This window comes from Vidua chalybeata, chromosome 5 (assembly GCF_026979565.1).
Source record: "Vidua chalybeata isolate OUT-0048 chromosome 5, bVidCha1 merged haplotype, whole genome shotgun sequence".
Taxonomy (NCBI): domain Eukaryota; kingdom Metazoa; phylum Chordata; class Aves; order Passeriformes; family Viduidae; genus Vidua; species Vidua chalybeata.
In genome coordinates this window covers 28,894,619-28,955,691 of record NC_071534.1, presented here as the reverse complement: position 1 = coordinate 28,955,691, position 61,073 = coordinate 28,894,619, and the positions used below count along the sequence as shown (strand labels likewise).

The 61,073-nt window shown below is 41.1% G+C and overlaps 3 protein-coding genes across 5 annotated transcripts in view; 1 reads left to right on the top strand and 2 right to left on the bottom strand.

The window, feature by feature from the left end:
• The window catches only part of DYRK4 (dual specificity tyrosine phosphorylation regulated kinase 4), a 17,449-nt gene extending 3,469 nt beyond the window's left edge, over positions 1-13,980 (bottom strand). Inside the window, exons 1-9 of the mRNA XM_053944057.1 lie at positions 13,839-13,980; positions 10,047-10,130; positions 8,548-8,697; positions 7,322-7,457; positions 5,984-6,147; positions 5,484-5,620; positions 4,492-4,632; positions 2,738-2,876; positions 510-591 (exon numbers count right to left, since the gene is read on the bottom strand). Of these exons, the coding sequence (XP_053800032.1) occupies positions 510-591; positions 2,738-2,876; positions 4,492-4,632; positions 5,484-5,620; positions 5,984-6,147; positions 7,322-7,457; positions 8,548-8,697; positions 10,047-10,130; positions 13,839-13,862 (1,057 nt within the window). The 5' untranslated portion in view covers positions 13,863-13,980. The remainder of the gene's footprint in view (positions 1-509; positions 592-2,737; positions 2,877-4,491; positions 4,633-5,483; positions 5,621-5,983; positions 6,148-7,321; positions 7,458-8,547; positions 8,698-10,046; positions 10,131-13,838) is intronic.
• Positions 13,981-25,228: 11,248 nt separating this feature from the next.
• On the bottom strand, positions 25,229-33,099 carry RAD51AP1 (RAD51 associated protein 1). 2 transcript variants are annotated; one of them, XM_053942261.1, is made up of 8 exons: positions 32,995-33,099; positions 30,989-31,038; positions 30,613-30,736; positions 29,855-29,964; positions 29,447-29,524; positions 28,824-28,973; positions 28,042-28,188; positions 25,229-27,183 (listed from the first exon to the last, which is right to left on the bottom strand). In XM_053942261.1, the coding sequence occupies exons 1-8, from the start codon at positions 33,012-33,014 to the stop codon at positions 27,056-27,058; spliced, it is 807 nt and encodes a 268-aa protein (XP_053798236.1). In that variant the 5' UTR covers positions 33,015-33,099; the 3' UTR covers positions 25,229-27,055. The 2 variants fall into 2 exon arrangements, with proteins under 2 accessions (XP_053798236.1, XP_053798237.1); XM_053942262.1 differs by having other exon boundaries at positions 29,447-29,521.
• Positions 33,087-54,122, top strand: C5H12orf4 (chromosome 5 C12orf4 homolog). 2 transcript variants are annotated; one of them, XM_053942259.1, is made up of 14 exons: positions 33,087-33,174; positions 35,038-35,232; positions 35,479-35,624; positions 36,691-36,872; positions 38,335-38,434; positions 38,514-38,635; positions 40,288-40,394; positions 41,891-42,088; positions 43,639-43,767; positions 44,821-44,889; positions 46,363-46,565; positions 51,557-51,614; positions 52,846-52,913; positions 53,875-54,122. In XM_053942259.1, exons 2-14 carry the CDS (start codon positions 35,055-35,057, stop codon positions 53,965-53,967), a joined length of 1,653 nt encoding a protein of 550 aa, XP_053798234.1. In that variant the 5' UTR covers positions 33,087-33,174; positions 35,038-35,054; the 3' UTR covers positions 53,968-54,122. The 2 variants fall into 2 exon arrangements, with proteins under 2 accessions (XP_053798234.1, XP_053798235.1); XM_053942260.1 differs by lacking the exon at positions 44,821-44,889.
• The last annotated feature ends 6,951 nt before the right edge of the window (positions 54,123-61,073 follow it).

The window sequence follows — 61,073 nt, the reverse complement described above, 5'->3', positions numbered from 1 at the left end:
TTCACTGAAGGAAATTGTTTTACTAATGCTGTGATTCAGTTTATCAATGCTCATTGTCCTATTTGAAGGTGTTCCATTTGCATCAATCAACAGTTCCTAAATTAAAAACACAGTTCCCATTTCCCTCCCTGTGGTATTCATACAAAAAGTACAAATTCTAATTTAACCATCTCACAGAGAAAGGCTCTCTGGACCTGACAAACTTCTTGATACGTGAAATATTTGGATTATCCTCTTAAGTTTGTTCCAGCTAACCACTCCTGAAAGTGCAATTCTGATTTCAACAGGAGTAGAGGAACTGATCAGGCTTGGGACAAAGAAAAAGAATGGTAATATCTTACTTGTCTTTACCAGTATTTGCTCCACCATCAGTGGCTGAACAGTTCACCAGGTTCTAATTAGGGGCATAGGTCAATATATTAGCCCAATCCAAGAAATAGTTTTTCCACATTATTTAAAATTAAGAAAGCTTATTAAGAAAATTACATCAACTTGACTTTTCTGCAAACCTCTTTGGTCTTCATAGCAGCTTGATCCAAAATCAATAACTTTGACTGAACCTTGCCCATTGTGGTATAATAGTATGTTCTCCTAAGAAGAAAAAAAATCACAGAGAAAAGAGGGGTTTAGCATCATATTAAGTTAGTGAACACTTGTGAAAATCAGAATGCAAATCTCATTTACACTTCTCTGCATAATGAGAGCTTCAAAATTCAAACTCCTTTGGAATGCATTTGCTAACATGAGGAAGCAGCCAATAATGTGCAATTGTGCAAAGCAGAGGGGAGATTTGGAAAGGTACCCAGGCTGCAGGTGAGCCAGAACGGGCACCAGGGAGCTCCCCAAAACTCAGGGTTGCTTATCTAGTAAAAGCCAAAGTGCACCTGGCTTTGTGCTGTGCTGAATTAACCAGAAACATCCTTTTGTAAGCACAGAAAGCCCCTGGCCCATGAAGAAGCCACACTCCTCAGTTCTTCCCTGCACTCCTTTCCCCAGACTCCGTGTCAGCTCACCCCTCCCCACCTGTGTGATGCACAGGTCTCAAGGGAGGGATAAATGGACAAGGCAGGGTCCTATGGATTCTTAGCTGGGTGTAGGTAGGTACAGCACTGGGTTCCTGCAATTCCAGCTGGAGAACTGAACCTTAAACAGCCAGCTCAGGGATATGTCCACTGATGAGCAAACACAGCTTTCAGCTCTCTTCTGTAGAGCTGAGTTTTATCCTCATTAAAAGTCTGTCTAAATGAAAAATTTCCTTCTCCACTCCTCAGCAGACAAATGGTTACCTGTATCAACTAGTTTTACAGTGATTATATGTCAGGGCTTTGAAGGACTGAACACTTCCCAGGTGGATGCTAAATAATGATGAAGTGGTTTCTTAGCTCGTAAGGAAATGCTTAATGTGCCAGGAAGGAGAAGCTGCTGCTGGTGAAGCTCAAGGCAAGGACTGACTTCCACAATCCAGGTGCTCTTGGCTCTGGAGAGGGAAGCAGTATCCCCTCTCTGCAGCTCAATATCCCTTCATGCTCATGGTAGGACTCTGTCTCTTATATTGAATCTCTCACAATGAAAGGGAGCTGATCAAAGCTGGAAAACCAGGCTTTGGAGGCAGTGATTACCTAGTGTAAAGGCCAGAGAAACTCCATATTCTATCTTATGCTGAGAAATATCATAGGAGGCAGATGGGATAACAGATGTGAGTTTCAGGCAACATAAATTCATGAAACTACAATTGCTGAATGAGAACAACATTGTCTTTTAGTTAACTCACTATATTTTCACTAATATGTTGCTCTATTTAAATACAGACTACACCAATTGATGCTGCCAACGTCATTCCTTGTCAGTGGCTGCCTGGAAACAAATTTCCCATTGGGCTAATTGTTTTTGATTCAGATATCTGGGTTATCTTTCAAGCCTCTCTTCTCACTGCAAATTGGTCTGGCAAAGATTTTGGCAAGACAATGGGTATAGACAGTATGTGACTTCTCAGAATTCTAAATCAAGATACATTTAGCAAAGTGAGAACAGAATTTTATCCTTAGCATTTTTACCTAAGAACTTATTTATTTCTTTATTGATTAATTTGCCCTTTTGAAAAGGAAATCAAGAGAAACTTTCACCTGGAGTGAAAATATAATGAAAATCTTTCAGAAATCTCAGAAAAATGCAAAAATTTAAATCTGGGGCTTAAGGAGAATGGAAATATTTTACCTAGCATGAATACTTAGCAGATACAGCAGAGGGAATTGGAGGACAGATGTCCCTCCAAAAACAGGTAAACACCCTAAATACTGTTCCACAGAATTCCTTTGTCATTTACTAGGCTACTTAATTTTATAGTTATGCCTAAGAAATTAAATAGACTTAACATGATAACCTGAAACAGGCTGCTTTGTGAATACTCCTTGCGTTACAATGCCCCTCATCTTGAAATACTTAATTTTACAAGTATTTTTCTTTTTCTCTAAGCAAAAAGTCATTATCTGAATTTGATTCATATTTGCATATGTTTTGGCAACCAAATAATCTCATTAATGCTTTGGTGAATGAACTGAATCAATGGTAATAATCAGTTGAATGTAGCATGAACATAATCTGAAATAAATTACAGCTTCTGTACAAACATCATACTGGGTTTTAGGGTTTCTCCTGACAGTTCCTCTCAATCAATAAAGAATAGGATGAGCTCATTCATTCTATACAGAATACCAGGTGATGAAATGATTGTACTTACAGGCTTCAGATCACAGTGAATGATCCTTTCCTGGTAGAGCACTTGTAAGCACCTCAGCACACAGCGAGTGAAGTGGCGAATCAACGACAGGCTGAAGCCTTGGAAATTGTTCTTTTTGATCAGCTCATACAAATTTATTCTGTGGTGGAGGAAGAAGCAGCAGACAGAGAGCAGATAAGAGATTGGGGAATTTATTTTTAAAGGCATGATTAGTTTCCAGTGAGTTAAGAGCTTTTCTTCCCACATGGAGGACTCATGCAGAGGAAAATGACAGCTATTTTCCTCCTTGCAAATGCTGCTCTGCATGTGATATGCACAAACATCTCCCAGATCTAAAGCAGATGTAAACTCAGTGAACTTGCTTGCTAAACTTGCTGCTGTTAAGCAGCTGTGCTGATTTTCACCAAAACCAATAATCATTCAGGAACCAAAATGAATTTTCTACTGTCTCCTTTTGCTGTCATTTCTCTTTGCTTTGTCATCTTGAGTAAATAATTTCTGTCTAAAGGTTTTTAACCAGCATTAAATATTTCTAGATACCACCCCACCCCCCACCCCCCCTCCCGCAATATCAATTCAGGTCTCATTAGGTTTTTATATCCCTCCTGTGACCATCACATCTTAGCAACTTCCAGTAGCCTGGAGAAGAGAAGGCTCTGGAAGATCTCACTGCAGCTTTCCAGTGCCTTAAGGAGCTTATGAAAAGGAGGGAGAGTGATTTTTGAAGTGATAGTGATAGGACAAGGGATAATGATTTCAAACTGAAAAAGGAGTAGGTTTAGATTGGATATTAGGAATAAATTCTTCCCTATGAGAGGTTTCCTCAGCACTAGCACACATCTGCAAGGACATGACCAGCTGGAGCTTTCTGCCTTCCTCATGGGAGTGTCCAATGCTGGCAGGCACAGTCTTTGGAATTAAAGTTGCCCAGACTTAATGGAAAAGATGACAAATCAAAGGCTTTTCTTGGTATTTTAAAGGCAATGAAAATTTTACCAAACATTTTTCTATGACAACCACTCTTAACTCCATGGTGGAGAACTAAGATAGTGACTATCCCATTTCCCTGTGTGTTTCAATAGCAGCTTTCAGAAAAGACTGGTCTATGTCTTCCCTGGAAAGGAGTCACCTCTTACCCTGTGTGCCTGTGACAGACTCACATACAGCAACACAAGGGATTTAGGTTTCTTTGGGATCAAGTTGTTCATATGATGCTGAATCTTCCGCAGGGGCTGTAGCATATGCACCAGTGGGGGTTTTACTTTAAAGGCTGGAGAAGTGGGGGTAGCCTGGATAACTCCAGTTTGACTCCCTGATTACAAGAAGGCTGATGAATAAAATGATCTGACTTCTCCAAAATTCCTCCAGAATTGCTCCTAAGATGCCCTGCAGCAAAGATTCATAAAAAGCAAGATGCAGTTTTATTTTTAAATTATTTGATATTATTCATATTTATATACCCTGGAGTTTACCAGTCCTGAATTTACTCTTTTCCTCACAGGTCTTTCGGGGAAGAAGACTTCAATACCCAGCACAGAAAATAAGGGATGGATCATGTCATTGCCCGTGTGAAGTCTGAACGTGACCTTTTTCAGTTCACCTTGGGTGATCAAAGGCTCAGTTATGCAGTCTGTATTTAGACAGTGTTCCTTTCTAGCTGCCAATTCTTCTGAAGAAGACATAAAAATTAAATCTTGTAAGGCACAAGAGCTACAATTCTCCTCAACGTGTGTGTAAAGGAAAATGTACTTTACCCTAGCAGTTCAAAGGAGATACAGAAGTGATTGCGAAAGTAGAAGTATTCCTTCATGTGGATGATATTGTGAGTATCATCTTTGTCTTTCTTCAGCAGAGCATCAAGGATCTTCACTTCTACCAAAGCCTGGCTGTGAAATCTGAAATATCACATGACATGGGAATGGTGACATCAACTTAGAGTAGCATTTGTATTTCTGCAAATGCTACAAACACTACGAGCTTATGATAAGCTCAGCAGGTGGGACAATTATTAAAATGTTTCATTCAGTCCTGTTAACCACTGTAATTTTGATTTCTGATGGTTGATTCCTGGTCTAAATACACTGGCCTTACATAAACCTTCAGGGTACCTAATTTGACTTGTTTGAAAAAAACCTTTAAATGAAAAGATTTCCAATGACTAAAATCCTGGTGCTCTCAAGTCTATAGGAATGCTTCACTTCCCTTGAACAGGGCCATGTTTCACACCTACCACAGTCAGACAGTGTATTTTGAAAAGCATCTTTACACTTAGTGTTCACTGAGGGGGAAAACAGCTGAACATCTGTTTCACTGACTCTGCTTCAAGCTCAAATTTGTAACCAGCCACTTAACAGGAACAGGTTGCTTAGGACCACAGTGTAGAATTTTGCATGTTCAAGCAAGTGATGGGTGCGTTCCAGCATATTCCTGTGGTTTTGGAGCCTTGTGGAGATGCTCCTTACTCTCACAGGGAGTTCCTGCTCCTGCACAGCTGGTTACGTGGGTTGTGTATTCACTGTGCAACACATAGAGAGATCTCCTTGTGAGCCTGGAAAAACTGTGCTTGCTTTCCTAGGCTGTCTCTCCTCTGGGTCCAGGCCAGTTCCTGACATCCTCTTTCCTCACTCTGCCCTCACTGTGTTTAATGAATGTACAGGAGGTTTGATTTTGATTTGTTCATGTTGTCACAGTTTGCCTGTATCTAAGAGGGATGACTGTACTGGTTTTAAGTCAGCAGATACCTCACCTTTTCTTATTCCTTATTATTTTCAATGCCACTAACTCATTGGTTTTGTGATCCAGGCATTTGGCCACCTGCCCAAATGACCCTTTCCCAATGACCTCCAAGACTTCGTAGCGGTAGGCAATGTGGTCATGTAAAACCTTCAAAAGAACACAAAGAGTTCAGATTCAAGGAATACAACAAAGACCAGGCTTCCCAGAAGCTCCTGTGTGTTTGAGTCTGCTGTCCATGACAGATGGTGGGCTAGCTACAGGTGAAGTTTACATCAAATAAGGGTGACAAGGAAAATCCCAAGTGATGCTTTCATAGCCCACCTACCTTGCTTCAACCCTGCATGACATGAAAAGTGAATTCTCCCCTGAGTTTTAAAAGGCATGTTTTCACTACGTGAATATTTGTCTTCTAGAAACAACATTTATCTCACAGACAACACTTAAAGAGTTGGCATAAAATCACTACAAACTTACTGAGCTCAAAATGAATACCATAATATTTCCACTTACCTTTAAGTAGGAACCATGCTCATCATCATAACAATTATTATTCTGGGTTTCAGGTAAACCTTCAATCTTTTTAGCTTCCAGGCCAAGAAACCAGAGCTCTGTATAATTGAAAATTTCTTTTTGCTCATAGACTGTTAACTGGTTTCTAAAATTTTTCAAGGCTTCTAAATCAGAAAACAAGAACGTAAAATCAAAAATCAATAGAATGTCAGAAACCTGATGGCAAAGTGCTTTTACAGTGGAACATTTCACAGTAGAACCCACCACTTTGAGCAGGATGCTGAGAAAGGCTGTTAAGAGTTCCCTTTCAACTAAGATTTCTCTTTTTCTACAATTTCATACAAATTTCTAATTTCTTTTCCTGGCTTGCAGTATTAAGTTCAATAAAGCACTCATCATCTGTCAGCAAGATTTTTAAGAGAGCTTAGGTAAAAATCACTTAATTGTGAGGGAAGTTATGTATATAGATTTTTTGAAAATCCCATCTGCTCCCTCAGGCTCCATAACTTACATGAAAAGTCACATTTTTATTGGTTTGATTGCTATATTTATAAAATGCCAGTAATGTCTAGTTAACCAAAACTTTTAAGTCCTTGTTTTTCCGATAAAAATCATCAGTTTTTCTGATAAAAATCATCAATCATCATCATCATGCTTGAGGTTAGGAATTAAATGGAACCCAAATCTGCTTTTCTCCTAGTTCTCATTCTTCCTGCATAGAATTTCAGCTGCTCTAACACCTCCACTCCCATCATTTAAATGTGGATATATATTCAGACAGGAGCATTATAAATCTATGTGTTGCATGTATGTGTGGGTGTTTTGTTAAACAGTGGCAAATCTTCATCCAGCAATGCAGGGCTGCTAAATAATTTCAAAGCAAAAGGCCACTACTTTTTTTTTTTCCTAGACTCCTTCTAGAAATAGGTTAACTCTGTCAGAAACTTTCTAGATCTGAGAACTCCCAAAATGCAATTTAGCCCACATCAATAAAATGGGACACAGCCACAAGGAAGTGGGAAAAGGTTTTATCCCTGTAATGGAATATTGCTGTCACCTACCCCACCTAAGTCTTAGATAAATATACATTCTTTTTTATACTGCATGTTTCTCTTCTGTATTTGTGTTAGTCAAATCATTCCCCTATTGGGTACTTCCCAAAGCTGGATAATTAGAAATCACTTAGTCCCATCCATATTGCCGAGCTCTAAATTATTAAATATTTCAGCAGCCATTTAACATGGCACCTCTGCTCCCTCAGTGTCCTGACTGTACACACTCCTCATCTGTGCAGGCAGCCTCACTCCAGTCCTTTCAGTTTATCCAGGGATATTCTACCTGAAGCTGTCATAGGCAGTTTGACCCCAATGCTGGTGCTCTCCAGTTCAGATGATTTTGTATGGACTTTGGTATCACTCTCAGGAAGACTGTCTGGAAGGTTAAATTGAGGAAAATTGCCTTGAGTTCCATTTTCCTGCCAAGCAGAAAAAAAAAATCAAAATTTAAAAACTGCTATATTCACAGAGACAAAGCTGCAATATATTTATTTTGGATTAGTTGCATAATCTCTGTCAATTTTGTGCTGAGACAGAACAAGCAAGCTTGGGCACTAGAACACCCTGCTTATTCAGACTGCAAATTCTGCCAAAAGCATTAAAGGCTGTTGGACCATGGAAAGATAAATCTCTATAAATGAGAAAAGGAAGTTTGTCTTCCAGATTCATTCAGTATATGGACTGTCTAGAAATGCTATCTATACCAATGCTGGTCAGCCTTGGAGGGCTGTGGAACAATCCCTCTTGGAACCATGCCAAACCAAGTGAAAGACAGGAAATTGATTTGGAATAACCAGTATGGATATGCCAACAAATGGTGTCTGAACAACTTTGTTGTCTTCTCTGATGAAGTGATTGGCTTGGCCAGTGGGAGAAAAGCACTAAGCATCGTGAACTTTGTCTTGAGCAGGGCCTGTGACACTGGAGCCCAGTCAGTGGGAGATTAACTGGATAAATGGATCATAATGTGAGCAGCCTGCTCCAAGTTTGCTTGGCTTATAGTGAGAGGTGGGGCCAGATGTCCTTCAGAGGTCTCTTCCAAGCTAAATGATTCCTTTATTTATTTCTCATCCTTTGAGAAAGTCCTCATAGAAGTGGGGCTGGGTGGAGACTAAAAAACAGCTCAGTGTCTGTCCGTGTCAGAAGGGTACCAAAGCCATATTCAAAAACCAGCACATGGTTGCCAAGACAAGGAGAACCCAAGTGATGGATATGGACTAACAAGTGGGCAAGCTTGGTCCACTACATCCTTGCAAGAAGTCCTGACTGGTACCACTTCAATAAAAGCATCTTGGTGCTTGTGGGGTTTGAGTTAAGGATGTGTGCAAGTAAAAATGGGTTATTTTCAAAATGAAGCATTTTCCATACTTGTCTCTAATTCTGACCCTTTTTCTCTCTTCCCCCACACTTATACACTTGTGACACTCTGCCAGTGATACTCTCTCAGTGGTACTCAGAGGGAGGCTGGTTCACCAGGCAAACAAGATGTCCAGGAGCTTTCTAACTCACCTGAAAAGAGGGGAGGACACTCTGCAAGCTCTTATTTGCTCTTTGAGGCAGGCTGCTCTCAAAGGGGGGAGGGTTTGCAGCATCTGCAGCCAGACCATGCTTCACTTGACCTTCCAGATGTGGGAGGGAAAGGACACCACGACTGACTCTCTAAATAGAAAGCACAAGGAAATGTCACATAACGACCTAGCAAGAGTTCTGTGCCACATCTATGAACACCAGAGGGATGTAACTCCTTCGAAAATGTGTGTGGTTTGCTTCTGACACCTAAAGGCAAAGGGGAAATGAGCAGATTCTAAGGCAGCTCCAGCTGTACTAACAGACAGCAAGAGGTTGTCCAGGCAATCCAGCACAATTTAGGGAATGAGACTCCTCACAAGAACACTTCCATCCAGCATCAGGGTAGCAACTGCTTCAGCTGCAAAGGGTGGCTGGATTTGGAAGCCCAGCAGCCATTCCAGGCAGCAGGACTCCTGTGAGTGGGGAAAATAAAGCCCACACAAGGTAATAAATAGGCATGAAGTGTCAGTGGTAGAAAATATCATTAACTATTCCCAGTGGCAGAAGAGAAACTGGGACTGGACTGCTGCCAAACACCAGGGGTGGACACAGTGCGAAGTTTTCCCTGCACTGGTTTCTCCATATTTCCTTCCTCCTCATTTCCTATGGAGCTCAATTTGTTTGGGCCCATTTGTTGCACTCCTTATTAGTGAAGAAGAGACAAGCTCTCAGCAAACTTTGCTTAAAAATAAATGCTTACAATCATTTAAATAATCCAGGATTACTAGTCCTTCCTGACTTTTCCCATTTATTATTTGTAAAATACTTCTATATAATTTGTTAATTACAGTCAGTCACTAAAGGGCACAGTTTTATGAATGTCTTGTATGTCTTATCAATGTCTTGAATATCTCAAGTCAGAGAAGTTAAACTCTTAGCAGCAAAGAAAACTCTTTCAGGTAGACTATTTCTTTAGTAAATAATAAAACAATTATTTGAAATAAATCTGAAATAGCTCAACTATGCACTGTGAAATGCAGAATAAAGTCTAGAGAGCTAAAGCTACGGCCCACATAAACCTGTGAAATTTTCCTCCTCAGGGAAGCATAGAAACATATTTGGCAAGCTTTTGACAACAAAAGTGAGGTTTGATATTTTCTTAAAATGCAAAGGAGCAATGCTCTCAAGCCAATCAACTTTAATGAGTAAGTTTTTTATTCCAATACTGTGGAATGGCGTTTAAAATCTTAGAACTGGGATTCCAGTGGATTTTTCCCAAAAGCTTCAAGAAACAAAAGTGATTTGGCAGAAGAAATGCCTCAAATGCTACTGAACACAGCAAAACCAAAATACTTGCAAGCCTTTGGGACAGTCATACAGCCACAGAGAAAATGGAAGAAGACAGGGACTAGAAGACTTGCTCATATTCATTTATTATAAGAGATCACTTAAAAAACAAGCATTCAGGTATTTTTGAAGTCAGCTGAAGAGTCACATACCTGATGGAAGACTCTGTTAGAGCCCAAATGATCCCTCTCTTGAACAGTCAGCTGAGACTGAGAAAAAGCATCCACATGGGAAGACTGCAAACATAAAGTGAGGCTTTAATCAAAATTATTCTGGAGGAAAAAATTATGGAACCCCTGCCTGATTTCTGTATTTCCCTCCTTTGTGACAATGCCTATGCCAACACAAGGTGTGAGAGAGGGCCACAAAAGCTGCTGAAACACATTACACACTCTGGCAATGCCTCTCTCAGTTGAGCTGCTGTTTTGTGGGCTAGGGCAGAGACAGTTTATTTTGTTATTATGCCTCTCAAATGTTTGGTATGCCCCTTTGCTCAGCCAAGGTGAAAGGGGCCCTCTGCCATCCCTAAATATGCACTTGGAAGCTGGTAATGAGTCTGCTTGGAAGGTCCACTTTAAACTGCATCACTAGGTAGATTGTGAGCTCATACATTGCTAAAAGCAGCATTAAGCTGATTCAGCTTGGTACAGATTTTATAAAAATAAAATCAGGGTTTAAGTTTACTGAAATACAGAAAAACCCCATTGGCTCCAATGGGCAGATAGTATCAGCAATAAATACAAAAAAAAAACCCCATGGGGAAAGTGCTAAGCAGCTCACCATTTTAAAGAGTTTGCTGGTGCTTTCAGCAGTTTTTCAATAAACATGCTAAGTAGCATTGTACACTTCTGCCCAATAACAAACTGCAATGAAATGAACAAATCTTTAGGATAATTTAGACCAAGAAAACCCTGTGGCTAAAGCACATTGAGCTCTGCTCTATAGGCTGGAGTGAACTCCACTGAGTTTGGTCAAAAGGGCTCCTGAAAGAGTCTGTCTGAGGCTGGAAGAGACAGGGACAACTCAGATTAGATGCTGCACCTGCGCCAATACACTGCAGCTATCCATATATAGACAGAGATATAGACATGGATAAACATAACTGTGTATATATATATATATATATATATAAAGCCGGGTGTGAGATGGGTAAGGGATGCTTGTGTGCAAGCTGATCCACACATACACACAGTGACCTTGATATATGCAGGGCAAATTAGCATTGCAGCAAACAGGGAGATCAAACTGAACATACCCTGACAATGGCTCTGGCACACCCTGCCCTGGCACACCCTGCCCTGAATCACAGACTGGCTTGGGTTGGGAGGGACCTTAAAAACCAAGCAGTTCCAACCCCTGCCATGAGCAGGGACACCTTCCACCAGACCAGGCTGCTCAGAGCCCCAGGCTCCAGGCATTCACAGCTTCTCTTGGACAACCTGTGCCAGGTCTCATTACCCTCACAGGGAACAATTTCTTCCTCCCATCTCCCACCTCCCATTTCTTCCTCCTTTCCCATGGGAAAATATCCCATCTAAACCTCTCTGTCACTAAACCACACTGACTCTCTGTCAGTGTGAAGCCATTCTCCCTTATCCTGTCACTCCAGGCCCTTGTCCAGAGTCTCTCTCCATCTTTCCTGTGGGTTCCCTTCAGGCATTGCAAGGCCACAAGGAGGTCACCCCAAAGCCTTCTCCTCTCCAGGCTGAACAATGCCAATTCCTTCAGCCTTTCCTCCCAGCAGAGCTGCTCAATCCTTCTGACAATCTTGATGGCCTCCTCTCGACTGACTCCAGAGCCTGTGGCATATCCACCCTTGCATAGATTAGAGACTCTAAAGGACTTTTTCAAACTAAATATGGAGCTAAAACTCTGTGTACAGATCTACCTGACCACATGGAGGAAATGCTGCCTCTTGACAGGTTCAGCTGTCTCACCATCAGCCAGGAAGACACCACTCAAGCCAGGCAGACCAGCTGGAAACTGCCCCAAAGATAACTGTGCTCTGTGTGTGCTCTTCCTGTTCCCAAATGAATAAACAAACCCTTCTGCAAGGGCAAACTTGCAGCTCTGACATGAGATGAAGGGTCATGGGTGGCTTAAAGCACAAGAGAATGGCAGGAAAGGGATAAGTACTAAAACCTGGACACAGTAATTCCCATCTTTGGAACTGGAGATCACCCAGCCAGGGATAAGGGATGATATGCTGTAAAGCCAAAATATTACCACTGCCAACACAGCAAATGCCACAGAAGAGGGTCACTAGACTACTGCATCCTAAACAGGAGTGTCCTAGAACACGACACAGTTTGCCCAGGGCACCAAGTATCCTTGTATGAATTTCTTTAGATGATGATTCCATGGAAAACTCAGTGCCAGAGTATTTTACCAGACAATCTACAGACAATCTTCTCATGCAATCTGTGTAACTTGCATTTTAAGGGACAATCACATTTGTTATGAAGGTGAATCTGGGATACACATTCAAAACTCCACTAATTATATCAGCCCAACTCTTAGTAAGACTATTAATTTTAGTGCATGTTATACTTTTTCCTCACACTTCATCCATACTTCATTCCTTGCAAGCTATAATTTTCAGTTTCTGGAGCTGATGAAAATACTGCATTTCATTTAAATGTAGTTTCTTAACTGCTTCATGTTTTTCTAGCTACAAGTCAATACAAAACCAGGATTTTATAGAGAAAAATCTATCACTGAAAACCAAAGAAACAATGACTTCACGTACCTGTGCAGACTGCAGAATCTTGACCCCAAAATGGCATTTTATGTCTTAGCAATACTTTTAAAAATCTAGGCAGTTATGTCTATATTACTAATTTTTAAAAGTAGATTTATTAACAGAGCATGAAAAATTCAAAAAACATCTTTAAAACTGAGCAAGAGCTAAGGAGGAAGGTGAGTGGGCGTCAAGATGTGCTGCCAGAATTTAGAATCCACTTGATTTCCATTCAGTGGTGAAAGATTACCAAGATTTTGAGGCGGACATTTCTCCTTCTACAGTGCAAAACCAGTCCATGTTTTTTTAACCATGGAAATCTGTGATCCTCTTTGTCCCCCTTTCTCAAAACCTACTTACTATGGATTTATTGCTCTTCAGGCAATTTATTCAATAAAATCAGACCTTCATAAAATTCCCCCAAATGGGTAAATAACATAAACTTTTATTTGTAGAAAAACTGATCTGTGCCTCCACCAGTTCTGCTGGTGGCTGAATGGGGAACAGGTTGATTTATTGGACAGTCCACACAATGGTTTTATTTTATGGTCTTGATCCAGGTGACCCAGCAGAACTGCTCTAGCAAAACCCTGGAGTTGCCCTATGGGCTCTGCAGCTGAGCTGTTGTGGCTGAGTTTGTTCTGGCAGATGCACTCCAAAGAAAAAATGCAGCAACTGTTACTATTCCGCTCCATTTCAGTCCTGGTTTCCCTGCTCCTGTGGCACTCAGCCTTGTCCTACAGCTCCAATGCTGCAATCCCAGACTATCATCTCCTGCTATTCCAGCCCTTCAAATCCTGGACTACCTTGCTCATTCCAGTTACCACCAAAGAAACAGGACAAGGTCCTCATCCACCACCTAGCCCACAGTCACAAAGTTTTAGGTTTACAGCATTCTGTAAAATCAGGCATCATGACACACTTCCACAATTCTCAAAATATCAGAGTATTTTTTCAGTACCATGTTAACCATAGAAATCAGAAATGCACTAAAATTTTTGAAATTTTTCAATACACAACTACATGAAATAAAGACCCCGTTGTCTCCTCATTCACAAAGGCATTCTCTTCCCCCTGTTCTCAAAACTGAATGAAGCCTGTAGAATACATGGAGAGAATACAACACAGGTGCTAAATCATGCAACACCATAGCAAATACACTCTCTCACTCAAAATACAGTAGGAGCATAAATATTTTCCCCACCTTGTCAACTATTTCTGTCAGCATTACTGCGAGAGCTGTTAAGTGCAGGACAGGAGCTGTTTATTCCATTCAGCGAAGGCATTTCAGGAAGCCCACCTTCATCTAGTCAGAGCATAGCAGGAGCAGTTCCATGCACAGTGCCTTGAGCAGAAAAAAATGGATAATGCTTCTGCTTGGCTTCAGATTTAAATTTTTCTCCCGGAAATATGCCAGTGACTATTAGCTGCTCTAGTATTCTTTTGGTGGCCATCTGTTCCCTTTCTCAGCCTCCTTCTAGCCAAATATAATTTTCCATATTTATCATGGCAAGTCAGTAATAAGAAAGACAAATATAACAGGATTGGCTGGTCTCCTTGTCATCTCAGTCTGTTCTTTCTCAATGAGCTCATGTGCTTGTGAAACCAAAAAACACTTGAACTTGGATTTTGTCAAAATTTGTCTAAGCGACCTTGCTATACAGTGAGCAAAATCTCTTCAACAAGACTGACAGACTGGAAAATGAAAATTAATTAATTCCTTAAGGGTTGGTTTCTCATTGGGCATTACATGTCAACCTGTGGCACCTTGGTCTGTGGTTCTTGAGGGCATTGGTGCAGAGCTGCTCTGCCCTGTGGGATAATGAGTGTGTGGATTATTTTGGTGTGGATAATGAGACAGAACTTAGCTGCCCTCCTGTCTTTCCTCTTCCTCCTTTGGATGCTGTGCATGTATGATGGGGCACTGATGGAGGCGTCCCTATTCCCCAGCTGTCTTAGGGGAATATCTAAAGCAAAAATACAGTGTGGTCTCCTCCTTCATACAGCCACAGAATGACATGTTCCCTGATGGTCTGAAATCTGTCAACAGCCTAGAATAGTTCTACTTTCACTCAGAAACTAGGGTTTTCAAGGAGGAAATACATGCTCACCCACTGAAGGCTGCTGCTTTTACAGATGTTGCTGGAATGGTCAAAGGACAAACAGTTACTCATTTGCACCCATGGTGGTGTCTGCAAAGCCTCTTCTGATATAATTGGTGGGCTGCACCTTCCTAAAAGGCACATTGCTCCCACTTCCATCACTCCACTTTTCCATTCATCCAAGCTTGGCAACTCTCTAAGCAAGAAATCTTCCCCAGTATTATAAACCTCATGTGCAAGAGAAACCTCTTATTTTCTCACCAAATAACCACTCAGGCTTCCTGCCTGCAGGGGAGGCATGCAAATCACAGAATCTTAGAAGGGCTGGGGTTGGAAGGGACCTTAAAGATCATCTTTTTCCACCCCCCTGCTATGGACAGGCACTCCTCCCACTATTCCAGATTACTCACAGCCCCATCCAGCCTGGCCTTGGACACTGCCAGGGATGGGGCACCCACAGCTTTCTGGGCAACCTGTGCCAGGGCCTCATCACCCTCATAGCAAAGAATTTCTTCCCAAAATCCCATCTAAATCCTCAGTGGGAATCAATTTCCCCCTGTCCTGTCACTCCAGGCCCTTGTCAAGAGTCTCTCTCCATTAGCAGTCCCAGGACAACCTCCATAGAAAGGAGTGAAATACAGATCTGCCCATGTTTTAGCCGTCCCTCATTTAGAAGAACATCCTCTTTTTTCTTTATTTCCTTTCTTTGCAATGTTTTCTCTCCTCTTCATTTTATTACATTATTGTAAGCATATTCAAATTGCTGTGATAAGTCATGCAGGAATAAAAACAACCTTCAGGATCATTCTTTTGTATTATCTGAAGAGGACCAACTAATTTTTGATGACATAAGGCATTGAATACAGTTTTCCCCTCCATTTCTCAAGAATATTCTCAAAGCAAGATAAACTTGCCAGGATTCTTACTTACTAAGTTTCAGTCATGCTACAGTGAAGTAAAAAGCAGTACATAAAATGTTTCAGCTATAAATTTAAAGCAGTTTTTTTTTAAGTTTGAAGGAAAGATTTATCTTTGTAACTATTTTTTTTAATTACCCACTTCATAAAGATATTTAATTAAAGGAGCTAAGTGCAATAGCACATAAATTCCTTATGGATGTGATCACTGCCTGTGATCATCACACAGACAATATCTTTACCAAATTTCTAAGTTTGGCAACATCTCTGTGAAGTAGAATAGTATTAGTGGTAAAGGAAATTAAAGAGCTTTTCCTGAAAAGAAAATCCCCTGCATCATGGAATAGGAAGAGGATTCATTCCATCTTAGCTACACATTCAAGGTAAACAAATTTCCTTGTGGAAGCACGCCTGTCTTTTTATTGGCTTGTCTTGAGAAGGAGCCTGTTCCAATAATGTAGGCTAGGTATCCCAGACTTCTACATCTCTAGAATTAGATTAGATTAATTCTATTCTATATAGCATTTACTCTGCTACTACTGCATTTCATTCCTGATCTGAATGAGGGCAAAAAGCACAGAGGAACAATGAACTGAGCTGTCTCAGTGCTGTGCTGTGGCATCCATCCAGGCTTGAGCAGTGCCACAGGGAACACTCAATGCAGGCTGAACCAGGGAAGATGAACACCAAATTCCCAAAATTAGTGGTGTTGACAGAAAACTTCTTAAACCACTCCTGCTCTATTTGTTCTAATAAAGCATAGGAAGTATGCTTTTTGCCTTTTGCAAAACCATTGCAAAGGGAATGGGTGATTTAAGGTTTTGCATATATTTACTTGGGCAAAGAACCCACCAGATGAACCAATCAGTCCAAGGCTGATAGAGATAGAAAAGCCAGTCATGGGCTCTGGCTCCTTTAGAATGTTTCTTCCACAGAAGAGTGCAAAAGCTTGGGATATGATAACATCAAGATTCTAACATTTAAGTTAGTTGCTAGTAAGTTGGCTCTTTAAAGTTTATTAACAATTTCTATAATACTTAAGATCTGCTCTTTCTCCTAGCAAACAAGAAAAAAAAAAGACAACACTGTTTGCTCTAAATGTGCTCAAAAGCTGGGTAAGTGAATGCAATTTTACAAAGGAGGGAATTAAGGCACTGTGTTGCTAAGGATGCCATTGCCTTTTGAGACAATTCCCAACCTCTAAGTGTCCTTGACTGAATTCAAATAATATTTGGGGACATGGGGATTTTCAAAACAGCTCTCTGACTGTTTAAAGCCAAAAGCTTTAAATAAAGCCAAAAGGACCCCAGCAACATCATCATTTCTAGAAAACAGACTGGGCAAAGAAATGACAGCCCAGAAATCAGTGCTCCAACTGATTTTACTAATGCATCAATCTGTTCTCAGGACTATTCCAAGAGCAGAAAATATGGTTATTCCTGGACTCACAAACTGAAGAGGAATCACATGAGAAGCAGGAATTGGACATGAACCAGATAAACTGATTTAAATCAAGTGGGGTGCACAGATGAAATGTAGGTCTGGATATGTTGAAAAGTCATAGGCAGGAAAAAAAAAAGAACAACAAAATTTCATAGGCAAACATATCATAGAATCATAGAATATCCTGAGTTGGAAGGAACCCACAAGGATCATCCAGTCCAACTTCTGGCTCTACACAGATACCCCAATAATCCCACCCTGTGCATCCCTGAGAGCATTGTCCAAACACTCCTGAAGCTCTGGCAGCATTGAGGCCATGACCATTCCCCAGGTATCCTGTTCAGTGCCCCAGCACTCCATGGGGGAAGAACCTTTTCCTGATATCCACCCTAACCCTCTCCTGACACAGCTCCAGCCATTCCCTTGGGTCCTGTCCCTGGTCACACAGAGCTGAGATCAGGGCCTGCCCCTCCTCTTCTCCTCATAAGGAAGATGCAGAACTGCTGTGAGCTCTGACCTCAGTCTGCTCTTCTCCAGCGGAACACACTAAGTGCCCTCAGCTGCTCCTTGTATGGCTTCACCTCCAGGCCCTTCACCATCTCCCTGTCCCTCCTTTGGATGCATTCTAACAGCTTTAGATCTTTCTTATATTGTGGCACCCAAAAATACAAACACAATATTCAATGTGAGGCCAACCCAGCCCAGAGCAGAGTGGGACAATCCCCTCACTGGCCCCACCAGCAGTGCTGAGCCTGGTAAGATCATGATCGTGATGGAAAAGGATTTTTGGCTTGCTTGTCAAGCTCTGAAAGCTTTGCAAGAACTTTTCTTCAAGAAAGAGCGCCATTTGTTTCTATCCTTTTGCAGGTGAAATGTGTTATCCCTGGGCTGCCTGAAGTGGAAGCTGGAGGCTGATCCAGGAGAACAAAGGCCTCTCAGTCCTTGGAAGTAATTTCCCAATCTCATCACTTCAGAGGGGTTACTCTGTATGAAATCAGTAACTCAGCAATGAGTGAGGTACAGTGATCTTTCAGTGATTTTTCTCCAGAAAGTCACTTTAAACAAAAGCATCATGTGTCAGTTTTAAACTTAGAAACACACTTTTTAAAAATAACGTAGGACTTTTGATTTCAGAGTAATGCAACTCACTGTATTTCTGTAGAGCAATATTTTTTTTCTCTAAAATAAAAAACAGACCAGCTGTCTACAATATATATATGCTTTTAATATACCACAAAGCCTTTCACTTAAACCTAAAGGTCAATCTGAAATCTTTTGTAGAACTCTAGGTACTCTGAGATTCTAGAAATTCATTATTTGCTTACTATTTATGCAGAAACCTGTAAGATACCCCTGTAATTTAAAAATGTTAATTTCTTATCTGTGCAGCAATACTAATAATACTGCTTCAATTAAAAATTGCCATCATAAAATCATAGATTCATAGAGTATCCTGAGCTGGAAGGGACCCACAAGAATCACAAGCTCTGCACAGGACAGTCTCAAGAATCACACATCTTAATTCTACTTCTCCAAAGAAATTGAAATAATGGTTAATGCAATAAAAATATCATATGGAATTGATGACAGATGGTACAACGGACTGAACTATCTTCTTTCTGCTTATTTTCAGTCCCTCACAACAGGTATGTCAGAACCTAATACAAACATTTGTACATCAAACAATAAAAAAAAATGCCAACCATGATTACCTTAGGCTGGACTCTTTTATTTCTTCTCACTTGTAAACAAGAGTTACTGAAGAAGCTGAAATCACAGCAGCTCTCACTGCTCCTTTCTTGCTTTTCCCATAATGACAAAGCTCTATGTTTTAGATCAGTCTCCATTAAATTGTTCTCTTTGTGATTTAAACCTGACACTACAGTTAATCTGATCCAACCTGTGCCCCTCTGTGAATAAAAGCTTGGGCTGATTGATGATTTTTAGGGTGAGCTGGCTGGAATCAAGTCCCAGGTTGTTTTACCATGTTCCCCAGCAATGACACAAACCAAACAGAGCTGAACTGGAAAGTGGATGCTCTGTGAAATCTTTGAGGACTTTACACCAGCACAACATGTTTGTCAATTAGGCTCAGCAGCACTGCAAACCCATCCCTTGGGGTGCCTCATTTGCTTTGCTTTCCTTCCTTCCTTCTGTTTTTTAATTCTTTTTCAAAGACACAGCTGCAGCTTTAGCTCACCTGCTCTGAACATGAACTGTCTAATGAGGATAAATCCAAGGGAATTCCCAGTGTTACTGAGAATCCCAGCAGTGCCCCTGAGCACCACACGCACAGCTCCCTCTTAGCACTCAAAACTCTTGATAATCTTGGAATGAGCATTTCTAGGTAGTCCTGTCTCTGTTTACACCCTAATCCTCTACAGACCCCTTAGATATTCCATCAGCAAAATGCCTGGAGCTGGAGCAGCCTCAGCTTGGAATATTAAAGAAATGGACCTCAGTGGTATTTTACTCAAGTATTTCTGACAGACTCCATGGGGAAATATCAAATGCTTAGTCTCAATTCCTTATTTTCTTTACTTTTCTTGTGAGAATATAAAAATTCCTATTTTGAAAAAATGCAGACACAAATTTTACTAAAGTGAAAGAAAAATGTTTTAAAAACAGAGGAGCAATGCCAGCCTTAAAACAATAAAGCCACAGTAGGTTTGGAATTTAAAAAAAAAAAAAGATAAAAGAGATCTTTAAATCAGATTTTCTTTTTTAATCATGGCATCATAGATTGGCCTGGGTTGGAAGGGACCTTAAAGATCATCCTGTTTCACCTCCCACTATTCCAGGTTGCTCAGAGCCCCATCCAACCTGGCCTTGAACACTGCCAGGGATGGGGCAGCCACAGCTTCTCTCAGCAACCTGTGCCAGGGCCTCAGCACCCTCACAGGGAACAATTCTTTTCCCAATATCCAATCTAAACCTCCTCTCTGTCAGTGTGAAGCCATTCTCCCTTGTCCTGTCACTCCAGGCCCTTGTCAAGAATCTCTCTGCATCTTTCCTGTGGGTTCCCTTGAGGCACTGCAAGGCCACAATGAGGTCACCTCAAAGCCTTCTCTTCTCCAGGCTGAACAACCCCAATTCCCTCAGCTTTTCCCCACAGGAGGAAAACCAGAGGAAAACCTGACAGTGCCAGTGAACCATTTAGTAGAAAAGGCAAATGACAAATGTAATCAGAACAAGTGGATAAATACAGGAATGAACTTTGGCTCTGTAAGTGAACTGCCTAATTGTTACCAGAAAAAGGAAAAAAAAATCGACCAAACAAAACAAACAGTAACAACAACTAAAAAAATAAGTAAGTCTGTGGCTTCCCAACATTTTGAATTGGGCTCATGAAAGAAATCACTTCTCTTTCCAAACCTCACTTCACTTAAAATCTCAGTAATCACAACTGCAATTACAGGGCTCCTACTAAAAAAAAAAATGTAAGGACAGTACTATCCATAGGTTTTTTAACAAAATTAAAAAACAGATCGATTGTTTACATGGAAATATGCAAAGGCAGGATGCAACTTCCCAGGACATCCCTGTGCCTACAGGGATGCCTTCCTCTAGACCAGCTCTGAGTATTTCGGATGGTTCTGTCTTTTTGCTGAATGTGAAGCCCAGGGATTTTGTTTAGGCAGGTTGGACGGCCTTCTGCTGTAATCTACTTTTAGCTCTTGCAAGATGTCTACATTTAGCTGCACACACCAAAAGCTGGTTTTCAGGAGTTCTGCAGGCACTTGGGCATATCAGGAATGCAGGTGCATGCCTGGTGCAGTGGCCCACTGCTGTCCACTTCTTCCCAGCCCCAGGCAGTGGAGAGCACTGGAAACCCCTGGGATTCAGGCTGCTGTCTGCATTTCACATGCTGTGTACTCAGACGTGTCTTGAACAACGTGCTTGGCCTCCCTTTCTCCAGGCTGAACACCCCCAGCCACTCCTCACAGGACTCACTCTTTAGGTATCTATTTCAGTATCTACATACACTGAATTTTAATACAGTAATCTCAATATATTGACGATAAATGGGTCAAAAAGTCCATGCCTGGCACATGTGTATTGCTGTCCTAAATTAAATAGTAGATTTCAAGTATATATTTTGCCTCACTTTCTCTTTGTGGAGGAGGAATTTGTCAGAAATCATCCCCCAGTGGTGTTTCAGGAGAAATATGTATTTATTAAAAGAGCTTTCCTATTATTTGTAGAAAATATTTTAATAGTACTCTGCTAATGTGCATTATAAATTCTCAGCATATTAGGGAGATTTCAAAGGAGAACTGTTTCATACACATTACTGTACAAAGAATAATTAGAATTAGAGGATCTCAAGCAGTGCCTTAAAATCTAAACAATTCTGTGACAGAGATATTGCAGTGTCACTCTCACCACACCAGCCCTGTGTTTTCAGGAGCGTTACCACAGCCTTTTTCACTCTTTGCATAACAACACTCACTTTACACCCTTTGTAAGACCTCCCTGCATGTTCAGCTACAGAGTGCAAACTAATGTAATCATCAGGACAGTAATAAATCATATCACATGTTAGCAAATACAGAATTTCCTCATAAATCGATTTTTTCCTTTTCAAAGAAGAAATGAAGAGTGTACAGAGGAGGTACTGGCAGTATGCACTGGGTAACATGTTTCAGGAATGACATGGATGAAAATTTGGGAGTTAGGCAGTGTTCCCACTTAGGAACAGGCTGTGATGTGTGGAGGACAGAATGCTTCCCATCAACTTCAATAACACGCTTCCCCACTCTTTTGGGAGCAGCTGGAAAAATCTGCCTCCAAATTTCTTTGGCAAGAAAGATGAATCAAAGCAAATGAGGAAAGGAGAAGGAAGAGCTGATCTCAGACAAGCTCCAAAGGGGATATAGCTCAGTAGGGAATGTCTTCTCCATTATCACTTATTATTGCAACCTCACTGGGGTAATGAAGGTACAGGGCACAAAGGTGATGGATGAGGAGAATCAGACTTTTCCCCATACACAACCCCCCACCCAAATCTGAGGTGGAAAACACATCTTCTTCTGGCCATGATTCTTCCTAAAATGATCACTTCCAAACTATTCAGTGCTATATAACTCTCTTGCTGGTTTGAATGTTCCCAGGATCTTTAGCAGCTCTTCACATTTGCAGCTCCTCTGCAGGTAGCCTAACTGCAGCCAACTCTCAGTAAATATATCTCATCTGCCTTTGATTTATGGGCAAGATTCAGCCTTCCTAGAACAGGTTTTTTGCAGGTGGAATGGGTGGGAGCACCAGAACCCATCCACGTGGCAGGAAAACGAGCTTAAAAGAGTTTCAGTTAATGATCTGTTTCTCAAGCAAAACATCTGGCCTGCCTTCCCAAAACCTGGCAGTAGCTTCATGGTTACATCTCCACAGCCATGTGAACACAGCCAACGGGAGCATTTTTTACAAGGGAATTTAGTTCTACCTAAAATCACTGCAGGACTTCTAGATGTTATCAGAGATTATTCACAAGGGCATAGAGTAACAGGACATGGGGGAAAGGCTTAAAATTGAAAGAAAGTAGGTTTAGATTATGAAGAAATTCTTCCCTGTGAGGATGATGATGTGTATTAAAACTCTGTATCCATGTGTGTGAGGACACAGCAGGTTCATCATAATACTCAAAGAATCACAGAATCATGGAATGGCTGGGGTTGAAAGGGACCTTAAAAACCATCCAGTTCCAAACCCCACCATGGGCAGGGGCATCTTCCACTATTGCAAGTTCCTCAGAGCCCCATCCAGCCTGGCCTTGGACGCTTCCAGGAATGGGGCAGCCACAGCTTCTCTGGGCAACCTGTGCTTCACTACCCTCACAGGGACAGTGACTCCACCACCTTCCTGTGCAGCCCACTGCAATGTCCAATCACCCTTTCTGTGAAGAAATTTTTCCTGAAAACTGGCCAATTGCTGCGTATTTTCAATACAGGGAAGCACCATAGCATTCTAAGTTCCTGGGGAGTTCCATTTATGCCTCTGTCTTCTGGGGTCTATGCAGTTCTCCTAACTTTGCCCTGAATGCATCCCTTTTCCTGACTTAGATATGCTGGGGAAGATCAAGGAATCCCAGAAAAAAAGTGTAAGGCTGGAAGGGACGAGTGCGTCATCTTGTCCTACCTCCCTGTTCCAGCAGGGCCATCCCAGAGCATAGGACACAGGATTATGTCCAGATGGTTCTGGAATATTCTCAGTGAAGAAGACTCCACACCCACTCTGGACAATCTGTTCAGTCCTCAGTCACTGCACAGGACAGAAGTTCTGCCTCCTGCCCAGGTGGAACCTCCTGGGATCACTCCCTGCCAGTTCCTCTGGTGCCATTGCTGGGTCCCCCAGAGCAGAGCCTGGGCCCTGCTCAGAGCCCTCCCTGCAGACAGGGACACCCAGGGCTGAGGGCCCCTCTCAGCTGGGGCTCCTCTTGAGGCTGGACAGCCCCAGCTCCCTCAGCCTTTCCCTGCCAGAGATGCTCCAGGCCCTAAATCATCTCTGCATCCTCTGCTGGCCCCACTCCAGGAGCTCCCTGTCCCTCCTGTGCTGAGGAGCCCAGGACTGGACACAGCACTCCAGATGTGCCTCGCAGGGTGCCTCTACATGACTTTTATCCAGGGAGGGGCTAACTTATGCTTGAGAAAAATTATTGCAAACATCTGAAGAACTGTATGTTAAAGCTTATAACTGAATTAAATAATGCAAGAAATAAATTATAAGTCACTGATCTGTGAAAATGTATTAGAGTGAGGTTGTGTTGTTGATAATACTTCACAAAAGTTAAGATGGTTAAGGCTTATTAAATTCCTTTTTTTTTTCCTGTTCTTGATACTTTGCTCACACTTGTCATCTGACCCTCTGTCATGCAAATACTTTGCAAATACAAGTGATAGCCACAGAGCTCCACTGCACTGGAATGGTAACTTGATGTTATTATGCCCTCTAATGTTGACTTCCTACATAGTTACAGACTTTTAACATTCTAAAAAATATGCACTTATCTACAAACTTTTATGTTGGGATGGGGTTCACAAGGTATTTCTGAAAGAACTGCCTGATTATAACTCTTTAGAATCTTCAGCTTAATGAATCCTGCAGAGATAATAAAATGAAAGCAAGACTTACACAGATTTACTGGAAGTAAAAAAAAAAAAAAAAAAGCATAACAAATCTCTCATCTGTTCAAGGAGGCAAACAGAAAGAGAATCTGTCATCTTTGGCTCTACAAGATGGTCTATCACCAAGCAGATAAATATCATCTGGGTTTCAATCAGTTCTATTTCTCATGATTTCTTTGTACATTGGAGTACTCTAAGTGTCCCCAAGGGCTGTCAGTATGAAAAATAACTTGGTGAAGGAATTGAGATGCCTGAGTATTAAACAGAGCTTTAATACACTAAGGACCATGTAGACTCTTTTACACTTGCAGCCAGTTAAGTCCTTCCATGCTCTTGGTTCAGCTGACGCTAGAAAAAAATAACCTTTAATTTTTAAGTTACATTCAAAAACAATTTAAAAAAACAAACAATGGGGGAAAATACAAAACGCAAGAAAAAGAAATTTCTGTTTTTTAATATCCTAAATGTACAGGAAGAACTCATGGTCCAAGTCTTCCTTTAAATGTACACAAGTGTTATAAATATTGAGGTTGTGAAGACAGATTCAGCACAGCAGAAACAGCCTCGACCCAAAAAAGTTTTTTTTTTCTTTTTTCCTTAACAGCTTTTTGGCTGCTTCTCAAGAGAACAATGTCACACCTGAGTGGAGACAGAACAGAAATTCTTTGTAAGCAGCAGGACGAAGTGTTTTAAACGCAAAGAGCAGCGTTTTGTTCAGAGAGTCACCAGAAGTGGTAACATCCTGTTTTCATCTTTGTGGTTTGCATTGATACGCTTCGAGTCTGTTGGGTTAACGAAAGTTGGGACAACAAAAGTGATCTGACATGAAAGGCAGAAAAAAATCTATCTGCTCAGAGCAAGTTACACCCAACCCCTCTGCTGAAAATTAAAGAGCAGTTTATGGAATTCCTGATGCAACAATCTCAGGAAATGGCATCTGGGCATTTTTGTTTCTATAAGAAAAATAATGAGAAAATATTTGTTTCCCTTATTAAATCCCATGTCTCTGAATAAGCATTAAGATACATCTTTATTATTTAGCTACTTTAAAGATACAGATTTTCATATTAACAGAATATCAGAGAATAACCAATACAGACCTGGGAAATTAAGGTTTTGGACCTTTTGAATTACAGAAGGAAATAATCACACACTTAAGAGGTTCTAAATCAAAACTGTTTCTGTTTTCTTCAGAAATAATGGAAGCTGTAGCAGTGATCTTTGCCTTATGATAACCTGATTGATAATGCATCAGGAGCAAACAGACAACCAATCTGCAAGGAATCAGTGAAACCATTAACAGAAGGCTTTGCAAAGGCATGGATTACACCTGAAGGAGGAGATGTCATCCAGAGGGGCCTGGACCGGCTCCAGAATGGGGAATCTCAAGGTTTTTAACAGGACCAAGTGCTGGTGCTGCACCTGGGATCAATCCAGACTGGGGATGAGCAGAGGGAGCAGCCCTGGCAGGACTTGGGGGTGCTGTGGGTGAGAGCTGGCCCTGCCCCAAGCCAGAACCCCCCTGTGCTGGGCTGCACCCAGAGCCCCAGAGCAGCAGGGCAGGGGGGATTCTGCCCCTCTGCCCCGCTCTGCTGAGACCCCCCCTACAGGGCTGCATCTAGCCCTGGGCCCAGCACAGGAAGTACAGGGAGCTGCTGGAGCCAGGCCAGAGCAGGGACACCAAGGGGATCAGAGGGATGGAGCAGCTCTGCTGGGAGGAAAGGAAGGCTGAGGGAATTGGGATTGTTCGGCCTGGAGAGGAGAAGGCTTTGGGGTGACCTCATTGTGGCCTTGCAATGCCTGAAGGGAGCCCACAAGTAAGATGGAGAGAGAGTCTTGACAAGGGCCTGCAGTGACAGGACAAGGGGGAATGGCTTCACACTGATAGAGGGTAGGTTTAGATTGGGTATTAGGAAAAAATTGTTCCCTGTAAGGGTGCTGAGGCCCTGGCCCAGAGAAGCTGTGGCTGCCCCATCCCTGGAAGTGTCCAAGACCAGGCTGGATGAGGCTCTGAGGAACTTGCAATAGTGGAAGATGCCCCTGCATCTTGGAACTGGATGGTTTTTAAGGTCCCTTTCAACCCCAGCCATTCAATGATTCTATTATATTCCTTTGTTAATGCAATTCCCTGAGTCACAAGTAATACATGGAGAAATGGATCTGCTGCCATCCACTGTAATCAACAGACTTAGATAGGAAATTACTGACACTGTGGATTAGTAAAAGCTCAGTTTCATTAAGCAGTAGCAATCACTTCACTACTTTACAGAACCCCTACCTTAGCATGGTATCATGATCCTCAATGAAGCGCCAGGAGCATCAAGGAAATTCCTCCTTGTCTGAGCCTGACTAATGCTGCTGACTTCCAGTAAGAGTATACACAGGCAAAAATATCTGCCAGACTGCAACCAACATTTAAAGTGACCTTCAAAATTAATACATTCAAGGAATATAGTTAGACATTATAAAGTATTTTATTTTTTTTTTAAATACAACATTCTAAAAGCATTTCCCTTTCATCATACTGCTGTAGTGCTGTCTAGACTATGTTAATGCCAAGACTTTAGGTATTAAAGATATAAAATTATCACAAACCAACATCTCTGAATTTAATACATCAAAAAGCTGGTGGCCAGATGTCACTTTGATTAAACAACATCAGTATTCAGCAGCACTTAAAAGATGACTAGCAATTTGCAGAATAAAAACTCAGAATCAGACACATCCATAATAAGAGTCCTCCAAAAGGGATGATTCCAGGATGCTGCCCACCCTCTGTTTATCAGCAAAACCCTTTCCACAGTCTTTGCCTCTGTGTGGCACTTTGTCACTGACCATTTAACTGCTGGTAGCACTGGGATGGAGAGGTTTGACTCTTGCCAGTCTGGAGAGGCCAAGTCTTAGGCAGTGAGTAGGTGACTTAACAGGAACACATTTCGCAGAGGCATTACTGCTTCCTGATGGAGCTGGAGATGAATTTAATACAAAAATACGGTATCAGAAGTTTAAAGGGGGAAAAAGGATCAGATGACTGTTGTCTTCTAGTAGTTTTCCTAGCAGGACAAAAGAAGCATTCTGAAGAGAGTGCAAAAAGGTCCAAACCACAGAGGCACTTGGAAATCACCAGGGATTCCTCCCTCTGGGAACCAGTGCAGCAGGAATGGTGCACAGGTTAATTACCCAGCCACACATTGCAGCAACACTGGGCAACTGTTCCCAGTGTCCTGGGCATTTTCAGGAACTCCACAGAGAAATACTGAACACAACTCCAATGGGGAAACATGGACTTGAGAGAAAGGAGCCAAACAGAACCACATAAAAAGAACCACAGAAAAGAAGAGCAAATATGAAGAAAAATCAAAGAATTAGGAGTCAGCAGCAGCATGCTCAAACACCTTGAGAAAATAAAGCTTTTAAGCATTTGCTTTATTAGATCAGCTAAAATACTCCAGTATTTTTTAATATTCTTTGTTTAGAACAGATAATAATTTAGTACATATCAGAAATAAAGAAAGCTCTAAATAAGAGAGAAATGGACATGAAAGGATCTTTTGATTAAGGTCTGATCCACAGTTTGGAAAACATTTTGTAAGTCCCAGGCAGATAAAGCAGTTAAGGATAATGCTGCCAATAAAACATAGATATAGCTTTTCTTCCTTTCTTTCTTTTTTGTTTTAAATCTGTCCAAAGAAAATCTCTATGAAATGTATATAAAGGGCAGGATTTTTTTCTGGAATGGTTTATTTTTTGTTTGCTTTTATGAGAGATTGCTAAAAGCTTAAGTCAGCTCATGTATGTGTCTATATCTGCAGCCTCACCCGTACCTGGCGGTGTCCATTTAGGCTTTTTGTCTGTGACAGGACTTGATGCATGTAGAGGCCTCCCAGCTGCTTCCAAGGGACTGGACATCATCTTCTGCCTTGGCTCAGAGTTGTGTTCCATTATCCAGGAAGGAGAAACTATAGGTGATGCTGGGATGGAAAAAAATTACTTTAGAAAGATGCTCTTTAGCAGAGAAATCTTCACTTAAGATGACGGACCACTGCACAGGAGAAATGATGAGGATGGTCCTAGACTGTCCCATCTTGAAGCAGTAAGTATTTACACAGACACCTTGCCTGTTAGGGAATGACAGACACATGGATGCAGCTTGCTCTTCCAAAAGATGACAGTCACAGGAAGGAAAGAAGAGAGGCTACTTGATTTTTAAAATAAGCTAAAACAAAGCCAACAGTGAAAGTTCCAACACCTGATACTACTCCAGAGTCACTGTTTTGACACAAACCCCAGAAAACATCTGGAAAAATGAACAGGGGATCTTTAAAAAGATGAAACTGTCCTGGACAAGGAGGGCAGAAGGAATTTCTCCTGACATACAAATGCAGAGAAGCAGTGACATTTTGCTGCTTTGGGAGTGAATAAGCTCCAGTGTGTAAATTTAGTGTGAAAGTACAAATGAGATGTCATGAGTATGAGGGGATAATGCTTCAGTAAGGGGGGAGTAAGGGAAAATGCAGTCAAAGCAGCACAAATTTCACTAAAAATCCAAACTAAAGGTAAGGCATCGCGTACAAACCACATCTAAGGAGAGTGGAGAAGAACTTACTGGGTACAGACTGTGGCTCAGAATTGGGATCATGGGCTCTGTCACCACTGTCAACCACCAGTGACTTGTGATGTGTTGGAACTTTGGTTGCTGCTGTCTTTTGCCTCCCATCACCCTCAGGTGCATCATCATCCATAACCTGATTGAGACCTACAAAATAGAAAGTGATTTTATCAGCTCAAATTCACAGTAAATCTATTTTCTTCCTCTAAAATAAATTGGTATTTGAGTGCCCAGAATTCATTTTGGTGATATGAAGTTATACTGTTCAGAAACATATCACTGACTCCTGTTTTCATGTGCTTCTCATTTTATTTTCTCATTGTCAAATTTATCAACATTTATCTGTAATCAGGCTTACAAAAAAGAAGACCAAAAATTCACCAATCCCCAGGTTTGCTCATTTTAAGAGTGGGACCAAATTTTTAATGAAAGAATTGACACATCCTTCAACCTTTATTTAAGATAAAGACCCTTTTTTCCACATCAACAAAAAAAAAAACAAAAAAAAACAAAAAAAAACCAAAAAAACCAAACAAACAAACAAACAAACAAACAAAAAAAAACAATGGAAACAGAGAAGAGATAAATGTTTTTGTGAAAAGAGTATGAGAACAACTTACCTAAAAGTTTACTGTCTACACTGCAGTTGGAAAAAGGGGGTCTCCTCTGTGTATTTTCTGACTCAATATTCTTAACTGCTTTAAGATCAGGGGAAAAAATTAAAAATATGAAATATTACTATACAAAACCACATTATAAAAAGTAAAAATAGCAAGAAATTAAAATAGCCGAAGTTTTTATCTGTCTCTAATACAAGTATATATTTGGAAAATCTTATAGAAGAGTTACTTCTCCCACAGAAAAAAAAACCCAAGAACATAAGAAAACAGGCAGTACTTAGAAACTCTCTCTTGTCATGAAATCTTGAAATAAAATGTAATTTTCAATCTATTTCAGTGTAAAATAGATTCCCATCCTCAAATTCACTGCATATAAGTAAAGAGTGTTGCATGGAACTGTAAAGTAACCTTGTTCTTCTGAATTTTGCACTTCTTGGGGATTTGCAGATTTTTCTTTGACAGATAAGGCTAAGGCAACTTCCAAATCTCTTTTATAAAGTTTCTCATCCAAGGATAACCTGGAGAAAAAATGTCAGCATGTTAAATAATAAAACAATTACATGAGTGTTATAGAACTATTTCTGGCTCAGTGAACTCTTTAAAATTCAGATACTTGTGAAGAGATTAATATTTCAGTACATATTTATAGCATATTTTGTTACAAATATTACATTTTGAAATTATTTAGACAAAACACACACTAACTTTTAAAGCACTCTATACTTTAAAGCATTATGATTGTAAACCAGTGTATGTGTGCATATATATACATATATATAAATATATGAACTATTAACTGGCATTACTATAGGAAAAAAAAGGGATTGCCTTCGCTTGAAATACCACACCAAAATGTAATATTTAAATACAACTCTACTAATAAAAATTAGATTTCTCTTTTTCATTGACACTGACTTTGTATCTTCCTTTAAATATATTCTTTTAGAAGGAATCAAACTTGTCTTTATATTTCTCAGGTTTAGGAGTCCCTAAAAACTCAGAACTTTTAGAGTTTGAAGGTGCATTAATACAGCTCAAAATCTATATTGCAGTCATGTATTAGTTGTTTGTTCTCAGCTGCTTAAAATTCTAAGGGAAAAGAAACCAAACCCAGATCTTCTTATTGAAATCCAGTTTTACACAAAGTTGACCACAACATTTCTAACCTCTTACTAAGTGTCTGTGTCTGTGACGGAGTCACTTCTTTGGGCTTTTTTGACTTCTCTTTTTTCTCCTTTGATTCCTTGAGCTGTGTTCTGGATTTTTTGCTTGAAGGTGCAAAGTCTTCATCTGTTGGAAAACAGCAACAAGCTCTTATGAGTTTTCCTATATTCTTAAATTTTGTCATCTTCATTGCACACTGAAAATATATCAAGATAACATTTTCTGGAAATTCATCCTCTTTTAAAAGAACACAACAACTATAACTGAACTATCCTTAAATGTATTTAAAATGAAAATTCAACAGACCCTCTTTTACATATGCTTTTATGTAAGAGGCAATGATTTCAAATTTTTGATGTACAAGAACATATTACTTACCATCATCTTCCAAATCTCCAAACTGAGAATAATCAACAACCTTCTTGTTCCTATGGCAAAAAAAAAAAAAATAAAATATGCATTATCAATCCTTTCTCACTGAGCATCTTGATTTGCTAACACTTTTGCGTAGATCATGTTTTACAAGGAAAAAAAAAGCAATATATGTTCAGGTGGACAGAATCATGGATTATCCATGAGTTGGAAGGGACTCACAAGAATCATCCAGTCCAGCTCCTGGCCCTGCTCAGGACACCTCAACAGTTCTACCCTGTGCATCCCTGAGAGCACTGTTCCAATACTCCTGGAGCTCTGGCAGCCTTGGGGCCACAACCATTCCCTGTTTCAGTGCTCCACCACCCTCTCGGCAAAGAACCTTTTCCTGATATCCACTCTAACCCTCCCCTGGCACAGCTCCGTCTGTTCCCTGGGTCCTGTCCCTGGGCACAAAGAGCAGAGATAAATTATAACCAGTGCAACTGTACACAATGCCTTATTAGTAATAGCTTGTACAATTTTTTAAAAGACTCTACACCGACTCTGGACAATCTGTTCAGTCCTCAGTCACTGCACAGGACAGAAGTTCTGCCTCCTGCCCAGGTGGAACCTCCTGGGATCACTCCCTGCCAGTTCCTCTGGTGCCATTGCTGGGCCCCCAGATCAAAGCCTGGGCCCTGCTCAGAGCCCTCCCTGCAGACAGGGACACCCAGGGCTGAGGGCCCCTCTCAGCTGGGGCTCCTCTTGAGGCTGGACAGCCCCAGCTCCCTCAGCCTTTCCCTGCCAGAGATGCTCCAGGCCCTAAATCATCTCTGCATCCTCTGCTGGCCCCACTCCAGGAGCTCCCTGTCCCTCCTGTGCTGAGGAGCCCAGGACTGGACACAGCACTCCAGATGTGCCTCCCAGGGCTGGGCAAAGGGGCAGGATCACTCCCTGACCTGCTGGCAATGCTCTTCCCAGTGCACCCCAGGATTCCATTGGCCTTCCTGGCCCCCCCTGCTGGCTCATGGACAGCCTGTTGTCCACCAGGACCCCCAGGTCCTTCTCAGCAGAGCTGCAGGCCAGCACATCACCCCCAGCCTGTGCTGGTGCATGGGACTATTCCTTCCCATGTGCAGAATACTGCACTTGCCTTTGTTGAATTTTAGACACTTCTCTGCCCATGTCTGCAAGCTGTCCAGGTCCCTCTGAAGGGCTGCACAGCATTCCAGGATTATCGGCCAATCCCCACAGCTTTGTGTCATCTGTGAACTGCTGAGGGAACATTAAACTCTTCATCCAAATAATTGATGAGCAATTTAAACAACACTGAGCCCAGTATTATCCCCCCCTGCAGGGGTGCATCCAGCCCTGGGCCCAGCACAGGAAGGACAGGGAGCTGCTGGAGCCAGGCCAGAGCAGGGACACCAAGGGGATCAGAGGGATGGAGCAGCTCTGCTGGGAGGAAAGGAAGACTGAGGGAATTGGGGTTGTTCAGCCTGGAGAAGAGAAGGCTTTGGGGTGACCTCACTGTGGCCTTGCAATGCCTCAAGGGAACCTACAGGAAAGATGGAGAGAGAGACTCTTGACAAGGGCCTGCAGTGACAGGACAAGGGGGAATGGCTTCACACTGACAGAGAACAGGTTTAGATTGGGTATTAGGAAGGAATTGTTCCCTGTGAGGGTGCAGAGGCCCTGGCACAGGTTGCCCAGAGAAGCTGTGGCTGCCCCTGGATCCCTGGAAGTGTTCAAGGCCAAGCTGGATGAGGCTTGGAGCAACCTTGAATAGTGCAGGGTGTCCCTGCCCATGGCAGGGGGTTGGAACTGGATGGGCTTTAAGGTCCCTTCCAACCCAAACCATTCTACGACAGAACCCCGGGGACACCACTGACGCCAGGCCTCCAACACGGCCCTGTGCTACTCATCACGACCGCTCCGCTGGAAGGGAAAGGGCTAGGCCACCCTGGAATCCCGCAGAGGCCCTGAGGGGATCCGGGGAGCCCCTCGTCCCTCAGCCCCAGCACACGCACCTCCTGGCCGGCCGCGCCATCCCCGCCGCCGCCGGCGCCGCCGGGCGTGCTCGCCACAGGCACAGCGGCGAATGTGCCGCTGCGGACGCGCAGCTGCGCTGACGGGAACGGGTAGGCGGAACATCCCGGTTCCCCCTGCCCCGCGGCCCGGTTAACCCGCGGCTGCCCGCCCGGAGCCAGGTGAGCCGGGACGGGCCGGGCTGGGCACGGACGGGAGGCTCTCAGTGCCCGCGGGCGCTGCCGCTTCCAGCGGAGGGAATGCGGACACCGGGAGCTCCCCGCGGCGGGGAGGGGGCGGCTGGGCTCCCGCAGGCCGTGTCCTCCCGGCTTTGAGCCTGCGATTTCAGATCCTCTGGAACAGGGGGTTTGTTCCCCGCTCCCTCTCTGTAACCTTCCTCCCCACCTCCTCGCTGCATTGGGGAGCAGCAGAACGAGCGTGGTCGGGTTTGTGTTTCCCAGGATCTCCCATTGAATCCCACTTCCAGGGAGGCCGGGACACCGCCTCGCATCAATATTGGTTGTTCTGAGATGTTTGTTTTTGAGACTGACTTGTTTCCTGTCTAACACGTATGTTTGTTCACAGAAAAACCCACCTCCCAAAAAAAAACCAAAAAAAAAACCCCAACAACAACAACAAAAAAAAACCAACCCAAAAAACAACCTAAACCCGTGAATTCTGTTGTATAATGTTTTATTTTTAGTGTTTTTCCTTCTCCTCGGGTTGTGGGTTTTTAGCACTGGGGAGGGTTCAGCTGAAGCTATGTGTCCAGCTTTGCAGGTGATTTTCAAAACAGAGGGATGTGAATGAGCAGAGGAGCCCTGTGGAGGGTAAAAATACCAGCACAGTTATCTCAGCCTGTGTTATAAATGCATATTATATGATTGGCTTCTTGCCAATATTAAAATGAATACTATATGTGTTATGTTGGAAAGTTATGCTGTATTAATCTCTTTTAAGTAGTGTGGTAAATATACTTTTTAGGCTATAGCATACTATTAAATAGAAACTATGTGATGTAAGATACTTTTTTTAGCTCAAGAAGTGGATAAGATAACCAAGAAATTCTTCACATACAGACAACAGCAACAAGACACCAAAACTCAAGAGAAGAATTATTGCCTCCTTATTCGGACTATTCAGACTTCTTCCAGACTTATAGGAGCCAAAGAAATAGATTTACAAGATAACGGGGGAGGGGGCAGAAATTAAGCAGAGGACATCCTTTGTTTGAAAAGAATGTTTGTATCATGTATGAGATATATGAATATGCAACAGGCTATTGCTTTTAAGGGTTAATCCTTTGTTAGCAAGGTGTGTTTCTATGGCAGACTGCCAGACACCCGGATGTCAGTAATTCTTTGCTTTTTATTGTCCTTTATTGTCCTAACTCTGATTGTCCAAATTCTTATTGCTCTAATTTTTATTAATATTTTTATAGCTATTTTATTACTATTAAACGTCTAAAGTTTCAAAACAAGTGATTGGCGTTTTTCACAGCCTGAATTTTCACTCTACACAGTCCCCTTGCATCTCTTTTGGCTTATTTTTAATACAGGTTACAGAAAGACAAAATCAGCTCTTTCTAAAAATCGTTGCAAACATCTGCTCCCCCCCATTCCCCAGGCCTTGCACCTGCAGAAAGGAGGAAATAAAATCTCTATGCACTCTGTAGGATTTCAGCTTTTGAGGCATCCATGACAGAAGTCAGGGTGTTTCAGTTAATTTTCTATTTATCAGGATTCCTATCTGGCCTGCTTCTGCTCTTAAGTCAGAAGATTTACTCTGTAATTTTTAAGAGCAATTACCCAAATTTATATATTGACACACTCAAATACATTTTAGAAGCATTTGATATTTTGGAAACTGCTATTTATGCTTCAGTTCCAGATGCATGTATTTGGAAGTCAAAACTGTCTATGAAAATTTGGAGGGGTTAAGTATTTTTGACTGTTAATTATTAGCAAAGCCATGGCTTTTCATTACCATTTTTTACTTCTGAGTTTACAGAAATATAATTCTTGTTACTTTCATTTCTATTGCAGGAAACAAACTCAGAAGGATGAAGCCTAATAAAGGAAAGACTTTAACTAAAGAGAGAGACTATGTGTACAAATTCAATGCTGGAAATGAACATTTGATGCTTACCGTGCCTCTCAAATTCCCTGTGCAAGAGAATATCAGTCATTTGCATGGACGTCTGATGGTTCTGCACAACCTGCCATGCTTTATAGAAAATGGTATGAATTGATCTCTTAAATTAATCTTATGTATCCTTGTCTACAAGTATCTTACAGCTTGCTCTAAGAAACCAAAAGAACAGTGTTTTACTGGTTTTTAAATGGCAAAACATCAGAGAAAATTACTGTCAATGCTAGCAAGTGCTAGCAAGGAAAAGGTTTTCAGGTGAAAAACTTTACTTACAGGTTTCCTGGGTGATTACTGATGTGTTCTGTTGATGGATCATTTTCTTTATGTTGTAATAGACCTGAAGCAATCTCTTAGTAAATTTGTAGAAGAGGAAACTATAAAAGATTATGACAGAGAAGCTGAAGTGGCTCTGGAAGCAGTGAAATTGGGAAAAGTAGACATCAACCAGCTGGCAGATACTTGGGCTAAAGCTTATAAGGAGGTAAGGTTAAGGCTGGAAAGTTAATATTCAAGGCCTGCTTTGTGGGAGTATGTGTGTGTGTGTGCAATCACAGTTGTAAGAATAAAATACTACACTAAAAGTCACTGCAATTCTTGCAGTTTTTTCTTTTTGTCTGAAAGTGAGCATCAAGTCTTCATCCTACAAGTCCTTAGTCAGGTTTTTCTTGAATAGAGTAAAAAGATAGAAACCGAAGAGGCAAACAGTTTGTTCATTTAACAGTTGATATTCAAACAGAAAGTAGGCATAAGGCTTATAGTGGCTTAGAATTAAAGCAAGAGGTAATGAAGTGACACTCTTATCCTAAATCTCAGTAACAGCAATTAAGGCTAGAAGGAGAAAGTGTATAGTTGAGAGATACTTTTCAGTTCATTTTTTGGGTTCATATTACTGTTTCACATTATTTAAGAAGGATAAGGCTTTAGTTGGAATAATGTCTCCAGTTTCACATGGGATCTTAAAAATAGTGGAGTGCAAAGAACTGGAGTCCTAGTGAAAAGAAAAAATTAATGACAGACCTGCAGTATCTGGAGAAAAGTTTCTATGAAATGAATTTGCTTCTCATGAAATATAGAAAAATTCCATTAAAAGTTTGCAAAACTGGCATTCTTGGGGCATTCTTTGTTCAATAAAAATAGCTTTTCTTAAATCAGTGTTGTTGATGGAATTCTTAGTGACATCAGCAGTTAGTCATCCTTACTAGCAAAGCATTTTTGTTTGCACAGCTGGTGTTCTGGGCCTTATCTAAAATTCATCAGGTGCAAATATTATTGTGGATATTGCTGTTCTTTCTGAATTGGTGTTGTGTGAAAATTGGTAATTCCTTACTGTAGTTCAAGCCTTAATGATTCTGACTTTAGTTACTTTGAAAGAGGGAGAGGAAAAAATTGAAAGCTAAAGTAGAATGCAGAAAGATTAAATTAGGGAAGATAATTTATGTATGGTACAGGCTGTGTGTGGGCCCCCATGGTTTTACCCCACCATTATGAGGATCTTTATATGTTCGAAGAGGTATCTTATCCTTTAAAATCTCTTACATTTTCTTTAGACAACATTAGAACATGCCAAACCTGAAGAAACCAGTTGGGATGAAGATTTTGCAGATGTTTATCATGATCTGATCCATTCTCCAGCTTCTGAAATGCTGTTAAACCTGGAATACAATTATTTTGTTAGCATTTCAGAATTAATAAGTGAAAGGGATGTGGAACTGAAAAAGCTACGTGAAAGGTATGACTTTTTTTTATTATTTAGGTTTTTATTTCTCTTATTAAATAGGGGTACATGCCACTGCCTGTGTAAATTCATAGGACAACGTGAGTAGCTTGTATTTGTCTGTGTAAACCCAAAGTCAGATAACACTTGGCTGGCACAAGAGTATTTAGAGATCGGGCAAGGGGGAATGGCTTCAAACTGAAAGAGTGAAAATTTAGATTGGATATTAGAAAAAGGTTCTTTACTTAGGGTGTGGTAAGGCCCTGGCAGAGGTTACCCAGAGAAGCTGTGGCTGTCTCGTCCCTAGAGGTGTCCAAGGCCAGGTTGGATGGGGCTCTGAGCAACCTGGTCAGGTGGAAGGTGTCCCTGCCCATGGCAGGGGTTGGAATGAAATGAACATTCATGTCCTTTCCAGCCCAAACCATTCCATGATTCTATGATGTCATTGGGGTCAGCTACCTTATATTACTTTGGTGGCCTTTTATTATTTTCAGTGACTGAGGAGAATATAAGTTTTTATTTCCAGAAAGTGTTGAGTTTGTGTAGGCACGCAGTTTGTGGTAATCGGTAGTAAGGCTGGGGCCGAGCCTCATCCTCAATGGGCTACAGCTGTGAAAAGCAAGTGAAAAATATTGAAGGTAATGAGCCATGGAGTGCCCAGGTGCACTCACCAAAGGGAACAGAGGGCACACAGGTGCAATGCATGTAAGGTGAGGGGTATAAAAGATTGGGCTGAAGGACACGATGAGTAGATAGCTTTCTGAAGTCATGTTATTCTGTGTGGTTGAACCTTTCTGAGATTGGCTGGTAGTACTCTGTGTATTGTGGCTGTCTTGGCTGTGACATATGCTATGACAAGTTTGAGTCTGGCGTTCTGGAATAAGCTTGCATAGCTGCAGGTGACTCCTTTGTCCACAAGGGGGAACAAGTTGAGTGTGGATTTCTCTTTTTGTGCCAGAGTAATTTCAGTAGGTCTGGTTTAGCATTCTCAGTAGCAGTATTCCTCTTGAGCTTTGTGTGTTTAAGCTCATGTTAGACAGTGCATAATCAGTTCATGCTATGGTTTCTTCTGGACTGAATTGTACATATTTCTGGTTTGGGGGTCAGTGTTGCCAGTAAGGTGTTAGCAAGTGTTTTTGCTGCTATTGCCTCTTCCTGAGTGTGCATGCAGAAGAAAGAGCAGTATTGTTGTAGAGCTTAGGTGTGATGTAGCTGTGTATTGACTCTACTGGAATTTATACCCCTGTTGGAATTTATCACTTCCCAATGTTGGTGGCAGCTGAGACTGTCCCAAATGAGGGTGAGTGGGGCTGTTTGCAGAGGAGCTGACTTGTGTCCCTGACCCTTAATGCCAGTTTGCCTTGTGGATTTTTGTTGCTAAATCTGTGACTGTTTGTTCTGTCGGTAACAAATAACCAAGTTTGTTATTGTATCACAGCAAAAGGTGTTCTGAAATCTGTGTTTGCTTCTCTTTCAGGCAAGGAGCTGAAATGGATAAGGTGATGCAGGAGCTTGGAAAGTCACTGACTGACCAGGATGTGAATTCCTTAGCAGCTCAGCATTTTGAGTCTCAGCAGGTAACTAGAATGTGTCATGCACATAATCACTTTAAAAAGAACACCCACACCACTCAAATTATCACTGTTTTCCTGTCAGGATTTGGAGAACAAATGGACCAATGAATTAAAACAGACTACTGCTATCCAGAAGCAAGAATACCAGGAGTGGGTGATAAAGCTTCATCAGGACCTAAAGAATCCCAACAACAGCTCAGTCAGGTATTTAATTCCTCTGTGATGCTTAATTCCAGCTGAAGTAGTGTGGGGACTGCTGGGCTCCAGGACGGTTTGGATGGGTGGTGGTGAAGGATCTCTGAAGCCTGGTCTTTAGAGCATATGGTTTATTGTAAAGGATGAAGGGCCCTGCTTAGAGTTGCTAGCCGCAACTTGTGGCAGGCCCAGGGAGAGCGGGGGGAGGGAGAGAGAGAGAGAGAGGGTGCCAGGTGGGCGTCCTAGCAGGAAGGTCCAAGAGAGAGCGTTCGGTCCCTCGGCCACACCTTATCAGGGGGCTTTAAGGTGGGCTGGGACAGGACTTGGGCCAATGGGGTTACAGACACTGGATACTTCAGGGGAGGGTTACAGGAATGAACCATACATTGGGGGGTGAGACAGAACATTCCATTTGACCTTTTAGATCATCAGAAAGGGGGATTGCTTTCAGCTTGGCTATATTATTGTTTTCAAGATGCTCAGTGATTAAGGTTTGGTATTTCAAACCTTGTTTTCATCTCAGTATCTGTATCTTCTGATTCTTTTGCCAGGCCATCATATTTATAGGGCCTTGCTATTTCATCTTCCCCAACAAAGTAGTTCAAAGGATTTGTATTTACATAATCTTTTAAGTATGATACTATAGTCCTATTTATGATGATGTCATAATATCTATAAATAATTTGCTTAGGATAATCAAAGCATATCAAAGGCAAATAGACCATCATAAAGAAATACATATAGTTTTAGGAGTTTCTTCATTGTGTGATGTTACAACCTCTCTGTACCAGAAAGTGTTGTAATGAACTAAAGTACAGCTTGACATGAGTGGAATTTCCTCCTATTTTGCCTTTCTCTCCTATGTCTGTCTTTGACACTGTTTCACAAAGTTTTGTTACCACCTAAGCATGTTCTGGAGAATAATGGTACTTTAAAAAATGGTAACAATGGTTTGAATTAGCAAGCCTCTTTTCTCTGTCTATATATATGTCACTGGACAGCTAAAAAATGGAATTTTTTAGTGTGAAATGCTTATGGAGAGAGTTCAATGAGAAGCTTTCCTCTGTTTGAGGAAATGGCAGGGAAATTTGAATTTGTAAATTGGCTGGGATCCTTATTCTCTATCACATCCAGACAGTTGAATTTAGGGAAAATATTAAAACTTTAAATTATTAAAATATTTTTAATATTCAATTATTAAATCTGAAGTGTTTTTGGGTAGTTTGAACACTGTGGAACATTTGATAAGGTGTTTTTTAATCTCCCATTTTGGGTGGGAAGAAGAAAATAAATGCTTTATTTAATAACTTCATAAATAATGTTCTAGCTGCTGTAAACAGGCTGAGGAGAATTCATTTTGTTTTCCTTTTATTCCTACATTTTTACTATGTTATAACTAGGTATTGTGACTTATTTTTATTTCTCAGTCTTGGACTGCTTTACAAGTGGGCCAAGTAATGTAAACCAAGTAATGCAGTGGAGTCTCCTCTTCTTGCTGCCAGGAAGGTCAAGGTGAAACCTCACTAGTGGAGCTCATGCTCATAGGTTTGGTCTCCTGGTTTCCACAGACCAGCTGAGAAAACTTGGGATAGCTTTCCCAAAGTTGTTGGTCTTGAATAAAAGCTAGGATTAACTTTTTGGTACTTTTATAATTATTTTAGTGATGAAATTAAAGTTCAGCCCAGCCAGCTGAGGGAATCTGTGGAAGGAAATGGGAGAATCTATGAAGAGCAAAGGCTGTTAGAAGAAAGCTTTACTATTCACTTAGGTAAGTGGAATAAACCAAGTAATGGCTGGTAATAATAAATAATGTATCCAAGGTGTGTATTATACATTATTTAACTCCCAATATGCATAATCCATAGTTTGGAGTTGTTTTGTGTTATTTACACATGTAAGAGAACAGCGTAAACTGTATCAAGCAATGTCTGAAATAGGTGGAAATCTGAATGGAAGACATTCTAGGAGCAAATTTTCTTCCATTTTGGTTGGGTGACTCATGTGTTAAAGCAGAGCAACAGCAAAATGTATTACCTATGAATGAAGCTTTGACTTTTCTTACTTTTGGTAGAAAAATGTGTTTATGAAATTCATTTCCTGTGATCAGTTGACAGCAGAATAGATACTTGCAATTTGTATTTTTGTTGGTGCAGTAGAGTCTTCTTGAGCTGTTTTGACCAGGTTATGTTGTGTAGGAGTAGTTTAGGTCACTTAAAAAATCACAAGCAAAGGCATCAGCCAAAGCAGGTTTGATACAAATTTGTAAAAGAGCAAAAACATTCAAAGGCAAGATAAAACACAGGAAAACTGGTTTATAACCACATTGAAAATTATTTAGGTGGAGATAGGCAGCAGCAATCCTCCCTGTATCACAAACTTGAGAATTTGCAAGCTCTGAGAGGCATCTCTGTCAGAGGGAGATCTGGTGCAGCCTCCTGTGGTGCAGGAAAGCTCCAAGAACATCCCTTAGGACCACTGTCCATTGGCTCGTAAGATGATTGCCTTGAGTCATATGGAGAATGTTCATCCTCAGGTTGAATTGCTGGAGTTTCCAAACTCCAGCAGCAATGGTGCTGTTCTCCTTGGGCCATGGGTCAGGTAGGGAGTGTTTACAGGCTGGCAGGAGCTGACTGATGATCCCTTCCCCTCCATGCAGCTCCCACTTCAGCCATGCAGCAATTCCTGGGATGGCCAAGGGATGCCTCAGCACCCAGCCCATTGCACAAGTGCTAAGGCCTAGCAGGAGTTCCTGAGCTTGTCAAGTGGTTCTAGGGAGGGGTACACCACCACACATCAGTATTTCATCCCGAGCCCTGCAGTATTCCTCAAGAAGAATTTCTTCACAGGAAGGGTTGGAAGGGGCTGCCCAGGGAGGTTTGGAGTCCCCATCCCTGGAGGTATCCAAGGAATGCCTGGATGTGGCACTCAGTGCTCTGGGCTGGTGATAAGGTGGGGATTGGGCACAGGTTGGACTTCTTTTTAGAAGTATTTTCCAAGCTTAATAATTGTGATTCTGCAATGGGAACAAGGCTCATTTCAGGCATGGACAAGCCTCACTTTGTGAAAACACTGAATTTTTATTGCTACTTTGCAGATTGCTGATGTATCTTTGAAACTGAGTGTGTGGCCAAGAACTTCCTCTGGGTGTAATTGGTTACAGCTCCCTTCCAGATCTTTAGGGGGAAGCACTTTGTGCCCTTGCATTTCAATCCCAGTCCTGAGTTTAGTCTTCCCCTGGGATTAAGCCACGTGTGCTCTGTGCAGGAGCTCAGCTGAAGACCATGCACAACCTGAGGCTGCTGAGAGCTGATATGTTGGATTTCTGCAAACACAAGCGCAATCACCGCAGTGGGGTGAAGCTGCATAGGCTGCAGACTGCGATGTCCCTCTACTCAACTTCCCTCTGTGGCCTGGTGTTACTGGTGGATAACAGGATCAGCTCATATAGTGGAATCAAAAGAGGTGAGCCTTCTAGTGGGAGGTATCATGTCAGGGAAAATGAATAAAATAATAAATTAGAATAAAATCTTGCTGTCTTCTCTCACAGAAAAACATTCTTTGTAAAATTAAAATTCAGTGGAGGCACTCACGTTTTGCATGTGGTATTGCAGAAGGGTAACAAATGCACTAAGAGATATGGATGAGGATGGGGGATAGTGTTGTGCTGTGATCTCTCATCTCTTCCCTACATTTTGTGTCTGAGTAACAAACCAGTATTGCAGAGGACCTTTCAATATTGATTTAGATAAATTTATTATAGGAGTTTCTAACTCTTTAATACTAGATTATCACACTGAAACCTATTTGTAAAAATGAAAAAGAAATATGCTCAGATTTTAAAGTGATAGGTAAATGGATAAAAATACCATGTCCTTTTGATACTGTGAATTCCTGTTAAAAATGAACAATAGGAATATGGCTTCCCTACTCCTGAAGAATTTGATTAATAACCATTTTAAGCTTCTATCTTTTGAGTAAGTGGGCACTGTGATGGTGTTTTCTATCAAGGTTAACCAAAGAAACTTCTGTTTATTCCTCCTTGACTTTTGCACTTCCGTCTTGAAGTTTAATACTAAAATACTTGCAGGCACAGAGTTTGTGATAATTGGGAGTGGGGCTGGGGCCGAGCCTCATCCCCAGTGAGTACAGCTGTGCAGGACAGGTGAATGATACTGAAGATAATGAGCCATGGAGTGCTCAGGTGCACTGACCAACCACCACAGGGAACAGAGGGCACACAGGTGCAATGCATGAACATGAGGGATATAAAAGGTTGGGCTAAAGAACAAGAAGGGTGGATGTTTGCAGCCTTCTGAAGTGATCTGGTGTTATTCTGTATGGGCTAATGCTTAAAGCCTTTGGAAATTGTATGGTGATACTCTGTGTGTTATGGCTGTCTCAACTGTGACATATGCTGCAACAGATATGCTTAGAATGTCTTTTTTTTACTATCTTGTCATTACTCTTGCATGCCATAAAAAAATGCACAGTGGTGCTTGATATTGCCTGGAAACAGTTGGAATCGGGCTTGTAGCAAGAAGGAGAGGGAAGTGTACCAGGAAAAACTGCAATTCCATTTGTTGATTGGTGTTGATGGTTTCCAAGTAGTTTAATTGTAACAGTATTATTTTGTACTTGTATTTATCTTGCAGGTGCTTTTTTAACAGTTCAAATATTTAAATGAATAACAAAAGGAGAATATCTGGTTTTAGGCTAAATTTTAAGTGATGAGAGAAGACAAATTTAAATAATGCCATTAAACACAAAATTGCATCTTATAACCACCAACTAGATCTGGCAGCCACAGTAGAGGGGAAAGTATCAGACCATGTCACAATCTGTCAAATGTAATCCTCAATAAATTTTGGAAGAGGAGTCCAGTCCAGCAGGGCTTTATCTGCTTTTGGAGAGTTTGCCTTTATAGCTGGATTTAGTTGATCAGTAGAGTAGAATTACATAAGGTTACTGAGCACAACCTCAGGACATGCATTTCAATCTTATTTTTTTCCTAGATTTCGCAACTGTTTGCCAAGAATGCACGGATTTCCATTTTCCTGGAATCCAAGAACAACTTGAAATTGTCCAGAAGGTTGTACTTAAGGCCAGAGCACAGCGTGGCAGCAAGACAAAGAGACACCATGGTCAGTGACAACCAAAATTACCCTCCTTGAAATAGACCAGTGGTCAGCAGGATGTTTATGGGCAAGGCAGTCTCGATGCCACTCTTCTGCAGTTATTTCATCTGGAAAATGGAATGTTTGGGTTCATCAAGAAACTGTGTGAAATTCACAGAGAATGTGATGTTTGGGTGGTGTCTTTGCTGCTCTTTTAAAATGAATCAACATATAAAAGTCACATTTTAACAGCATGGGAAGTACATCAGGCCATTCTGCTTTCCTAAACTGCCTGTAGCAGCACAAATTTTATCTGTTTTTGCCTTTTTATTGCCATTTACATTTAAATCTTTAAAAATTGCAGAAAAAGGAGTTTGACTCTTCCCCCTTCCTTTAAAGTGAATGTTGAAAACCAAATAACAAATTGACTAAATGTGTATTGAGCTTTCTTGAGCTGACCAAAGCTTGGGGAATGGATTTCCTTACGCTTGTGTTTGCAAATGGCTGGGAAATGCTCTGGCTGCATGGTGTTAAGGCAGTGCAATTGTACATCATGTAGCTTTGCTTTCCCTCCAAAGAGCTACGTATGTGATTTAAATGCATCAGGAACATGAATAAATATGAGTACTCAGAAAAACAAGTTCCCTTCAGAACCTGTGTATTGCTGCATCTTAAGGGAAATGATGAAAGCTGGTTTTATGCTGCTGATTTATGTAAATCTCTTAGGAACAAATTAGTTTTAATTTATTACATTATTAAAAAAGTAATAGCAAGATAATACGTGGTTGTGGGGGCAATTTCCAAAGTTTTACATTATGTCTGAGAATATTGTTTCCTTTTGTCCAAATGAAGCAATATCATGGGATGGTAAGAAAGAAGGGCAGTGATTTGAGGTAGGATTCCGTTTGGGGTGTGTTGAAGACAGCAAATACACTTCTACCCATCCCCCTTGCATTTTGGGGACTTTAAGGTAACTTCATGGCCAAAATTCAAGCCAAATATCAGTACATAAACGTTTTCATGGCCAAGTGTAATTAATAGAGGATATGATTAATATTTGTTCTGTGTGTTCATACACAGAAAACAAAATCAGTGGGAATGAAGATAAATTAATGAATATCGAACGAAACCAGTCGAACATTTTGCCGGGTAAGTTGTGTGGCATTGATCCCCTCTTCCTGAAGCAAATTGTGTTTTATACATCCACACTCTTAGCTCTAAAGTCGGAACATAAATTATAAACTGAACCCAAGCTGACATCAATCAGAGGGATGTTCCTGTGGCCGAGGCAGAGAACTGGGTGTCAGGACATCTGGTTTCTATTCCCAGCTTTGCCACTGCATCACATGGCATGGGGCAAATCGCTTCTTCTTTGCCTAAAATTTCCTTTTGGAATTTGAGGGTAAAAAAACTTTGAGCATCTTGGGGGAAAAGTGAAACTTCAATACTAGCAGCTAGTATTGAAAATAGCTATATGTATATCACTGCTGTGGTACAGAAAAGCATTTTTTCTGTGGATTTTTTAACTTCGAGAATTCATTCTCTCAGGGAAAGTATCTTCTATGTATACTGTGATGTTTAGTAAGGAAAGCTGCTGTGGAATCTGAGGATATATATGCAGTTGGAGGAGGGAGGAATTAAGTCCATACAACCCATGGAGAGAGGGCTTATTAAAATTGATTTCATGACTGTCTTAAATATTTTTAGTGGGAGTGGATTATAAACTAACTTGGACCAGATAAATCCAGGTGTCTTGCAGCAGTGGCCTGTGTTACTGCTACTAGATGGTCACTGCTGGGGATTCCTGCCTCTTTAACACTCATCCAGAAGGAGTACAGACCCATTCTGCAGCTGTTCCAATTCAAAGAAAGGATCTTAACTTCAGTGGCCAGTGGGAATAGGTTTGAAGGAAGATGTTTATTTGTTGATTGAAACAGTGGGGGCATTGCACACTTGTTTTTCCCTTGACTGTACTGTAGACTATAGATCTCCAGTGCAAATGAATGATGGAGAGACCTGGATTTCACTGCTTCTTACCTTTGATAAATGAATACTAAGTCTAAAAATACCCCCAACATGATGTCTTGGTTACTTTTTTCAAACAACTCTGTAAATCACCTTCCCACTACTCTGAATTATTTGAAATTCTAATGGTCACCGATCCCTTTGTGTTCCAGTGCTATATCTCAGTTGTTACATAACCCACTATCTTTTTCCACAGGCTCTGTGCATCCTTCCTTTGAACCCATCCTTTTTTGGCCTTTCCGCCTCCCACATCTGTCTGCAATTCTGTGCTTGCTTTGTGTATTTTGACTATTGCACCGTCTCTGGGTTTGTTTTTCTGTTTTGTGCTATATAGAGATCATATCCTGTACTGGCACTGTTATGGTTTATTACACCATGTGACCATGATGCCAGTGGAACCCATTAAAGCAGTGGAGAGAGTGTGGGATAGATGTAAAACAGTGAGAGTCCAAGAAATTTTAGATCTCCTGTGTATATCCTCATCTCTGCTGTCTATTTGTATTTGCCTCATATCTTTCTTACACTTCCAAACATTTGGATTTCAGATACAGATCAGTACTATGATTTCTTACCTTCCTGGTTTGCCTTATTGTGCAGGAGAGTTCTACATCACACGACACTCAAACCTCTCAGAAATCCATGTTGCCTTTCACCTGTGTGTGGATGACAATGTCAGGTCTGTGAATGTGACTGCCCGGGACCCAGCCATCATGGGGCTCAGGAACATCCTCAAGGTGTGCTGCACACATGACATCACCACCATCAGCATTCCCCTCCTGCTGGTGCATGAAATGTCAGAAGTAAGTAAATGGAAACATTTGGGCTGGTTTTATATCCTTGTTTTTTTGCAAAAGATGTATTTCGTGCTGATTTAGGCCAAATGGGGTGGTTTTTCTCACTCACAGGCTTCTGCCACACCACATGGCACTTGTATCTATATGGTGACCCAAATTAAGGAGCTACACCAATTAAAAACATCTCAGCCAGCTGAATCACTTGAAGTTTTTATTTCCACTCCTCCTTTTGGACAATTCACTTCCTGAATCCAGCTCACTGCAGTTGTACAAGTATTAATAAAAGATGGGACTACAAAACTGGAAGCTCTTGCTTAGAAACGCTACCTTCAGAATTATCGATGCAGTAGTGTGATACCCAATCCCCACTTCTAATTATCATTAGCTGTAAAACATTAAAACTTAAGTTTTAGGATTAGCAGAACTGGCAAAGCTTGGCTTAGTTCTGTAAATCTAAACACCACCTTTACCTTCTGTAAGTCTTCTACCACCTCAGCCCTACACAGGAGCAACCAAATTTCTCCTTCACTATGAACTCTCTCCTCCTCCACTGCGTAATTTCTGTCCCTGTTTCCTCTCTAAGTTCCCTCAAATACTGGCTTGGCAAGAGGCAGCATATTGCTGATGCTCTTTGTGTTCCTACTTACTGTGCTGAGTCTTGTATTTTCCTCTGTAGTGGGACTCTGATGTAGGGCTTGTCTCTCAATCAGCTATAACATTTCTCAGTGCACAGCAATTTAAAACTCTTGGCAGCCCCTTTTCTCTGTCACACCTGGCTCACAGAGAAGAAAAGGGGTGGGGAGGCATGGAGTATAGCCATATGCCTCCTACCCTGAAGAGCTGGAAAGTCTATAAACTTAAAGAAATGAGAAAAGGAAGATAATTCTATCATTCATGTAAGGATATCAGTAATAATTACAATCTGTTGGAGAGGTTTCTTTTTTAAATAACCCTTTGGTTTTTCACTTATAGATTCAATAGTTCCTTTCCTTTGTGGAAAGTGGCTGACTCGCAACAAGATAAATCCTCACCAGTGGATTACCTTTACAGTGTCTGGTTTTATTACAGAATTTACTGGAACACAGAGTAGAAGTCACCCTTTTTTGCAGGATCAGGGTCTATTACCATGAAAAAGGTAAAATGACACAATAATGAAGCTTCTAAAGAATGTATTTTCATACATAAAAGTAGACTTTCAGGAACAGATAAAATTTATTTATGAAATTTTTCATCTATTACATTGAGACTTTTCTTTGGGCACAAATACAAGTAGTCAATATGCAGGACAGCAGCCTGGGTCACTCATGGGACCCAGTTGCTGTGTTTCAGAAATTTATTAAATATATTGACCTTTTTCTTAATCAAGGTGCCACCTGATTATATTCTTGTGGGTTTTGTTTCCTTTAAACCTGGTTAGTTTTAGCTTCTGTCTGCATATCTGTATTTTAAATTACAAATAAAGCACAGGACCAAGTGTTCAACATGCCTTGAGATGTTAAACTGAAGAATTGTCTTCTTGTCTAGTGCTGGATTCTTAAAAGATTCTGGTAAAACAATTTACCTTTTGTATTAAGCTGTGAGTCTTAGCAGAGTAAGCAGAAGGTGAGCTGGATGGTAAGTGTGTGTTTAGGCACAACTGCTTTGGATAACTTGCATTAGCAGCTTGCTTATTACAGTGCTTGGCAGCTGGCTGACCTGATTTGAAACACACAAATCTGTAACTCCTTGTTGAGGGAAAAGTGAGTAATGACAGATTTTTGAAAGTTACCCTGAACTCGGTGCCTTTGGCAGCTGCAATTCTGACTCTGCGTTTACCACCTACAGAAGAACATTTTTGTGAGGTAGTTAACCAGGAGCCCAGCTGCAGACATGTTTCCATGCTTCCCTAGGACAGGCATTCATTAGCAGTGTTCTCTCTGCTTTTTCCAAAGGTTTTCTTCTAATGCAGTTGGAAGAGTGGTGTTTATAGCCTCACAAAAGTAATTACAGTATCACAGACTGCTTTGGGTTGGAAGAGACCTTAAGCTCATCCTGTCCCATCACCTGCCATGGGCAGGGACACCTTCCACTATCCCAGGTTGTTCCAAGCCCCATCCAACCTTTTCTGGAATATTTCCAAGGATGGAGCAGCCACAGCTTCTCTGGGCAACCTGTCCCAGGGCCTCACCACCCTCACAGGGAAGAATTTCTTTTTCTCATACCCAATTGATACCTGCTCTCTGTCAGTTTAACTGTATTGATCTCAGTGAAGCCATTAGATTTCATTGTTATTTCTATAGGAAAAAAATCAAGACTTTGGTTTTCCTTTGTTTTTCTTATGGCATGAACAGCCAGAACAGATCTCTCTGGTCTGATCATTAAATTAAATGAAGGAAAGGAACTGCATTTGATACCTGAGAAAGGCAAAAACAGGCAAGTTTGATTTCAGGCCAGGTGAGGTGTTACTGTCTGATCCCTGGAATCTGCTATAAACTGGGGAATGAAATGGTTCTAACAGCAAGGCATTGCTAAAAATGCCAGAGCTGGCACCCTCCCTTAGTAGTTCAACATTGCTGTTGTCCATACAGCAGCAGTGACACAAATGTGACTCTTCAGTGATCACAGTCCAGTTGTCTCCATTACCATAATTTAAGACAAAATTGTTTTATTAAAAAGTAGAAATGAAAGGAGTGCAAGCTGTGTCACAAATATTTATGAACATATTTTATGTCCATAGAGGGGTTACTGATGGGTGCATTGAGCTCAGGTGTTTCTCATCTGTGTTTCTTACCTTTATATTTGTTCATCCAATGTTTAGGATTTGCACAGATGCACTGTGAGTTAAACATCTTGCTAATTCTTACTGAAATTACCTATTGAAATTTGGTTTGAGATATTTTTCCACATTATGTATATGGACTTTACTGTTTTACTTACCTGATTATGACATGGTTCTGCAAAGGCCCAAGCCCTAAGCAGCCCCATGTAGTGAGCCTGTCATAAATTAAATGAAAATAAAATCAAAAGGGTTGCAACATATCTTTCTAATCAGTGAAGCTGCTCTCCCCTCCCCCCACCCTTTTTTTCTAAATGAGTAGAGGAAATCTTAATTTGACGAAACTTAAAAAGGGTTGAAGTGTCTCTACTGGTGAAAAACACCCAAGTTCCAGGTGTTTTTTTTTTTTTAACTTTATTGAATGCTATTATCCAAAACTCCTTCTAGGAGGTTGGCTGTTTGCTTTTTTGCTTTATGTCCTTCTCTGTATTTTGAATTGGTGCTGAGATGATCCTCCATCATTTCCACACCAGAGAAAACTCCTGGTGATGTGGTGAATTCATGCAAACTTTGGTGTATGAAGATGGATTAGAATTGAATCACTGCTATGTCATTTTCAGTTCTTGTGGCTTGCATGGAGCAACATTCTGTTATTTCCCTGAATGCCCACAAAATTTAATCTCTGTTCCTCTAAAATAGTCCAAGGAATGGTGTCATATCCTGCTGTGTTGATCAGTCTTTTTAAGGCTCAGTTCCCATCACTGATTGCTCAAGGTGCTTCTGAGGGAGAATGTTCTTCTTAGTCACTTGTTTTTTAGTAAGCCAAAGCAGTGATCAAAACCAACAATAAACCTTACTTGTGACAGAAAGCACACATGGACAGATGAGTTATAATAAACACCAAGTGTTTCCTCCAGAATGCTTACAAATTAAAAAAAAGTCAAAAAGCAGCCACAACATAAAGTACAAACCCAAACTTGTCCAACGCTGTTCTGTCTGATTAATGTGGTGTATACCCTAAAAGCAGCACATAGGGTTGCAGCGATTTACCTAAGGAAAGCTTTATGAAAACATATTTCAAACTTGCTGTTTTTAACATACAGTGTATTTTGGGGGATGGCAGGAGATCCTCCCATCTGAGGAGGAACTATGGCTTTCAGTACTTGCTTAATGAAGCCACACATTCAGTTTATCACTTGTGTTATCACTGAGCATTCTTAGATCACCTTGCCTCTCAAATAACTTTCTTTAATCCTGAAATTAGGCTTTCTGATAAGAACAGATTACACTGTGTGTTTGACATTTCAAAACAGAGACTGCCTTTAGTGAATAGAAAACTATGTAAAGCTTAAATTTGAAAGGGTACTTAGAGTGATAAATCTGTTTCCACATCTATATTCCTGTATTCAGAGTAGGAAGTGCTCATCTTCATGTTGAAGAGTACAGCAGAAACAGATATTGTTTTGTTCTTCCTGGGAAGTATTTGCAGTGAATTGTTCTGTCTCTAATGGAACTACATCATAATGGTGTAATTGGCTTTGTAGCATACAGCCAAAAAATGTTTCATGAACTTTAAACTAAAATGATTTAGCCCAGTGCTTGTAGCCATATCTTAAATCACTGTGGTTTTCATGTCAGATTTTGCTGTTCAACTTTAGGTAAGGATTTGCTGGCTGTTGCTATCTGAAACACCTTCATCAGATGCAGATGAACTTTCTTTGTTCTTGCTCTTAGCATAAATGCATCTTAAGAAGGAAGGGCTTTTTCCAGTTCCAGTATTAGAAAGAAGGTTTTACTGAAGGTTGTGGGTATGCCAAGAAACCTTAAACAAAATCAAGAACAGTTAGGGGTCACCATTGTGCTTTTAAGATGTAGTCAGGAGCCTGCCTTTGATTTGCTGAAGTGAGAACCTGACAATTAGAAGTTGAATATTAGACTTTTTCTGGAGCTCCACAGGGGAATTGAACAGCCCAGTTTCCAGTCGGTTTGACAGCATTTTTATTCAACATCTCAGCTTAAAAATGTATAATATTGTTCTGACACTCCTAGCAATAAGGAGTGGTGGTGCTTTTATGGTCACCTGAAAGGGTGTACACCTGCCTAGAATGTTCTGAAAACTAGGTTCCAAATCCTGCTTGAAAATTATGTTCTAAGGCAAAAAATGTATTGCTTTTAATAATTTCCCTGCTATTCATGCTGGTTAGATTTGTGGGGCATTGAGGCTTTTTATTTCTTCATTTAGGAGATGACCATTCCATGGTGCCTGAAGAGGGCAGAGCTCGTGTTCAAGTGTGTCAAAGGTAGGGGAGTGGGGCTCCAGTGGGTTCTGGGGAGCCAGTCCAAAGCAGGGACATGAACTCATTAAAGGGCTGGATCAGCTCTGCTGGGAGGAAAGGCTGAGGGAATTGTGATTGTTCCGTCTGGACAAGAGAAGGTTTTGGGGTGACCTCAGTGTGGCCTTGCAGTGCCTGAAGGGAGCCCACAGGAAAGAGGGAGAGAGACTCTTGGCAAGGGTCTGGAGTAACAGGATAAGGGAGAATGGCTTCACAGTGTGACAGCAGGTTTAGATTGAATATTAGGAAAAAATAGTCCTCATGACTCAGTATGGTTTTCTGTCTTTCCAAGTGGTATCTTTCTGTATTTTTTGTGCTGCACTTAAATAGTTGAACAAGTCACTTTCTTTCAACCACCTGCTTGAGGAACCTCTTCCTATAGTAATTGACCTTTAGTAGTTCACAATGGATATGTCATCCTCTTCTATTAAACAAGTATTTTTCTGAGTGTCCTTATTTGCCATGAGAGGATTCCTGTGATCTTTGGGTAGTTCATTACTTGAGCAATAAATGAGTGCTGAGCTTTTTCCCTATAGAATCATCATAGAATTGTTTGGGTTGGAAGGCACCTTAAAGATTTCAAACCCCTGCCATGGGCAGAGACACCTTCCACTATCCCAGCTTGCTCAGAGCCACATCCAGCCTGGCCTTGGACACTTCCAGGGATGGGGCAGCCACAGCTTCTCTGGGCAACCTGTGCCAAGGCCTCAGCACCCTTACAGGGAACAATTTCTTCCTCATATGCAATTTAAACCTCCTCTGTCAGTGTGAAGCCATTCCCCCTTGTCCTGTCACTCCAGGCCCTTGTCAAGGGTCTCTCTCTCCATCTTTCCTGTGGGCTCCCTTCAGGCTCTGTGAGGCCACAGTGAGGTCACCCCTGTTTCTCAGTGAAAGGAAGCCATGGAAAAAACTCCTGTCACACTGGAGAAACTCTCACTTCTACTGTGTATCACTGTGCTGCACAAAAGGACTGATAATTCTGTCTTCAGTGTAGGTATTCTGCAGAACTCATCACTAGATTTTTTTCTACATTTCATTTGGCTTGCCTAAGTCTGATTTAAAGGCAGTTGAGGACATCCCTAATTAAGGCAGTTCAAATCCTACTAGTGTGTGAAAACTCCCTCACTGCCTGCTCATGCTGTAACTGCTGGGGATTATTGCACGGGTAATCCAGACAGAGTCAATGCTGGTTTTTTAGGTTTCATGATGGAAATGGCCTCGTGGGATGGAGGAATTTCTCGGACTGTACAATTCCTGGTACCACAGGTAGGTGAAACCGAAGTTATTTATTATTACCAGCCTTGAAGACTGCTGGTAGAAAGTTGCATGTCAGCAGATCTAAGTTGTGATTTTTTTGCTATTGCCTGCCCGTTTTGAGTGAATTTAAATTAATCAGTCTGGTTTTGTTTCCTTGCCTATAAAAGGAGGAGTAAGGGTGGGTTTATCTTTTTGAATACCCAGTAGTATTTTCTGAGAAGAAGCTAAAATTTCAAAGTGCGAAATTCACCTTTACAAACAGTGAATCCATCACCTTTGAAAAAGGTACTTTTTTCTGTTAATTACTTAATTACATTTTTCTGTTAATTACTCTTATGGGCTAACCTTGTGTTACATAACTTGAGTTGTTTATTAGTCATATTGTCTAACAATGCGGAAAACTGCAATGCAGAAATTACTCTAGGTATTTGAAATTGGTTCTGATTTAGATTCTGAAATTACTTAATTTGGAGTTCTAGCTGGTCTTCAGAAACAGGAAGATACCCAAAGATGACCAGCACAAGGTTTGCTCTAAAAAGCAGTAAAAGTAGAGTTATGTTAGAAAAGGAATAACATGTATTTCCTGACAAATTAGAAAGCTGCTGAGCAAGGAGGAAGCCACAAATAAATTCCGAAGTTGAATCTAGTCCTGAAATGTAGGGAGCAGGAGTCCTGTAGAGAATAAGTGGCACTATCCTGCTTATATTTTGGCAGAAATAATCAATCCCTGGAACCAGATCTACTGGAAATGGTTATGTGGGTATGTCACATAAATATACAGCCAGTATTTTTAGGTCAATCTTTTAAATGGATTCAGTAGAATTATAACACACAGTTTGAAAATTATTTTTGTTGTCTTCTGAACAGCAGTATTTCTCTTAAATACCAAGAAACAAAGCTGAGAGAGACTTAATTCTTCCAAACTACAAAAAAGACAAAGCTTACCTGTGTGTTTTGTTTTTTTTCCCAGACAATTTCTGACGAAATGTTTTACCAGCTGAGTAACATGCTGCCACAGATCTTCAGAGTATCCTCCACACTGACTCTGACCTCCAAGCACTGATTTCTGTGGGGCACTAATCTGTAGCCTATTGGCAGAGAATGAGATTAAGGAGGTTCTGGACTAGGATGTCTCTTTCCTGTGGACTGATGACCCCAAAGTGGCATTTGTTGCAATTTCAAGAATTGTGTTGTAATAAAAGATAAATGTTGTCTGTACTTGGCTGGCAGCAGGTGATTTTGGCCTCTTGCTTTGTTTCAGCACAGGCTTGATGATGAATTCCTCACCTTTACCTGAAAGACATTCAGTATAACTTTTAAAAAATCTGCAGAAATATATAGGTAATTCTCATACATAGGTAGTAGCAATAAGAGCTTATGCTAAGAATGGGGTCTTCTGGCATCTACAAATATTTTCTGAATTTTCGTAGTGACTTTTAGAAGAATATGGAGCACGTTTTCTTAGAATAACCAATGGAATTTGTCATAGTGATCACGGAATAAAGTGTATTACTGCCTCATTTTACTGCTATAAAATGAAAGACTTGACTCAAACATTTACCCTGTTGCATTTTGTAGATTGTGGAAGTGTTTTTAAAAAATTAATTCATATACACTTGTGACAATAATTAGAGTTTAAGTAGATTTCTTCTTTTTTTTTATTTTTTTACTAGGTTTGCTTTTTGCTTTATTTCCAGACTTTACATTGAGAGGTTTATCCTATTAACAAATTTATAGGAACACTAAAGTGTTCTGGATCCTGTTATACAGATAAAATTTGCTGCTTATTAATTATTGTTTTATGACTAATCAAAATGCCAGGGAGACAGCTCAAGATGCAGCTATGAAATTTCTTGGGACAAACTTGAATCCAGTCAAAAAAAGCCCAACCAGACCACCCCTGCATCCCAGGGTTGGGGAATAAGGGGAACACTGGTTACTGCTTTTCCCTATCATGGACAAAGTCCTGTCAGGAACTGGGATTCCTGGAATTGCCAGAACCACTGGGCTCACAGCAAAGCACCTGTGCGGATGAGGGCTCTAGGTGGTGGGCTATCCAAATCCACAGTTCTGCTGTGTGGGAATCATGGGGATCCTGGCAGACCTGGCTTTGAATCAGAAACCCCTTCCTCTCTACTGCTGAAATTCTGTGCTGGAAACTGGAGAACCTGGAAGCCAATTAAAACCCAAATTATTTTCTGTCTTGATAGTGATTTGTTTTTAAATGTTATTTAGCTTAAAAAAGGTGAAGATTGAAAAGCTCTGTTTTGGGGAAGCTGCATAATTAAAAATTCTCAGAGAACCAAAAGAATATTCTCCATTTCATGATGATTGTAAAGTCACTATGTAATTAACAGACTCAGTATTTTTATCAAGTCGTGCATGCTGCAGGAAGCTGTGTAAGTGACCCAGCAAACATCTCTTGCTGAACTGTCCAATACTTTCTTTTTCTCTACCAGCAGCTTCTAAAGAAGAATCATGCAAGTAACGTGACCTAATTTGGTGTTCTAGAAAAGAAGGATGTAAATTCCTCTAGAAGGAGTGGGATTAATCCCATTACAGCTCATTTTACATTGCTGGCCTTAAACTGAAATCAAACTCTGGTCCCAGAAAAGGTCTGGGAAAGGTGTGGTGGCAGAACTATTCCTTTTTAGAAGTTGTAATGTTTATCTGTGTGTGAAAAAGATCTCTGTTACCAACTTATGTTAGTTTTATATTTTCCTTCAGTCAGTAAATCTACCAACAATTCTTGAGCAAATATCTTGTTTTTGCTTCTAGATTCCTTGGTAATAAAAATTATGCCTGGTATTTTTGCCAAAGCATTAAGACTCCACTTAATTTAGTAGCATTTGAGTGAAATTGCCACTAATTTCTAGGAAAATAACTCAGCTTATTGCCTTTTATTTTTGAAGTGTTTGTCTTCAGTCCACATTTGCAGCAGATTGCATCCAAACTTGTTAGCAGAAGAAGCAGTTGGTCTTTGATACTGAAATGAACCAACAAGCTCTAGTGATGAGGTTTTGGAAAGCCAAAGTGGAAGGAATGGTATGGGAAAAGTATTAGTTCTGCTTGCTGAAATGTGACCTTGGTAAACGCTGAATAAGCCTGCCAAAGGGAATCTTTGTCTGGAGGATCCATGATAGAGCATTTAATATTCCCATTTTTCATATCTGTTCTCAAGGAAGTGGTGCTAGCAGCAGAATTTTAGCTGTCTTTGGAGAAAAGCAGAATATAGAGATGGGCTGACCTAAGCTGTACGTTCTGTTTGGTCTGTGCCTGGCAGCTGTAGACTACAGAGTATGGTGTAAAGCCACCTTAGAAATTCTGTTTCAGTCATGAAAAGCTATTCAAGACTAAGAGGAAAATTACTTAATGGGCATGAGGTTTTCTATTTGTATATGCAGTGCAGATTCCTTGGAAGGGTGACAGTATTTAATGCCTTCAAAATGTCATGTAAAATTATATGCATGGCTTGAATCAAATAAAAGATTCTTGCCACAGGGAGAGGTGAGGAGCAAATGGCATTGTTTAGCTTCTTTAACTTGCTCATGGTGACCACTGTAAAACTGCAGGTGCCCTTTACAGAGTCTGAACTGAGGTTATTGCAAGGAAAAAAAATGCCAAGTGTCTGGATTTGTCAAGGATATAATTTAGTGCCCTTCACCTCTTGTCACTGGCTCTGCCACCCGTGTCTGTTTGCTTCTGTGGGAACTGGTGACAAACAGGAGGAGAAGACTGCAGGCAGTTAAACACATGTACAGACCTTGCCCTGGCCAGGTGCTTCTACCCTGCTGCAAAGCCAGAAATGTCACTGTTAGAAGGTGGCACTGCCCAGACAGGTGGGAGTCGTACCTTAGGTCCTTTCTTCTGCAATAGTTCACTCTGGACAATGAAATCTTAATGATGAAAGAGTTATTTGATAACTTTTCCTGTTGTATGAGAGGTGAATGAAGCCACAGAAGGGGCTTCATTGAAATATATCCCTTCATGGAAAGGGGATATAATGTAAGGATGGAATGGTTTGGGTTGGAAGGGGCTTTAAAGAACAACCAGTTCCATCTGAGACAATTGAGATTGCATGTTCTAACCCAGTTCTGGTGAGTTTAAAAGTTGATCAGTTTATTGCATCTGTACCTCATTTGCCCCTCATTAGAGGAAAGATTAATTTATACTTGTGTAGTATTTTGAGCATTAGTCTTTCATGCCTCATTTATTGTTTTTTACTGTTTGGTTGTTTTTTTGGTTTGTGGGTTTTTTTTGGTTGGTTGGTTTTTTTTTGTTGTTGTTGTTGTTTTGGTTTGGTTTGGTTTGTTTTTTTTTTGCCAGTGCTATACCCAAAAATACAGAGCTATTCCCTGGTATTCACACCAGGTCAGCTGAGTAAAGAGATGCCTGTCCTCTTCTTGTATCTTTGCCTCGTGGAGCTCTCAGGACAGACCATCAGTGCTGCATAAAAATAAATTTATTACTTCATACTATATACTGGACGTGATAGAAGTCAGTAGCAACCACAAGACTGTTGTCCTATGGGACCACAGAATTAGAAAAATATGTTGTTATTATTATGTATAAGGACAAACAGTTTTATTTGAGGTTGCATAAGTTGAAGAGCTTGGTTTTATGATAAAATAGCATTTAAACACCAAGGTGTAATCTTACCCCAACATTCAGAAGCAAGTTCCTTTGAAGATTATTCCTTGGAGGTTAGGCCAGATTCTGGGTAAAGAATGGGTGGTTCATAGTTCTTTATTTCCTTTCCCACTTCTGTCAGAATAACCTGCAAAGGGAGAAAAACAACATTCGCTTCAAAAGAGAAAAGCCATGGAAATGAGTCAACTTAGGATGTGAAGTCAGTGTTGCAAGCTCTGCCAAGTGCAGCTTGGAGATGAGATAGCTTGAGCAAGCACTTCCTCTGGGGCACACACTTTTCACATGACATATTTTTTTAATTGGGAAATGGACTGTGGACTTCAGTTTGTGATGCTCAGTTCTGGTCTCATTGGCCAGTTTCTCTGCTTTCAGAACATACATAGAGGAGTATTTTCAACCAGCTCTATGAAGGGCTGAGAAAAGGTGGAGAAATGTTCTCTGCTGGAGTAATTATCAATACCCACAGGAAAAAAAAAGTCACTAAACAAAACCAGGTTATTGTGTCATGTTTGTAACACACACAGAAATATGAAGTATCTAGTATAAAATATTCTATGTAACATAGAAAACCTCTTAAAATCAGTGTTAAATTATGCAAGCACTCTGCATGGACCAGCACACAATGATGTGCTGTATCTCACTTCTCAGAGGAGTCATGGTTAGGTATTGTCATCTTCCTGATGGCTGTTGCAGTTCACAACCTCTTCTAAATCTTCACTTTAATCACTGGGAATGCAGCAAAAAATACCATGATAGAACAGGCATCAACTTTGTGCAGTCTGTGGCCCACAGGATGTGATGTTAGTTTTGACTGACATCCTGCTTTATATTTTGGCATTCACCTTCTGCTCTGTGTGTTGCTCATGTCAATTCCATGTCTATCAATTTTGCTGAGTTACTCCAAAATTAGAGAGATGTAACTGAGAGCAAAATTTGGCCTTGTGTGCCCTTCCAAGGGTGCTAAGTTTGAAGAGATACACACAGAGCAACACTGGCTAAATGGCAACTGAAGGGGAATATGAAAACCATCTGTAAATATTTAAAGGATGCAAAGACTAAAGAGGAGGCGGGTTTGGACTGCATGTTCCAGTAAGAGTTTCAACTTAACTAACAGGGATAAAACCAATAAAGGAAAATAGGGAAGATTAGAGAAGCAATATGTCTGGAAACTTAGGAATCAGTCTCATAGTGTACATATATTTCTCTGAGAATAGAGTGATAGCCACTGTGTCATTTCCAAGAAAACAGGAGGATACAGCTATGCCTTTGTGGTATAAAGTCCTCTTAAGCTGCCTGGGAAACAGCAAGACAGGACTTCATGTCTGCCTTTCTGTTTGGTCAGCAGAAATGGGTTGATTTCTCCCTCCCTCTGTTCCATCTTTAGGAAGCATCTGGGTCCAGACAGATGTGCTTCATCTCCAGCTGGCTTAATAAGGTGATTGATTTTAAATCTGCAGAAAGGAGGATCCCATTGAGAAAAACTCTACCTTCTTACAAGAGGTACCTTCCATGAAAGACAAAGCCTTTTGGGGGAGAAATCAATTTAACTTAATCTTTAAGTTAAATTAATGTAGGTTTAGATGAAGTGTAAAGAGAATTGTATGCTGCAAGGCACTATCAGGTCTTTCCTAATGGGCATTGGCTCACTCCTAACAGTGCCAAATATCATCAGAGCATCTTTGAGATCCAGTGGATTCAACAGGAGTTCAAGGCCCTTGGCCCCCAGGCAGGAACAGACCCTGTACATATCAATTTAGGAGTATCTTGAACTGGGGAGTTACCAGAGTTGAAGCTGGTTTGGTTGTCTCCCAAAAGTCTTATTTTAAGCTCCTTAAACAGAACCATAACAACTCCTGCCTGGCATAAATTATAATCCTCCAAAATGCTCTGTACTCTCTTATGCAAGTCATTTACAGTGACTGTTTCAACTCTGTTCCAAAGAGCAGTTTTAAATCCCAGCAGAAATAGCCTGACCCCACAAACAGGGGCTGCTTCCTTCCGCCCCTCCTCGTATGTGCAGCACCCAAGTTATCAGAGTGCTCCGTGCCTATTCCCACAGCGGAAATCCTACCAGCACAGGCCAGCCAAGCCTTCCTTTTTGAGAAATGAATCTCTCTCCCTGCTCACCAATCAAAGATGGAAATTGCAGCAGGTCACTGGCAGGAGCTTGGCCCCAAGCTTGACCAGCTACACAAAAGGATGTGAGTGCTTCTGTTGCGTAGTTGTTTAGAAACCGCTGCCTGACCATCAGTTGTTATCTTGGATGTATTTTTAGCCATTTTGGGCACTTCTCCCTGCCCATTGGAAGTGGTTCTTTCTTTCAAGCAGTCCATAAATTATGAGTAAGTCATGCAAACTGATGTTGCTACATGCAAAATGGCACACACCACATTTATATCTTACTTTTGCTTACAGTGGGAAATCTTTTGCTGCAAGAGGACAACAACATTTTCTAGTTTTTCTTCTCCCCATTATTATTTTACAGCATGTATGGATGAGGACAGTCATCCCCTTTGCCTGGGTGTGAGACCCAGCAGGTGAGTCAGCACCTCCTGATGGCTGAGAAGTGGTGTCCCCCAGGGGCCTGTAATGGGACCAAGTCATTTTTGATGTCTTCATCTATGACATGGACAGTGGGATTGATTGCACACTCAGCAAGTTTGCAGATGACACCAAGCTGAGGGTGCAGTGACACACCTGAAGGACAGGATGCCATTCAGAGGGACCTGAACAAGCTTGAGTAGTGGCCCAGCTCTGGGGGCCCAGCACAGGAAGGACATGGAGCTGCTGGAGCCAGTGCAGTGGTGGGACACCAAGGGGATCGGAGGTTGCCCAGAGAGGCACAGGTTGCCCAGAAAGGTGGAGGATGCCCCATCTCTGGAAACAGTTAAGGTCAGGCTGGGCAGGGCTCTGAGCAACCTGATCTGTTGAAGTTCTCCCTGCTCGTTGCAGGGGGGTTGGGCTATGTGGCCTTTAAAGGTCACTTCTAGGCCAAATGATTTTATGATTCCATGAAAAAGGCATCAAGAATTTGGAAGGGCAGGCTCTGTACAAGACATGGTGCAGCCATGTCTTTTTTGTATTTTCTTCTTTTTACTTATGATGCTGTCACAAGTAGCTCTTTAGAGAAACATTGTGCCCACTAATAACTGGCCTGCTGGATCACCTACTTCTGCCTAATCCATCTACATTTTTATTGTGGAGTCATACAGAGCCAGACCTTCCAGACACTTAGAGAAACAAAGGATGGAAAGCATAAAGCAGTCAAAAAAGGTAAGGATGGGCCAAGCTGGAGTGGTGTAAGAGCCTTTAACTTCCTGTTTGTGTCACGAAGACTTTAATATATAAAGTACAGCAACACAAGACCTATTAACGTGCACTTCTGTGGCCAGTCCTTAAACTGGCTCATCGAGGTGGAGATTATTGTGTCATGAGCACCATTAATTTTCACATTATTTCCATGAGAGGTTATTACACATTAAATTACAACATTCCCATGCATCCAGGCTTCTTGTAACA

What these genes read in the sequence shown, in the direction of transcription:
- RAD51AP1 (XM_053942261.1), bottom strand. Translation starts at nt 33,014, where the DNA reads ATGGCGCGGCCGGCCAGGAG. An exon ending in TGAGCCACAGTCTGTACCCA is followed by an intron (nt 28,189 to 28,823) that starts GTAAGTTCTTCT and finishes TTTCCATCCCAG; the next exon opens with CATCACCTATAGTTTCTCCT. An exon ending in GCCTAAATGGACACCGCCAG is followed by an intron (nt 27,184 to 28,041) that starts GTACGGGTGAGG and finishes ATTCATCTCCAG; the next exon opens with CTCCATCAGGAAGCAGTAAT.
- C5H12orf4 (XM_053942259.1), top strand. Translation starts at nt 35,055, where the DNA reads ATGAAGCCTAATAAAGGAAAGACTTTAACTAAAGAGAGAGACTATGTG. An exon ending in GGGCTAAAGCTTATAAGGAG is followed by an intron (nt 35,625 to 36,690) that starts GTAAGGTTAAGG and finishes CATTTTCTTTAG; the next exon opens with ACAACATTAGAACATGCCAA. An exon ending in CAAGACAAAGAGACACCATG is followed by an intron (nt 43,768 to 44,820) that starts GTCAGTGACAAC and finishes GTTCATACACAG; the next exon opens with AAAACAAAATCAGTGGGAAT.